Here is a 72,089-nt window from a genome sequence, read left to right as displayed (position 1 = left end):
GATGACTTTTTGTGGATGTCTCTGAGGGCCTTCTTATGCTCCTTTTCTCAGGCTGAATTCTTAAGTACTGCGGAGTTTTGACAGGCCCACAGTTCATCCAGTGTGTTTCTTTTAGGCTCGACTACCCAACTGGGGTATGTGTAGGTGGTCGGATGCTAATGTTACCATCGGCTGACAGCTGACGCAGTCCTGCGCTGACGATGGAGACTAATGGCGATCAAAGACAATTTCATTCTATTTCTAGCAGGGCAATATCCACCGGGGCAGCAGGAGGGATGAAGATGTTGATGATTTCTGAATTAGCATCGTACATTGTAAGGTTGGCACTTGGATATACGATTTATTTTCTATAAAAATTGTGATGCTCGTTTGTCCAAGGTTAGTCGATAATATCCCACTCTTTTTATTTTCCCTAGCCCATACTTGAAAGAAAAAATAAGGGAAAAAAATGTTCAAATCAAGGACCTACCAAAACCAAACAAATTCAAAATGATTGGTTCGCACACCCTAAGTTAGCCTGGGATAGCCCACCCTTAGAAAAAATCTGTCACAAAAAAAATTTCAAGTTTAAAAACCAGCAAAATCAAAAAAATGCAAAATAGTTGTTTTCATACTGTCGTTAGTTTGCTCAAGCTTAACCCAGGATAGCCCAACCTCCTTTTCGTTAGCGCGCGAAACACTTAAAATCAAAAAAAAACAAGTAAGGAAGGTTAAGTTCGGGTGTAACCGAACATTACATACTGAGTTGAGAGCTATGGTGACAACATACGGGAAAATAACCATGTAGGTAAATGAACCGAGGGAAACCCTGGAATGTGTTTGTATGACATGTATATCAAATGAAAGGCATTAAAGAGTATTTTATGAGGGAGTGGGTCATAGTTCTATAGGTGGACGCCATTTAGGGATATAGCCATAAAGGTGGGCCAGGGGTGACTCTAGAATTTGTTTGTACAATATGGGTATCAAATGAAAGGTGTTAATGAGTATTGTTAAAAGGGGGTGGGCCTTCGTTCTATAGGTGTTCGCCTTTTCGAGATATCGCCATAAAGGTGGACCAGGGTGACTCTAGAATTCGTGTGTACAATATGGGTATCAAACGAAAGGAATTAATGAGTATTTTAAAAGGGAGTGGGCCTTAGTTCTGTAGGTGGACGCCTTTTCGAGGTATCGCAATAAAGGTGGACCAGGGGTGACTCTAGAATGAGTTTGTACGATATGGGTATCAAATTAAAGGTATTAATGAGAGTTTTAAAAGGGAGCGGTTGTAGTTGTATATGTGAAGGCGTTTTCCAGATATCGACCAAAATGTGGACCAGGGTAACACAGAACATCATCTGTTGGATACCGCTAATTTATTTATATATGTAATACCTGCCAAGATTTTAAAGGTTTTTTATTTCGCCCTGCAGAACTTTTCATTTTCTTCTACTTAATATTGTAGGTGTCACAACCATTTTACAAAGTTTTTTCTAAAGTTATATTTCGTGTCAATAAGCCAATCCAATTACCATGTTTCATCACTTTTTTCGTATTTGGTATAGAATTATGGCATTTTTTTCATTTTTCGTAATTTTCGATATCGGAAAAGTGACCACATTGAAATGACATGAAAATATGACCACATTCGGATTTCGTTCATTTTTTATACCAAGATAAAGTGCGTTCAGATAAGTACGTGAACTGAGTTTAGTAAAGATATATCGATTGTTGCTCAAGTTATCGTGTTAACGGTAATGCGGAAGGACAGACGGACGACTGTATATAAAAACTGGGCGTGGCTTCAACCGATTTCGCCCATTTTCACAGAAAACAGTTAACGTCATAAAATCTATGCCCCTACCAAACTTGAAAAGGATTGGTTAATTTTTGTTCGACTTATAGCGTTAAAAGTATTCTAGACAAATTAAATGAAAAAGGGCGGAGCCACGCCCATTTTGAAATTTTCTTTTATTTTTGTATTTTGTTGGACCATATCATTACTGGAGTTGAATGTTGACATAATTTACTTATATACTGTAAAGATATTAAATTGTTTGTTAAAATTTTACTTAAAAAAATTTTTTTTTTAAAGTGGGCGTGCTCGTTCTCCGATTTGGCTAATTTTTATTAGGCGTACATATAGTAATAGGAGTAACGTTCCTGCCAAATTTCATCATGATATCTTCAACTACTGCCAAATTACAGCTTGCAAGTTTTAAATTACCTTCTTTTCAAACTGGGCGGTGCCACGCCCATTGTCCAAATTTTACTAATTTTCTATTTGCGTCATATGTTCAACTCACCTACCAAATTTCATCGCTTTATCTGCCTTTGGGAATGAATTATTGCACTTTTTCGGTTTTTCGAAATTTTCGATATCGAAAAAGTGGGCGTGGTTATAGTCCGATATCGTTCATTTTAAATAGCGATCTGAGATGAGTGCTCAGGAACCTACATACCAAATTTCATCAAGATACCTCAAAGTTTACTCAAGTTATCGTGTTAACGGACGGACGGACGGACATGGCTCAATCAAATTTTTTTCGATCCTGATGTTTTTGATATATGGAAGTATATATCTATCTCGATTCCTTTATATGTACCTGTACAACCAACCGTTATCCAATCAAACTTAATATACTCTGTGAGCTCTGCTCAACTGAGTATAAAAAGAGAAAATGCAAAATGATTGTTACTCACTTTGGTTCGCACACCCTAGGTTAGCCTGTGATAGCCGTCTCTTGGAAAAAATCTGCCAGAAAAAAAATGTTCAAGTTTAAAAACCACCAAAATCAATAAAATTCAAAATGATTGTTTTCATACTGTCGTTAGTTTGCCCAAGGTTAGACGCAGGATGGCCCATCCTTTTTAACGCTTACCCACCCTTGAAAGAGTATCGATGGGAATCAGTATTGGCGATCGTGGTGCTAAATGCTGGAATTCTATTAAGACATGAGCTATGGACCTCTTCTTAGCATTGAAAAACTGACCCAACCCAAGCAGCGCACGTGTCGTCCCCTAAACGAAACTCTTTCTTAAAACTGGAAATGGTGTAAAAGGAAAGTAACTTTTTTTTGTCAAAGTATCAAAATTTATTAGAAGGCTAGCTTCAAAATAAAATTGTGGCATTCTAACTCAAACTAAGAGCGGGTCATCGGCCAATAAATACTTTAATAGCAAAAATTATGTTCCTTGCTCTCCGGGCGAGTTAACGCTCCAATATACATAGGTATATAAGCAGGAGGAATCTACATAAACTGTTATACAATATCTTATAAGTGGAAATGAGAGAAAACATCACAAATATTGAGAGAGCGCACTCTCTTTGCGTAGATGATTATATTTTGCCCCATGATTCAATTACTACAGGTTTGTTCTCCTATAATGACAGAGCTTTGACAGTTCCGAATTTAAAAGTCTTGACGGGTTGCTTCTACGAAGTAAGGAAAACGGGGAATAATTCTATCCCCTTCAGCGAAAATTGTAGTAGAAAACTACCTTTAGTAGTATATTTGTATATTTGTGATAATAAATTTGTAAATGCCAACAGCTTTTGGGGGAATAATTCATTTTCTGTTAATTACATCGTAAATTGAGAAAGTGTTATGTTGGTTTGGCCATTCTATCAGAATTTGATTGAAGAAAGCCGTACGTCAGAATTTTATTCAAAAATACACTATCTCAAAATTTGTTTCAAAAACTCTCCATCTTAGCACAAGTTCAATGCATTTTGACATAAGAGGGAGTTAATGCAAAGCATTCTGAGATAATGCGTTCTTCAACCTAATTCTGATATAGGTCGTTCTTGTGGCAAATCCTGAAATGGGAAATTTTTGAAAAATATTTTGTGATAGGACTATTTCGAACTGGCAGCCGACATGGGGTGATATTCTTCTCAGCAGCCGTAACGAATTGACAAAAAATAAAAGAATGACGTATTGTCTTAGAACTTTATATTCCGGCCTTGACTTTGACAGAAGAGTTAAGCTTTTGTGCGGTCCTGCTACACAGGGGGTGTTCATCTTTTTATTCTTAAATTTTGGAAAGCTCTTTTCCGTTAAGTGTTCATGGAAGTGTTCCGGATACACCGCTAATTTAGAATATTCGGAACACGTTCGTTTGATGCTACCTCACGAGGTCCGAATATTCCAAATAAGTAGATACATAATATTTCAAATATAAACCGATTCCACATATTCTTACGGAATGAATAAGTTAATATGCTTAATGAGTACATTTCTTTATGGCATTTCCATTATTTACTAATAACATTTTTACGTGAATCGATTAACTAAGCGAGTTGTTGACGGTGAACGATGAATTTCGAAACGGTTTAGGTTTCGTATATTCATAGGTTTACGAAAGTGTACGATTCTCTTGTTACCGTACTTTTCCTAAACTTACCTCGGCCATGGCATAGTTAATAAATTTATCATAAAATTAAAAAAAAATGTTCTAAGGAATTATGTATGTTCAGTACTTATCGGGTATTTGTAAACTGATTGCTTCCTTTTTCTACTACTAATATTTTTCGAAAAATCGCAAAGAAATAACACAGTTAACGGATGTCAATTCGATTTGGGAGCAAAATAGCTGCAATTGTCAAAAAATTCGTCAGCCGAGCAAATCTCTTGTGATTGAATCATGATTTTGCCGGACGATCTCACAAAGTTAACAAAGTCTGCCGTATAGCTCCTAACCAAGGTTATAGTCAAGTGTCTCAGTTTTGAAACTAATCATTTAACTCGTACTATTCTTACTGGGTTGTTATACCAAAGCGTTGCTTTGATATTATCAAGCAGAAGCAATCAGCTGATGGGATAACACCACCTGGTACTAAATTCACCTTGTACATTAAAGCAAGATGTAGCAAATTCTTATAAGCAACTAATTGATAGAGTTTTGATTTAAATTTAAATTTCTTACTTAGTATCAATTTAAACCCTCAACGCCGCAGCGCCTTCAAAGGCTACGTTTTTATTACATTTTTTTTGCGGACTTCCGTTTTTTGTATTGCCAACTTTAGCCGCCTCTAGTTGCCAAAACAGCTGCTATGTACTACACATTCTGCTTCTTCAGGATTCTGTTACTGCGCATCCAACTATTACGCATTTTTATGATAATCCGATAATTCTGTCAGGACGCATTGAAGTTAGATAGACAGAATGGCAAACAAAAAAGGGAAATACAAATACACACACACACACAAAAGAGAACAATAGTCCAGAGCGTATAGTGGCGGTTGGTGGGGTGTTTAAGGGCAAAGAATTCATATGATTTGCTGTATATATCCTTGGAGAATAAATACTTGAAGGAATAACAAAGCTTCTGGAATTTTTTGCCGCAGGAAACTATTTAATTCAGAAGTTGAAAATAAGTTTTGAAACGGAAACGAATATCTAGGACAAGAAACTTTTGCTTACCCTGCATATTTACTGAAAGTTCAACTAAAACTCTTATGAAACCGAAGCCTCGCAATTTCTGCAGTATTATCAGTTTACGATTTTGGATATTGAAATAAAACGTTAGGATCTCATAGAAGGGATCATGCACTTTTCTTAGTTATGTTAGGTTAGGTTGAGGTTGCTGCCCGAGGGCACACTTAGGCCAGTAATATTAGGCCCGTTGTGATACTACGAAAACTACTACCGTTACCTTTCCCCTTCGAACCATTTTGAGGACCTGATAAATGCTACCAGGTCCTTGATGTAATACTCCACAACCTAGCTCAGATTATCTAGAAATGGAGTACCCAGAAAGCGCTACCGTGCTGCGCTTAGTGCCGGGCAGTTGTAGATGAGGTGAACCGCCGTTTTCTTCTCCTCATCCTCTTTACAACTCCTGCAGCATCGACGATAAGGCGCTCCTAACCTTTCTGCATGCCTACCTATAATGCAAAGACCAGTTGGTGCCCCCACAAGTGTAGTAATTGTCTCCCTACTTAGTTTGTACACGTGATGGGATCTTTTAGGATCGCATTTAATCCAGTTTTCCTTCGATGTTCGACACCCCGGTGTTTGTAGCCATCTTTCGTCGGCTTGACGGTGGATGTGTTCTTTTAGCATTAGCTTACTTCCTATTTATGCTTTTTCCTTATTTTATACTTTCTTATGTATGTCATGCTCTCATTGTCCAAGCTTGAAGTGATTACAAGGCCAATTGATTGGTCATAACGTCAATTGACCATTTGTTGTTGACTTTATGCTACCCCATCGAAACCGATAATAACCGAAAATGACTGCAGCGATCTTACTTCAAAAATAGATGACGTGGTTAAGGCACTAACTCTTTATGAGGGCAAAATATACACACTCCGCTCGGCTACAACGTTCAATCACGCATTGTTCTGAGAGAGCGCGAGCCAAATAGAGAATTCATCAGCTGTATAATGCGTGGGAGAACAGTTCATTCCCTCATGGCGTAGGGGGAATTAAGTGATAACGGGCAAAGCCCTTCCTTGATTCGGACGATGGATTGCAGCAGGCCTTATTTGGCAGCCCGATATTCGCATTGACTTACAATGGTACGTTGAGAACCAAAGGTACTAAGATTAATATTAGCAGTTGTTAGAAGTCGTCGGTAGAAGGTAGTTCAAACTCCTGATGATCTTTCGCGATGAATCTCAACCTTCCTATTGCAATCACAGGCTGAGGTTCTACTCTCAAAATGAAAGAGAGATAAGTAAATATAAGCAAGAGCATATATCATGACAGTGGCTATCGAATGAGCACATATTGAGTTAGGAATAAAAACAGCATTTTTTTGTATAAGATCTATGAACATAGAACAGATTCGATTGGAAAGTACTGTCAGCTTGGTCTCTGTATCTCGGATTTATAATCTGTATGGAAGCCTAATATCGACGACAATTCTCAAAAGCTTTGGTGCTTCTTAACGCTACGGATCTCTCCAAGGATGCTACATTGGATGTGTAGAGCGATATTCAAGCCGATTCTAGTGGGTCTAGACAAAATGACCAAACAAACTAAAAGTGAACTTAACAGTTTTCTCTGCGCTGTTACGAGTTTTTGAAAAAAAATGTTAGGTTAGGTTGAACTGACCGGTTCGTGAGGATCTCACATAGACTGAATGAGTGCTTAGTATTACCAGAAGTTCAAAAAACAGGACCTATAAATAATGGCTGAATTCTTAGGTGCCGGTTTTCTTCTTTGTGCTTACGGATATGACTTTTTAGGTTCATGGATAACGAGGCCTCTTCAATCACATATCTGTTGGAATGCCCAGGTATTCGGCAGAAACTGTTTGTTCAGCATTTCATTTCTTTCCTTTATGGGGAGTATTCTCGCCTCACATAAAAAGACACCCCTTTAGGCCCGGCAATCATACCGGGGACGCATAGCACACAAGCGGCCGGACAATTGCTTATAGTTGGTTATGAACGTTTCTTTATCTTTGCCTCAAGCGCTACCAGCAAGATACTTGACGATTTTGTTACGGCTCTGAACATTCGGTACGATTGCCGCTGTAGATCCTGATCGAACGTCGCACCTGGTGTTTTTACTTGTAGGACAGTCGTAGGTAGGCAATTTAAAAGTAAAGTCCTCTGCAGAAGTCAAGGTCCATACAGCATCAGATGAGGCGGAACTTTGAGTGTTCGAGGAAAAAGTTCTTCGAAAGATTCAAATACGCGTCGGCTACGGCGAGTACCGCAAAAGATTTAATGATAAGCTATACAAGCTTTATGCAGACACTAGCATAATCCAGCGAACTAAAACACAGCAACTACGCTCGCTAGGTCATGTTATGCGATTCAAAGGTGATGCTCCGGCCAAAAAAGTATTCTTATAGTAACACGCCTTTGGAAGTAGATAAAGACGGCGGGTTAGGGAACTTAGAATATACCCGCGGCATGTATGCCTGTCGTGAAAGACGACTAAAATATCAAATTGATTCAAGGAATTGTGTAGCGCAACCCTCTCATGGGGTTGCCAGCGCAATATGTAGCTTCCCCAACCCAATTGTCAACCTCAGCTACCCGTGGCAAATCCTGTTTCTTTAACAGCCGAGGTTCTTGCGACTCCAAGTTCCTTATAGAACTAGGTGGTGGGAGGGCCGTATGGCCCAGGAGGTTTCATGTGGTCAAAGCAAACATCAACATCGATAACACTCCCCAAGGCCTACGGGGAGTACCGTTATCGCTACAACAACAACAGGAAAACAATGCCAGTTAAATCAACGACTTTTGTAACCGTTTAACCTTCTAAGCGCGAATTAAATAAGTAAGTAATATAAAACTCATAAACACGAAAACCAAATTAGGGCTCATTTACTGTATAAAGAAGTCTTCATCCTGTAATGAATTAAATTTAATCCAAATGTCTTAAGAAGTTAAAATACCCACTATCTACGCGACTAAAAGTCTAAAAACCGATTATAAAAAATGTCCTTCAATTTTCAAATTTCCATTTTGTGCATTTGAAGCGCACATGCCAAGCCTATCAGTACGAACGACAAAAAAAGTTAAAAAAATATCAAAAGTTTAGAGCAACAAATTTTATGACATTTCTTATAAAACTTTATGTATACTTGGCGAACATTTCCTTATATTCCGAACCAGCATACGTCTACGTCACTGCCCGTCCAAAACATATCAATGCTAAAACGAATGCACTGATGTCTGTATCGATTTTCTGGCAAATAGATTATCTCTAGACAACAACATATTTTTACGCCATCAATTCATTTGCCGCACATTTGAACGCAAATCTATGCATGTATGTGTGTGTGTGTGTGTGGTTGTGTGTATGTGCGGTTGTGTGTATGTGAGAGCTGGTGGATTCGATATAGCAACCGGCAAGGACTAAGTGGGATTTAAGCAATCGAGCAAAGTGGTAATGGCAACAGCTGAAAAAGCACACATCAACACATGCACACACACATATACAAAGAGTAAAGGAACGAAAAGCACAGGAAACACAATTTTAGACAAAAAAGTCCTCTGTAACTGTTTAAGTAGCGGCGAGACACTCACCTCTGGGTCGAAGAGCGTATGCAACATACGCAATCTTTATTTTGTGCAACATATTTAATTGGGAAATTTGTATGTATGCATGTATGTGCGTATGTGTTTGACTTGAATGCGATGACGGCAATAGCAAACGTTTGACAGCGTTGCTGCTGCCGCTAATATCGCGCGTCGACTGAGAATACTTCTGGTGCTGTTCCTAGGACTGATACATATGTTGGTAAGCTTGTAATTGAACAAAGTAAAGTAAAACAGAGAAGAAAAAACAACAAAAAATCACAATTTCTTCTTTTATTACTTGAATAGCAACAACAATAGCACAATTATTTATTTAGCGCTTAGTAGCAGGAGCAAGGTGTTAGCCGCGTACTGCTAAAGGACGCGCACGGGCGTTAAGTTACTCAAAGCAAAATGTTGAAAAATCAAAAAAAAAGTTTTAATTTTACTGCAAATTTACCCTGCGTACTTGACGCGCTATCGTAATTACGCCAAACTCACACTCCTCCCCTCAATAACAACCCTTGAGCCGTGCTGTTGACGCATTGGAAAACAAGCAACGCGCTGCGAAACAAACAAACAAGCAAACAAAAAAACGGTGGATCAACACACATATCAAAATTTGAAGTATGAAGGAGTCTGTAACAAAAAAAAAAAAAAACAACAGCAAACATCTTCAACCAACACTCTTGCATTGGCTATGCCGCGTCGCTGTCCAATCCTAAAAGAAGAGCGCTTAACGAAAACGCTGTCGACTACGGACGCGCTAAGAGCGCGAATGCGAGACAATATAGCACAGTGTGCACTTGACGAAAGTTAAAAGGTTAAATTGAAGAAAGGACAACGACGATGATGCGTTACGTTGTTGTTTGACGAAAAACTACCACCAATGCGTACAGCGCACATCACACACTTGACAAAAGAAATCTAAAATTTGCTAATACAACACACACACAAAAAAAGTTGAAATGTATTAACAGATGAGATAAAGCAACAACGCGCACCAAGCCCAGCAACCAACCAAACGGTTGCGCTTCAATAAGACAACAATAAAAATCTAACAAAATAATGCTAAATAAAAAAGACAAATGAGCAACGCGTCACATCAAAAGATGAGCGCGCGCGCTGTGCAAATCGGTGAAATATACAGTACAACAATGCGCGCTGAGCAAGAGCAGTGCATAGGAAAACACTAAGCATATATGAGCTGCGAGAGAGATAGAGTAAGTATGAAGGAGATTTATTAAAGGTATTGAGCGCCAATGCAAAATTTATTAACAGCAAGTTGAGCGCGTGCTAAAGCGCTGAGAACGCGCATCAAAATTATTCACATTTAAGTTGAGCGCTCGCTCGCCTAATACATGGAGTGATAAACAAGAAAATGCAATGAAATTAACAAAACATAAATATATAGCACAGCATTTAACATTTACATGTTATTATTACATATGTGTGTGTAGTGACCTTAGCTGCTCTAAATGTGAATACAAGTTATGGAAGCGCGCGGTGTGGTGCAACGTTACACGAGCGCGCTCTGTGCTGTCATTATGCGCGCAGAGCGCAGCAGCCAAAAAAATCAACGACTAAAAGTATATCGGCAGTGGTACGCCAGCTGTTACACTGGTGTTGTTGGTGGGGGCGCGCGCTACCAACCATACGTTCAAAAGCTTATACACAGCATGCAATACAAACGATGGATGGATAGACAGAGAGCCAAGACTTGTCAGTGCAGTAGCGGGGAATGAGTGGCAGTTGATGTTGGTTAGAAAAGGAGCACCCGAAATCATTTGTATTTTCAAGCTGTCATAAATCTTACGAGCTGTGACGGAACGTTGACGACTCAGCGCTAACGAACGAGTAACGTTGTCGCCGATTTGAAATGGGTGCGCGCGCTCGCTCAATGGTTGACGAAGGCGAACCGGATTTGATGTAAAAGAAATGGAATATGATAGATTAATGAAAAGAGTAAGTGGGCGCATATGGAAGGGGTGTGTATAAGTTGTTTGTGTTCGTAAAGGTCCTTGCATAGGTAGTGCAGGGTTGCGCTATACAGCATAATATATCTACACAAATCTAGCACGTTGAATTAATCAAAATGTAATGCATATATAAATTAAAGCACGCATTTGTAGCGTAAATGCGACATCATTCAGCGCAACAATGTTAAATGTCAAAATTTTAAATCACAAAATTGATTAAAAGCAAAAGCTACAATACGCGCAAATTAATGATGGAGGTTGGCGGAAACTACAACCGCTTGCTTTGTATTGTTGAACGCGTTGGAGCAAGTGAACGCGCAAGTGTACATATTGCACATAAGCGCTCTCACTCGTGCAAATTATGCTTGCAAATTTGTTACGAAATAAGCACACATACAAACATTCAATACAATCCAACAATAAGCATTAAGTCGGTGGATGGATAGCCAGAAAGCTAGCAAGGTTGTGCATTTCGTCAGCGACATGTCAAAAGTGCAATCGTTTATTGAATTGGCGACGAGTGCGCGCGCTCTCAACATGGCACCAACGAACCCAGAGGCATTTATATAAACTCGCACTCAACGCTCAACGTACGTGCGCTCTTGCTGTGCAGAAAATCCGGTTATGTAGATGGAGAGGCAGCGCGCGTCTCCCATGCGACTTTGATGGAATTGACGAAAACAGTTGAGCAAATGAAATTAATTTATTGAGTGATGTGTGCGCGCAAGCAGAGTTTTAGAGCGCGTCAACGTACGCTATAGACTGGGAAATGCTAGCGCGTCAACTATAAATAACATTGAAGAGAGCGCGCTACGACGTATGCAGAAAAACTGTTGAGCGCGCGCATGCGGCAACCGTCTTCAAGTTTGTGCATGGGTTATAAAAACAAAAATGTAGAGCGCTTGTTGGTATATGTAGTGTACGCTCTTCAATTGCTTGAATAAAGCAAGAAAGCTAAGCAATGCGCTCTTAAATTTTGTATTTTATTGGGCAAAAACGCACGTGTATTTCTTTTAATAAATATACGCTCTGCTCTATGCGCGCTTTCTTTGTATGTTTATTGACCAGCCAACTTTGCAGTGAGCGATCTTGTCAGTTAGCGACTTACCATTCGTGAAAGTGTAGCGTGTCGATTTTTTTTGGTTACTGTGTTGAGTTGTGTAATGCCGTCGTCGTATTGGCCGTTTATTGCGCGACGTTTTGCAAAAATGTTTCTATTCAAGAATGTGTAAATGCCGTCGCTATTTCAACGCGTGTGCTATACGAGTAACTGTAGTTGGTGTATGATGAGTATATTTCATTGATAAGTTATTGAGTGAGTGTTGAATGTAAAGGATATTTAAAAATTTTGTGGCTGCTGTTGTTATTAGTGCTGAGCGTATTTAAAAAAAATTAGATTTTAAATAAAAAAATTAGATTTTAAATAAAAAAATTATAAAAGGATTAAAAAAATTTAGTAATGTTTAGACTTCAATTAATAAAACATGAAAATGAAGAAATATGAATAAATTAAAAAAAGGATCTCAATTTCACTTTCTAAACATATCGTCCGTAAAAATATTAGTTTTGGTTTGATTTTTCGCCCAGAATGAAGTATAATGAAAACAAACAGTAAACACATAAATGAAAAAAAAACAATTAAAATTTTTACCGGCATTTTCCGGAAAAATAAGACCAGCACGAAATTTTTTCAGAAAGTGTTTTCAGCATTTTTTTTTTTTTAATATTTGAAAATTATAAAAGTCGAAAGATTGAGACTCAGCCTTCAACTTTTACAGAAGATATCACAAGTTTTCGTTTTAAAGTTTTACAAACTCTGCATTAAAACATTACCTACACGCAAAAATATATAGTGCAGTGTTAACACTATTCGGAGTAATATCAAAAACACCAGATCACCAAGTATCCCGTGGGATCATTTGCCTCACAGTTATGGTTTTGGACTTGTAGTTCTTCTAGCAACTACTCGGATTATTTGATTTCTGCGGTCGTAATACTTTATGTTTATACCAGATACTCTAAAAATAATTCGACTTTCCCGGACTTAGTAGGCGGGTTACAAATTACCCTAATTTTCCAAAAATCATTCTCCCAAAATCAGAATATGAGAACTCTTTTTACTAAAGAAATTATCTAGAAATAGGATTTTTTTCCTTTTTTTCATGGAATTTTTCCTGGTTTGAAAGAAAAAGTTCTTTGTTTTGGGGAAAAATCATTTTCATTTTATTTGGTTTAAGAACTTGCGTTGATATGAAAGAATTTTTTGCCGACGGTAAAAAAGGATTTGAATAAAATATGCTTGCTTATGAAAATACAGCATGAAAAAACTTCAATATACATTATTGCAGCTTTAGGTACGACTATTAATGTGCTTGTAGACTTGCGTCACATTAGAGCTCAAGATGAGCATTAGTATATTTCTCAAATCTTAAGCGCAACTTCAGAACAGGACATAAACTTGAGAATCATAGCATTCTGAAACAATAGCGGCATGTTTGCTTAAATTGAAAACAGAAAACGCTCTCAGCCTGTACTCAAATGTGATTCTCTAATTGTAATCAAATGCAGGATGCCAATACTGCAGTGATATCATGACATTTAATTTTGAATTTATAAGGCTTCATAAATGCTAACAATCACTTGTTTCAACTCGTTAACCAATGTGTGATATTAACTTGAGAAATACGTAAATTTCATACTCTCTAAAGTTGGAGAATAATTGGAAAATTATTTTCGAGATCAACTTAAGAACTATAAATTTCGCGAAATTTCCCAAAGGTTGAAAAAATATTAGAAAATGATATCAGCATACGAACTATAAATTTCCCGAATGTGGGAGAGTAATAGGCAATTGATATTGGATATCAAATCGAAATAAAAACGTCCCGTAGGCTATATTTTCGATTTTTGTTTGTATATCTAGAAAACCAGATAATTTTTGGAATATCGCGAAAATGGGGAAACAAACTTCTGATACCATATTCAGATTCAGCGTACTGAATGCTTTAAGAAATTCATAAAATTATTTCTTGGCCTTGAAAATAGAAGAACTTATTTAGAAAATTTCGATCAAAAATAATTTAGAAAAGTTGCAATAATAGATTAGGTTCACTAGCCAAGATTTCTTACATATTTTTTAGCAAGTTCTCGTCTCGAGACCAGTAATATTAAATATAACACTATTCAGTGTATGTGAGGTTTGATTTACCGGCCAGTTTAAGCCAGATCAAGTTTCCCAACAAGGAATGCACCTCAGCACCCGTTGTTCGGCCTTCCGTATTTGTTTCATGCGAGACATAAAATTCCACATTAGCTCTAGAAATTGTTTTTCACTGGTAATTGAACGCACTTTTCAATAACAACGTTAAATTTCACAATTATAGTTTTCAAAGAAATAAATAAAAACTATAAAAATGCATTGAAGTAATCTTAAACAGCTGATGGTGAAAGAAAAATACTCATAGCAATCATTTAAACGCTCGGTTATTCAAATAGGGCGTAAATAGCATTTTTGACATTTTTTTAAATTTCTATTGCGATCTACATGGTGGTTAAAGATTTAAAGGTAGGCGGTGCCACTCCCATTTTCTACAATATCACTTCATTTGTAACTTACATCATGTGATCAGCCTATTAGCCAATCTAAAACAGTTTATCAATATTCCTTAATGATGTATGCCCTATCATCAATTTTTCGAAATTTCGATATCGAAAAATGAGGAGTGATTATGTGCCCAGCTGAAATACCAATCTATTGTAGATCTAAGCAAATCCGTTCATCAATCTTGGCCAAGTTATCTTAATTTTTGCTCAGGCTATCATGCTAACAGACGAGCTGTACTTGTACACAGGGTATTATAACTTTGATTGGATTATGGTTGGTTTTACAGATATAAAGGAGGAGATAGATATAGACTTCCATATATCAAAATCATCACTATCGAAAAAAAAATTTATTGAGCCATGTCCGTCCGTCCGTCTGTCCGTTAACAAGATAACTTGAGTAAATATTGCGATGTCTTCACCAAATTTGGCATACTAGCTTATCTGGATCCAGAATAGATTGGCATTTCATTTCATTTCATTTATTCGGAGAATATACATTAGTACAGTAAGACAAATTGTAAAAATAAAATATGTAGATATATATAACATTATGGAAAACACAAAAACCTGATTATTTAGTAAATAATACACCTATAACGTTGAAATTTAACTTTTGGACTGATATTGAGACTCTTGATAAACATTTGAATTTTTTTTTTTAAAATGGGCCCATTTTTTTAAACCGTACACTTGTATAAAATCAATTTTACAAATATTATTAATCATAGATCAAAAATCGTTAAACCTATCGTAACAAAATTCGGCAGAGAGGTTGCCTTTACTATAAAGAATGCTTTGATGAAAAATTTACGAAATCGGTTAAGGACCACGCACACTTTTATATAAAAGATTTTTAAAAAGGTCGTGGACGAATAAAATAAGCTACATCTTTGCAAAAAAGAGCTCTATATCAATGGTATTTCATTTCCCAAGTGGATTTATAACAATAAATAGGAAAAACTTCAAATTTAAAAAAATGGGCGTGGCATCGCCCCTTTTATGACTAAGCAATTTTCTATGTTTCGGGAGCAATAACTCGAAAAAAAATTAGTTCAGAATGGAACCATATGTATGTATAAGTATTATTGCGCAGCCTTGTAACACCATTAAGCACACAAAACAAACAATCACAGCATTTCAAGTGTACAGCTGGGTATGTAATGTTCGATTTCACCTGAAACTTAGACTTCCTTACTTGTTATACCTACCATTACAAACCATGGCTAGGTACAATTATAATATCTTGTTTATGACTACAGCTGGGTATAATTATTTCCATCATATTATCCACTAAATAGCCGCGACAAGATATAATTACTGCAACTACACCGATTAATATCTACATATGGACGCATTTATTTGATTCCCTACTAGTGTTGTTGTTGTAATAGACGTATGCATTTTATTTTAATTTACTCACTTGCAAATAAAGTACAAAAGCACACACATATTTGATAGTAGCAACAGCGACGTCAACTTCATTAATTCTAGGCAACCAACTAATCCCATTCATACGCATTTGAGATACTCTTACTCTATCAAGAAAAAAAATTCATTCTCCTGCTACAAACACAATCTGAACAACAATACAAACAAGCATACATATTTGCTCCATTTGAGCGCGCTCACTTTTCCAACAAAATACTTGTATGCACACATAGACACATACAAGAACAAACAAATAAACGTGCTACCATTTCTTTACATGCTGTTGTTTGCTGTTATTGTCAATCAGAAAATCTCGCTGTTTGGTAGTGGCACTGTATATATGTATGTACATATGTTTGTTCGCATGCATTGTTAGTGTGGAGACACATTGATTCTGATTGATTCACACACATACTAGTGCGTACGTACTTACAACAAAACTTTCAGCTTACTTTCTACTTTGACTGCAGCTGAGTTGTTGTTTGCAGCAATGGCGACGATTTACCAAAATGTTGGAGCATCGTGTTTAATGAGCGCGCAGACGAGCGCATATAGTAAATGTGCTCCAACAACTATTGAGCATGCGGCAACATTTACGACAGCCAAACAATGACAATCGTATCAACCGGCAAGCTGTTTACATTGACGACCATGACGACGACGACGACGTTCTGCTACATTAAGTGAGTGAACTCGTAATGCTGCTACTGTTATTGGCCCCCATCCCTAATACAATTTGCTGCTCTTCATCAACAACAAAATGATGAGTTGACGAAATGCAATGCAATGATGAGCAGAATAACACCAGCAGCAGTGGGGTCGTCTCACACTGCACAACGTTACGCACACACTGTTGACGTTGCCGCAAACGCAGGTCTTTGGTTAGAGTGTATGTAGTCATTGGAGCGCCGCAGTCAGTCGTGTAGACAGTGTTCGCATCATCATTCGGCCAAGTTATAGCAGACATAATGTGTGTTATTAACTGACACACAACAGTCAGGCAACAAAAGCAGATACGGCACAGAGCGTAATATGAAGACGTTTTGACGGCATTCGCTGTTCGACTCTCAAACAAGCAACGACGGAAGTAAATGGTAGCGCTTAAATGCGATATCACGCGTTGATGATACACAGTTTTCGAGACGAAATTTAGTTGAAGTTTTGAAAACAAACACACTTGAGTGAATTGAAAAATGTATATTTTAAGTGCGCGGTTCAACATCAATACGCAATGTGTTAAAAAATAAAAATTAACAAAAAAAAAAAGGAAAACAATTGTAAACACAGCGCGCTCAGTATTATAACAGCCGCAGCTCTGAAAATAAAAAAAAAGTGCAAATTCCTATCTAGTCAGAAGCGCGTAAATCAAAGCGTAAATAATAATTTAATTTATATTTTGTTTTTCGTTTTCTAAGAGGCAATAATTCTGTGTATGATATACACATGCGCATACAAATATACAATGCGGCAACAAAAACAACCAACAATAATATAAACATGTTTATTATGCAGCGCGTACACTAAAGACTGATAAATGCAAATCTAATTAAATATAAACAATAAGAAAATAATTTAAATCCTGCAGCAGAGTTGCAAGAAAACACTAAAATTTCTAAAAAAAACAAAATTGCTAAAGACAAAAAAAAAATAAAAATTTTGAAAAAAAATTTTTTTTTTAAAAAGCAACAAAATTATAAAAGTTTTCAAAAATTGCAAAAAAAAAATTTGTATAACCAAAAACTGAAAAAAAATATAATAAAATTGCGCATTTTTAAATAACAAAAACAACAAAAACAAAACCGCAAAACCTGTTCAACAAAGTATACGTAATTGCAACAACAATAATTATAAATGCAACATATTTAAAAATTAAGTAAAAATTTAAAGCATAAAAAACTAGTTTATAAACACGAAATTTTCAAGTCAAAGAAAAGTTAATTGTTTAAAAATAGTGCAAAAAAAATATTTATTAAAAAATATTCAAAAAATAAGTTTTAAAATTTGCTCACTAAACGCTTAACGGCAGACGTTCTGCAGCAAAAAAAAAAAAAACAACAAAAAAATAAATGTAGTACACAAAAAACTCCTTAAACGCAAACCAATGTATACGAAAACATGCAATTAATTAATTTAATTAAAATAAAAATTTACTTCAAAAATATTTAACTAAGCTAAATCTATATTTACTGTAACAACAAAAAGTGTGTTGCCGAAAAAAATAAAAAAAATAAAAATTCTAAACAAATATACAAAATACGTTTAAATTAAGCAGATTGAATTTCATAGATTAACAAATAAACTAAAAGGTAAAAATAAAAATAAGTAAAATATATAAATATTTAACAAATTTAAAAAAATTTTAAATTAAAAACTAAAATATGTTAAAAATAAAGCCGTATAAGTTTGAAGTGCAAAAATAACTGAAGCTTAAAATTGCAATTAAAAATTTCAAAACACTCCAAATTACAATTAAATAAATAAGAAGTTGTTTAGAAATAAACTTAAAAAAAGAAAATTGTCACCACAACTCCATTTTTTCAACAAAACTTTAGTGTGTTTTAAAATATTTATTTTAAAAACAAAATTTCGTAACAACAAAACCCCTACACGAAATTCTCCGCCAGAAGCCAAATTATTTTATTGCGACTAACTTAAAAATAAAAAGAAATACAAAATTTTACAAAAAAAAAATTGCCAAAAATAGTCACTTCAAAAAAAACGTGTTTTCTAATCTACGATTTGTCTACAATTTACCGCCAAAATTCAGCAAAACTTTAAAATGCTACACGAAGCGCTCATGCTTGAGATCTACCGGCAGGCGTTAAATGCTGGGTAAGTTGATAGAAAAACTATGAAATTTAATTAAGTTTTGGTGTAAAAATTGCGCTTCGTGATGTTGTTCTATATAAAAAAAATTAATTTTCCTTCTGCCGGGATTTGAACCCAGGGAATTCGGTATGAAAGGCGCATCACGCTACCACCACACCACTAAGGCTTGCCTTCACATCTGCCATTACTCAATACAACGACCAACAACGCTGACTCCAAAATTAGTTTTGATATTGCTCCGAAAAGTGTTACCACTTAGGGGACTGAGCTGAAGTGCTCAGAATAGAGCTGACGCGAAGTGCTCAGGAAGTAGTGCTGGTTTTAAAAACACTGCATTGAATATTATGTTACTGGGGTCTGGCACTCTCAACTTCAATAAGAAAACGCCTGAGAAAATTTTCTTACATATTTCTTGTTTGAAAAATAGTGCTAGCCAAATAATTTTTACATGTTCTTTATCTCTCTGTTTGCTCTATGAAGCGGCGTCATTTTACTGCAAGATACAAAAATCAGATGCAGTAATGCATTAAAAGAAACTTTGCTAAAATTAACATATTCTATTTAAAACTACGAAGAGAATACTCTGAACAAGAGAAAAATAACACTTTTGTTCAAATAGAATTGCAAATTCCATTCAAAAAACTCTTGGATACAGTCGCTGTTATTCGTGGTATTTAATCGATTGTGTTCTTACAGGGTCGTTGTTTAAGAAACAATGAGACGCACATATATAACTCGGTGCTTCCCTTTGCATGATTGCTAAAAAAGAAGCAATTTTTCGTTACAGTGAATCTGACAAAAAAAAAATTTATTTGATTTTAAAAAAGTTTCATTTGACATAAAAAAGTTTAATTAGAAAAAAAGTTTCATTTTACAAAAAAAAAAAATCGTTTTATTAGAAAAGTTTCATTTTATTAGAAAAAAGTTTCATTTTATTAGAAAAAAGTTTCAATAAGTTAAATAAGTTAAATTTGACTTGAAAAGTTCCATTTGACCTGAAAATATTTCCCAGAAACCAATGTTGTATAACGCGCGCTAGAAGAAAAAAAATTCCAAAAATTTTAGATGAAAACACCAGTGATCAGTTACAAGCAAGTTTCCTAGCTCCAAACAATCTAATGAGATCGTCATTGGTGCGGCATGATCGAAAAATATGCTTCCACGATTTAATTATATAAGGTGGAAAATTGTTCTCACTAAACATTTTAGAAAAAGTTCCAGTAACATACCACTACTAGAGCAGCGCCCTCTTGTGATGCATAAGAAGTCACCTCTTAAAACTCTATGCATTTCTACTCCTACTACTCGTCCCAGTAGTGCAATGGCAATTAGCACAAACTAGTACGTTCAGGTTCCAAAAGTTCAGCTGAAACCTAGGGCTAGAGTATGTTAAGTTTACCAAGAATGTTCCTAAATGATGCCAAAAACTATGAAGAAGTACCAAAAGAAAAGCAAAACTTTACTGCAATGGTCCCGAAAACAATATCGAAATGCTCTTGAAATGATTTAGCAAATAGTTTTGAAACATTACAGAAATGTTCCAAAAAAAAAATCGAAAATGATCCGCAAATAGGCACAAACTGATCCCGAAACAGTCTTTATACGATTTTAAAAAAAATTTCAAATTCGGAAATAGTTTTGGAACTATTCTGAAAATAATATAAGATACTGAGATGATACAGAATAGTTCCAAACTGATCCAGAAAAAGTTTTGAAACTATGCCAATAAGATGCCGAAACAATCCGAAAGTCATGTCGTAATGGTTCTGAAATTATTTCGAATATAGTATCGAAAGCATCCTCAATTAGTTCCGCCAATAAGCTCCAAATGTTTCTGAAATTACTTCGAAACAGTATTGAAATTATCCATAAATGATGCCGAGCTCCACTAACAAGAAAAACCCTTAAGCGAAATAAATGAAAAAACATGATCGATTGAGTTTGTATTACTAAAACAATCCGAATGTTATAATGAATTAGTTTCGGAATGATTCCGAAATTAGTCCTAAACTGGTTACGTAATAACCCCGAAAAACTCTCGAAATCCCGAATATATTCCGAACTAAATCAAGAAGACATAAAGGAGAGTAACAGATGAAAGAACACAACCGAGAGAGCTAGAGTTACTAAAATCTATATAATTAAATGGCAACAAGTTAGACTTAATTTTTTTTGCCATGATTTGGACTTTTGTTTTTAAGTGGGCGTGGTCACCAACCGATCACCAACTTTATTGATCATTGGTAACTAATTATCGCATTTTTGCCATTTTTCGAAATGTTTCATATCGAAAAAATGCGCATAATTATAGATTTTATATGAAAGAAAATTTAAAGCCCACTTCGGAAAAAAAATTCAAAAATCAATACGAATTTTGAGAGACCTACAAAGTATTGGAAGTATTTTTTTAAAATATCGAAAATTAAAAAGAAGCAACTAATTGACGAAATTTTATGAGTATGGCCACTGCTATTTTTCTCTGCGCTGCTGTATATCAAGTTTTTCTGAAACAAGCCAGTTCATTCGACTTGACAAGTCTCAAGTAACTCGAAAACAGCTTTCAAAGAAAATTGAAATAACATCAAACCCAAATGGAGACACTTTTAAAATTATTAAACACAAAAAATTCATGATACAAAAAAGAAGGTAGTTCCACTCAAAAATTTTTGACGTATTTGGGGACTTTTGAAGTTTCATAATGTTTGTTGTTTTGCTAGAAGCGTTGCCATACCTTTACTATTTAAGGCGAAATTGTGGATTTTCGGGATGGAAATTTCCTTCAGTATGAAAACGCAATGGTCATCTGAGGCAATAATAATATGCTTTAGCACGATTTATCTGGATATATATATTGAAAATGCTGTGAAACATGTAATTTTACTTAGAAAAAGAAATGAATAACGGCGCATAAATATGTTTTGTATACTTACTTTCATGGCAACCTGACCCTAAATTTGAAAAAAAAAAAATGTTTGTACTCGTATGTGCGCGTTTATGACCTTTTTATTCAATAAATTAAATAATTGACAAAGATACCATCAAGTTGTGATTTTTCTCATTTTGTTATTTCCTTAATAAATTTTAGTTTCTTTTAGATGTAAATTTAAATGGCGAAGACGAAAAGAGGTTCTCCCTAAAAAAAACCGTTTTACGTGCAGCTCATGTATAATTAGATTAAGAGTACTTGCTGTCGTGTTCATATCAAAATTATAAAGTATTGGCTGCTTCCGATTTCCACGTAAAGACCGCATCATAGCGACCTGAACCTTTCGCGATGGGGGCAAAATTACGTCATTTTTTCGATCAAAAGCCCATTCTTCCCGGACTTTCATCTCGTCAAATGACAAAAAACACAGCTTTTCTTCGGATGGTATATCACATAACTTCATATGCGATAGTATTTGCAGTTGCAACCCCGTTTCTACACATAACTTCGATGCCCACCTGCGCAAAGTTGATGTAGATGATAAGGGAAGAGTTTCTTTCTTTCTTAAAAGTCCATAACAGCGAGGACCTGCAGAATACATGCATATTGCTGATGAGATCTGCTCCAAGTTGTAGCGCGGACATTTTGAATTGTTTTCAAGTGGACTTGCATTTACTGCGGAGCTCGCTATAAATAAGTATATATATATATACATTTCATATTTTTAGAGGCAAGTTCATATATGAGCCGTTTATTTTGAAAGTAGTATAAATCATTTCCAACTCATGGTCTTAAATGCATTGTTATTTCTGAAAGAACGCATATATAGATCGTTCTACTATTATAAACTAATAATAAGAATTGCATCTTTTGGCTATTGGACTCTAACAAACAGGAAGCGAGCAGAGATACAATTAATTACGCCTGAACTTAAACGACATGAAATGAATTATGCCACTTTCAAAATAAACGGCTCGTATGACTGTGACATCATATCTAAGGTCAAAATAACACAAGATTTCTAAAAAAAGGACAAAGCAATGCACTCGTAGTATATAAAAATATTATCATACCCAGTTTGTGTGCTGATAGAGAGATCCATTTGTTGCATCGCATGTTGTTGTCTTGTTTTGTCTTGAAATAATAATGCCCATGTGTATGTATATAATTGAAACTGATCAAAGACTTACCCTTCCATAAATTCAATATACTCATCTAAATATTCTTCCTGTTCGAAAACTTCGCCACAGTCTTGACTGGAAAAGAATGTACACATTATTTAGTACTTAACATTTAAAACCATAAAGGAATGTTTTCCTTACCGTTCATTTCGCGGTACTGCACTTTTTAAAAGAACAATTTTATTCCCACTATTACGTATGTCCGTTGGAGCAAAATGTTCGGAAGAAACATAAAGACATTTGGGAAGGGTTTCTTCCCTCACTTCTCATGTTTCGAGCCATTGTTGTTTTATAGACGGAATTTTTGGTAACATGAAAAACGAAATTTCCTTTTTTTTTGCATTGGTATTTTGTATTTCCGCATTTCCAATGCGCACATCTCACTTTTTCGCGTTTATTTAAACAAAAAAAATTAAAATATTTGACTAGTATATGTTGATTTCAAATCCATCAAAATCACAAAAAATTATAACATTTTTCAATCTGGTAACTAGATTTTTATGAAACTGTCACGGTCTCCGCAAAAGTCAAGTGGCTAATGTCACATGAAATGGAACTACCTCCATTTTTTGTATCATGCAAAAAATTAAAAGGTTAAATACTTTCAAAATAAAACTAATAATAACCAGGGCAACCCAAAGTATGCAAAAGCATATTTTTATATGACGCTCAAACATTAAACAAATCAAATATACATACAGTTAACAAAAAAAACATGAAATTCGAGATTTAGATTTTATAGCGCCTAAAAGCAGTATTTTTATACTCAGCGTGTTTTGCACACAGATTATATTAACTTTGATTCGATAACGGTTGGTTGTACAGGTATAAAGGAATCGAGATAGATATGGACTTCCATATATCAAAGTCAACAGGATCGAAAAAAAATTTGATTGAGCCATGTCCGTCCGTCCGTCTGTCTGATAACACGATCACTTGAGTAAATATTGAGATATATTCACCACGTACACGAGCTTATCTAGACCCAGAATAGATTGGTATTGAAAATGAGCGAAATCGGATCATGACCACGGCCACTTTTTATATATATAACATTTTGGAAAACACAAAAAACCTGATTATTTAGTAAATAATACACCTAAAATGCTGAAATTTGACATGTGGACCGATATTGAGACTCTTGATAAAAATTTGAAAAATTGTGAAAAAATCAATTTTAGAAATATTATTAATCATAAATCAAAAATCGTTAAGCCTATCGTAACAAAATTCGCAGAGGTTGCCTTTACTATAAGGAATGCTTTAAAGGAAAATTAACGAAATCGGTTAAGGACCACGCCCACTTTTATATAAAAGATTTTTAAAAGGGTCGTGGACGAATAAAATAAGCTATATCTTTGCAAAAAAGAGCTTTATAACAATGGTATTTCATTTCTCAAGTGGATTTATTACAATAAATAGGAAAAACTTCAAATTTAAAAAAATAGGCGTGACACCGCCCTTTTATGACTAAGCAATTTTCTATGTTTCGGGAGCCATAACTCGAAGAAAAATTTACATATCGTAATAAAATTGGGTACACAGATTTTCCCTAGCAAAAATGGACGGGATCGGTTAAAGACCACGGCAGCTTAGATATAAAACAAGTTTAAAAGGGCCGTAGACTAGAATAATAAGCTATAACTTAGCAAAAAATAGTTTTGAATCAATGATATTTCACTTATCAAGTTTTATTGTAAGAGGAAATGGGGAGAATTTTTTTTAAACGGGCGGTGCCACGTGATATGTAGAAAAGTAATTTATCTGAAATGAAATGTGCAACTGAAACTCACGCTGAGTATATAATGTTCGGTTACACCCGATCTTAAGCACCTTTACTTGTTTTTTTTTCACATTTTGGGTTGTCCTACTAATAACCATAAATAGAGGCTAGACAATTAGTTATTGACGAAAATGTTTATACAATAAAAAATTACGTTCATTGGAAATTACAGCAACAATGCAATGATATACAAATATTTTTTTTTTTTGCAAGTCCCTCTTCTTGTAGTTTGTATTTGTATCTCTCTGTCTTTTTCACATCCCATTAACATTCAAATTATGCTTAATTATTTAGAACGGAATTCGTCCATATAATTTTGTTAGTAAATTGCGAAAGCGCCACATTAAATTGTCTCAACTCATTCGTTACAACCAATACCGGACACATCTATTCTTATGTATGTATGTCTGTCGGTTCGTATTCAGCACCCCAATGACAAGTCTTTAAATTTATTTTTTTCCATTAAACTCTCGCTGTCAGTTTTGCCTCTAATCAATAATTTATCAACACAACATGATCTACTCGTAAATGTTGTCCGAGGCATTTTGACTAAATACTAAAAAAATAAGATGAAAAAAAAAAATTTCAGTATATAAATATGTAGAGCTATGTAAAATAGATCTCATACACAGAGCTTTATATACTATACTTAAATATATATACATATCTTTCCACTTTTTGTTTTCATTTTAAGATTTGTCTACAACTGGGGAATATGTATGAGTTTGTACATTAGACCGTTCGTAAAACAAACATATTTGTTTTTCTGAGGCAGACGATATATTTGTATACAAAACATTTTTCGAAGAGTATTTAGAAAAAAATCAATTTAGCTTACGCCGAATCGTATACTCGTCAACGTATCGTACGCGTATTGTTCGAAGAACGAGGATGACGTTACGCTTACAGATCTGCAAGAAATGCGACAAACTATGGTCAAAGTACGAGTTGTCAAAATGTAAAGCGATGGAAAACATATTTAGTTAAATTTTCTTAGTACAAGAAAAGGGAAGCGCACAGTGCATCCGATTAAATGTGCTTAAATGTGGTCCCACATTACAATAGAAGATATTATTTGGGTTATGTAGAGACACTTCACCTCCAGAAGAAGTCGTATGTAACAAACCGAAGAAGTCGTACGAAACAATATCAAGATCAACACGAAGGAAACGTTCATTATTTTATTAAGCCAATAGTTTCTAGACCGCCACCGTGGTGTGATGGTAGCGTGCTCCGCCTACCACACCGTATGCCCCAGGTTCAACCCCGGGCAAAGCAACATCAAAATTTTAGAAATAAGGTTTTTCAATTAGAAGAAAATTTTTCTAAGCGGGGTCGCCCCTCGGCAGTGTTTGGCAAGCGCTCCGGGTGTATATCTGCCATGAAAAGCACTCAGTGAAAACTCATCTGCTTTGCAGATGCCGTTCTGAGTCGGCATAAAACATGTAGCTCCCGTCCGGCCAATTTGTAGGGAAAATCAAGAGGAGCACGACGCAAATTGGAAGAGAAGCTCGGCCTTAGTCTTATATTTATTTATTTTATAATAGTTTCTAGGAGGCGTACCGTAGAAGTGCTGAGTGCGGGATTTCTCACCTCCGAGGCTTTCTCCATTGAAAGCTATTCAAACTGCGCTGCCAAACTGGCGAGGCGTAAGACTTGATATGGATTAAAGCGGTTCATAAGCGAAATCATAGCTTCAGCAACCCATTTGTCAACCTCACCTACGCGAGACGATCCAATTACAAATATGCATGTATCATACACATATTTCGCAGGCCAGGCTGTGGCAACCCCAAGTTCCTCATGGAACTTAGGAGTGGGAGTGGGATGGCCCGAAATGGTCGGGCTTGTACTTTTATGGTGCTTGTTACCGGAACGTGCCGTACCTATATCCGGCAAAGGACCATCAACATCGATAACACTCCGGGGAGTGTCTTTATCGCTACAACAACAACAACACTTGATAGGCTGCTAACCAATTGCTAGCAAAGTTTCTTTATCTTTTCTCCAAGTGCTGCTGCTGCGATTTCAGAGGCAATTGTGGATTCACAGCAAACTTAGACCACTTGCGAACGTCAAACAAAAAAATTGAAGGGTGTCCGGTAGAAGGAAGTTTCGATACATAAAAATTTAACAAAAGTTCGGTGGTTTCGGGTTTTCTCCATTGCCTTAGCAATAGATATATCTCGATATGTTTATCTTTCGTTGGCATATTTCCTAGGTTGTGCTAGCGGTACTAGTGCTGCCTGCTTTCATATTTCAGGAATACCAAAGCAGAACAGACGCTCAAAACAAAGGTCTATTAAAATCGCAATGAGTATGCTTAAAGGGGCAACGGCCTCAAAGTCTTTGAGCTTTTTCGGCGATCTTTTTGGTTGTGACGCTAATTGACACAACATTGTTTTTATGCTTGTGCATCACAAATTACCATTTAAAAGCATTTAAATTCCTATTCAGATCCGACATAACTTTCAAAAGAGATCGATATTTTGTTATAATTTAGAGCATTTTAGAATGAGTTCGTTAGTTGACCATATATTACCTCACTGGTTTGCAGTTCCTTAGATACCTTTACAGTCGGACCGCATTAGATTATGGTATTTTGCCATGCTTTTAGCTGAAACTGAGAAACACCAGTGTATCTCTCCGTTTATTCCTTGAAGTATCCATTGTTAAAAAGCTTTCCTTAAGCTAATAAGTTGTCGACGTTCTGACGTAACGAAGCGAGTTGAGCATTCGATTGAGAGGAATATGGTTAGGTGTTTAGATGCTAATTTAAGCAGCAGCCGCTGTTTAACGCCGCTGTCAAGCTCTGCGCTGATGATTACGCTCTATCTCAGAACTTGTTTCAGAAAGCACGGTCTGCGCTTAAATCCAATACATTTTGACATTGGCACGGTTGTTTATGAAAAAAATGCTGCGTAAAAGCGTTCTAACAATTAAATTCGGCATTTTTTAAACAAATTCTGAAATGGTGAGTGTCTGCAAAATATTCTCAGATAGGGCGTTTTCGAACTAGCAGGCGATATAGAGTGAAATCCCATTACGCCGTCGATTTGTTGTTTAAAAGTTGCCCTATATGTTAGAATTTTTGTCTCTGAAGGCATCTCCAAAGGACATGTGTATAAATATTTTAACTGGTTAAAACAGGTTTTTGAGTCTGTTGCGACAAAAAAATTTCAATTTTTTTTTTATTTATGAAACGGTCTAATGTGCAGACCTACGCATATATGCAAACTGTTTTGGCGTGTCAAGTCAATCGCTGTAGATTTATTATTTTACTTCAAGTTCAAATAATTGTTACACATTTTTATTTATTTGCAATATTCTAGGCAATTAATTACAAAATTGTTGCATTTAAGCACATATACACATACATACATACATATGTAGATTTGTACAAATACACATACATACATATGTAGATGCCGTTTAATATGCCTGTCTGTAGCTAATTGTTTTGAACAAATTCAAATAAGCAACAAAGCTAAATTTTCTACATCTCAAACTAAGATAATTAAGTATTTGCAATATGCTGTTGTTGTATTAACGACAAAGAAACTCTCTGCGGGTTTTGGGGATTATTATCGATGTTGATGGTCCTTTGTCGAATATATTTCCGGTACGTTTTGGTAACAAGCACCATTAAGGTACTAGCACGACCATCTCGGGAACGATTTATATGACCACATTAAACCTTATAGCCCACCCCGCCCCCACCCCCTAGTTTCATGACGAGTTTGGTGTCCCCAGAGCCTCGCCTGCTCAATGTGTGTATGAAACTCATATTTGTAACAGGAATCCCCTCGCGTAGGTAAGGTTGACAATTTGTATTGCGCTTATCTCCGACCCTTTTTAAAATTTTTTATAAAAAGTGGGCGTGGTTCTTAATCGATTTGTAAATTTTTATTTGAAGCATTCTTCATAGTAAAAGCAAACTCTCTGTCAAATTTTGTTATGATAGGTTTAACGGTTTTTGAGTTATGTTTAAAATTATCTGTAAAATTGATTTTATCACAAGTTGGCGGTGCCACGCCCATTTCCAAACACTTTTTCAAATTTGTATCAAGAGTCTCAATATCAGTCCACACATCAAATTTCCGCATTCTAGGTATATTATTCACTTAATATTCAGGTTTTTGGTATTTTCCAAAATTTTACATATGTAAAAAGTAGGCGTGGTTATCCGATCCGATCCGGTCCGATTTCGCTCATTTTCAATACCAATCTATTCTGGGTCCAGACATACCCGTACCTATACCGAATTTGGTGAAGATATCTCAATATTTGCCAAGTTATCATGTTAAAGAACGGACGGGCGGACTGACATGGCTTAATATCTCGATTTCTTTATAACTGTACAACCAACCGTTATCCAATCAAAGTTAATGTACTCTGTGTGCAAAGCACGCTGAGTATAAAAAAATATTTGGGAGTCTAAGGCCCACTGGCAGAACGACAAGTAAATTTTTTAACACAGAGTTGACCTGACATAAGGGTTGTATATTTGAACGATTTTCCGTCATTCCTTGACAAATTTGATTTCGAAACAAACCGGATTCGGCGTTGTGCCATTATCAGTGTCGATGAGGGGTTAAACTCATACATTTCTGACAAAAATGAAATTTACTCTGAGCTAAAAGCATAACTTGCCGTTCTGCAAGTGGGCCTTACTGGTACGTCTATCTCTTCTACTCCTCTTAAAAACAAATATCTGACCAAAATTAAGATATCATTTCATGTTCATACCTCCTATCCAACTAAAATATATCTTTAATCTAGATACTAAAATACATAGATATATTTAAACATCTGTTTTGAATATTGTACTACATACATACATCTTTCTGTCTTCGCCTATTTTCACTACATCCATAAATAGTTTCCATAATTTATGCAAAAATATTGAATTAGCTTACAAATACCAGCTGTGACGCATACCAGTTTACGCTATAGACCACATAGAGGCAACAGACTATTGCTTGCTGCACAAATTTAATCGAATTCGTATAATGACAACGAAAGAAAGAGATTTAGGCTAGTGAAAGATATATAAGATACATACTTATACACACAAACGTACAAAAACATGAATCAATGACTGTTGATTAGCGCGCATAAGGGTGGCTATATTGGGGTCGGTGTTGAAATAGTGTTAAAGCGTTAGTGAAGCTGTAAATAACGAAGCCTTTCCTCAGGCTCAAGCAACGAATCATGGCTAACAGCTAAATATTAAAGCGTTTTATACAATTTGTAAACTGCATGTATGCATACATATATACATTAGGGTGATTCTTATAAAACAAATTTTCGATTTTTCCAATCTCACCCTTCAAACGCTAATAAAAAAAATAATAATTAAGGCGCGATAGCCTTCGAAGAGATTTTAGGCCGAGCGCTTGGCAAATACTGCCGAGTGGCGACCACGCTTAAAAAAATTGTCTTCTAATTGAAAAAACTTGTTTCTAAGATTTTGATGTTGCTTTTCGCGGGGCGTGAAACCAGCATCCTCGCTAATACCAAGGTTAACAAGTAAAGAAGGCTAAGTTCGGGTGTAACCGAACATTACATACACAGCTGCCAAATTACAGATTGCAAAACTTTTAAATTACCTTCTTTTAAAAGTGGGCGGTGCCACGCCCATTGTCCAAAATTTTACTAATTTCTATTCTGCGTCATAAGGTCAACTCACCTACTAAGTTTCATCGCTTTATCCGTCTTTGGTAATGAATTATCGCACTTTTTCGGTTTTTCGAAATTTTCGATATCGAAAAAGTGGGCGTGGTTATAGTCCGATTTCATTCATCTGCGATGAGTGCCCAGCAATTTACATACCAAATTTCATTAAGATACCTCAAAATTTACTCAAGTTATCGTGTTTACAGACAGACGGACGGACATTGCTAAAAAAATTTTCTTTTTCGCCCAGATTATTTTGATATATAGAAGTCTGTATCTATCTCGATTAGTTTATGCCGTTACGGGATACCGTTATGCGTACAAAATTAATATACTCTATGATCTCTGCTCAGCTGGGTATAAAAATAGCACACATAAATTCTGGTTCCGTATGGAGACAATTAAAGTGTGTTCCACAGGTATCAAAATTCAGGTTTTCATATGATGAAAACTAAACACTTTGAGAGCTTACAATTCCTTCTCGAACACAAGCAAGAATTCTAAGAAGAGGTCGTAAGCTTTACATACTCCCAATGCATGTCGAGAAGCTCGCATGATTTACGAGTATTTCGTGTTTCGAGAATCTCGCAAGTAGCCGATACTCGCGACAAAAAATCGATACCAAACGAACATGTTTAGAAAATAATCTGCCATAGATGACGCTTTTGTAGCTGCCGCCGTCAATGTAATCTAGCCTTATTGCTGCGAAATATGATTTCTGTGGAAAATTCCGGGAGAAACGAAGCTCTTGATCGCTCGAGTCTCGAATTTCTCACTTGTGCTCGAGAAGAAATCGTAAGCTCTACACCATAGCGTGTCAATCAACCATAAACTATTTCTATTTTTAGGAAACGACAGGGAGTGGTGTCGTTGTGGTCTGTAGCTGTCGTCTCGAATGTAATTAGGCCTACTGGCGCAGTGCTAGATTTTGTATTAATCCACATAAAACATGTACTTTTTTAAGTAATATTTACGTACAGATTAGTGCACTTAAAAAAAAAAAATTATCTAAAATAAGGAATACATTTCCTAAGGCTGGTATTCGTACGACCGAGATGAACTCAAAACTACGGCAATAAGAACGAATGAGAAGGAAAAGGCGATGGTGTTGAAAGGCGATTAAGATGAAGTCACTATCACTATGATTTGGATGTGTGTGCAGTCAGTGCGCTCGGCAAAGGAGCGGTCTGCCAGCCCGAACTAAAGAACTTACGTTAGGACAGGAATGGGACTGTGAGCTTTCAAAGACTACGAGCAGTCCTTAATTTTGTAACCGCGATGAGGAGGGAGAAACTCCGAGAGGCAAGAGACAGCGATCGGCTGAGCCGGATAAACCTGCTTTTAAGAGGCAAAAACAGGAGGCGAACTTGCCGGGTCGACAAAAGCCACACCTGTAAATCTGCAGAGCGAAGAAACCTGCAATGCAGGGAGAGCAATAGTGGCATAACAAGCATATACGAATAGGTTAATAAGCTAAAGGGAAGTAACGATCAAACTCCAGCTTAATCGGTAATACAAAAGGGAAGCATATGAACCAAGCTGCGAAGCTATCCTTGACTGTGGCACTAGTACACTGCAACAACTCAAATGGGCAGATTTCTAACGAAAATTGGGGATCCGTAGAAGAGGAGCTGATTAGTGTCATGTTCAAAATGGGGCATAATGAACCAAATAAAGCGGATGGTAAAAGGGGATTAAACTGATGATGCGTCTTTATAACAGCGGCAGAGTGTCGCTCCAGACCTACAAAGACAGTAAGGCGCAAGGTTGAAAGATGGAGCACTAACCCCCACGATACCAAAGGCCAATGTTGAAGTCGGATGATACGTTTGACATGCTGCAGCGTCAAAACCCGAAACCAACACGGTGTTGGAAGGTGCTTAATGTATATCGACCCACGCAAAAGCAGCAGCACTACATCCGCGAAATTAATAAGGCCAGCAGTATTTATATGTGCCTTAGAAAGAGGAGTCCTAAGGACAATAACTCAAATAGACTAAAAGTAGGGAAGGTAGAAAAAGACCTCGAGAACCTTAAAAGAGCGGCAAATGACGAAGACATAGGCGCAACGGTGGAGGTGCTGGAAGCGGATAGTCAGATCAATGATGTTGACAGTCTTAACATTAACCACAATATGCTAAAAGCAGTGGAAGTATAAAAGACCACGAGAACGTGAGGGTACCATCAAATGACTATTATAGCTGTAGAGGCGGAGGTGTTGGTAGTGAAAAAACAGCGCAGTGATGCCGATTCCTATAAAGAGATAGAAAAGTAACTCCAGAAACTGAAATCGGCGAGAAAAGAATATGAAGGGTGCTTAAAATCACCAAAACCTCCCTAATTGCGACCTTGACTCCGCAATCTATACACACATACACATTTTTATTGCCATTAAGCACGTTTCCTCATTATAACCTTCACAGATGCATGTTTACATGCACATTTATGTATGTATATTAGGCCGGGTCGATTTGTGGGGAGGCAAAAAAATCGCCCATTGCTCTGTGAAAATCATATTCTAGGGATCAAAATAAGAAACTTTGCCGAAGGAACCATACCTCTAAAATGAATTCTGATGTCCCCCCCTTTGGGTCGTAGGGACAACTTTTGAAAAATCCCACTTTGAAATGCCTATGTTTTTATACTCAGTTGAGCAGAGCTCACAGAGTATATTAACTTTGATTGGATAACGGTTGGTTGTACAGGTATAAGGAATCGAGATAGATATAGACTTCCATATATCAAAATCATCAGTATCGAAAAAAAATTCGATTGAGCCATGTCCGTCCGTCCGTCCGTCTGTCCGTTAACACGATAACTTGAGTAAATTTTGAGGTATCTTGATGAAATTTGGTATGTAAGTTCCTGGGCACTCATCTCAAATCGCTATTTAAAATGAACGATATCGGACAATAACCACGCCCACTTTTTCGATATCGAAAATTTCGAAAAATCGAAAAAGTGCGATAATTCATTACCAAATACGGATTAAGCGATGAAACTTGGTAGGTGAGTTGGACTTATGACGCAGAATAGAAAACCAGTAAAATTTTGGACAACGGGCGTGGCACCGCCCACTTTTAAAAGAAGGTAATTTAGAAGTTTTGCAAGCTGTAATTTGGCAGTCGTTGAAGATATCATGATGAAATTTGGCAGAAACGTTACTCTTATTACTATATGTCTGCTTAAAAAATATTAGCAAAATCGGAGAACGACCACGCCCACTTTTTAAAAAATTTTTTTTTAAATTCAAATTTTAAAAGAAAAGTTAATATCTTTACAGTATATAAGTAAATTATGTCAACATTCAACTCCAGTAATGATATGTTGCAACAAAATACAAAAATAAAAGAAAATGTCAAAATGGGCGTGGCTCCGCCCTTTTTCATTTAATTTGTCTAGAATACTTTTAATGCCATAAGTCGAACAAAAATTCACCAATCCTTGTGAAATTTGGTAAAGGCTTAGATTCTAGGACGGTAACTGTTTTCTGTGAAAAAGGGCGAAATCGGTTGAAGCCACGCCCAGTTTTTATACACAGTCGACCGTCTGTCCTTCCGCTCGGCCGTTAACACGATAACTTGAGCAAAAATCGATATATCTTTACTAAACTCAGTTCACGTAATTATCTGAACTCACTTTGTATTGGTGTAAAAATGGCCGAAATCCGACTATGACCACGCCCACTTTTTCGATATCGAAAATTACGAAAAATGAAAAAAATGCCATAATTATATACCAAATACGAAAAAAGGGATGAAACATGGTAATTGTATTGGTTTATTGACGTAAAATATAACTTTAGAAAAAAACTTTGTAAAATGGGTGTGACACCTACCATATTAAGTATAAGAAAATGAAAAAGTTTTGCAGGGCGAAATCAAAAGCCCTTGGAATCTTGGAAGGAATACTGTTCGTGTTAAATAAATTAGCGATACCCGACAGATGATGTTCTGGATCACCCTGGTCCACATTTTGGTCGATATCTCGAAAACGCCTTCACATATACAACTCCCTTTTAAAACCCTCATTAATACCTTTAATTTGATACCCATATCGTACAAACACATTCTAGAGTCACCCCTGGTCCACGTTTATGGCGATATCTCGAAAAGGCGTCCACATATAGAACTAAGGCCCACTCCTTTTTAAAATACCCATTAACACCTTTCATTTGATACCCATAACGTACAAAAAAATTCTAGAGTCACCTGGCCCACCTTTATGGCGATATCTCGAAAAGGCATCCACCTATAGAACTAAGGCCCACTCCCTTTTAAAATACTCATTAACACCTTTCATTTGATATTCATATCGTACAAACAAATTCTAGAGTCACCCCTGGTCCACCTTTATGGCGATATCTTGAAAAGGCGTCACCTATAGAACTAAGGCCCACGCCCTTTTAAAATACTCATTAACACCTTTCATTTGATACCCATATCGTACAAACAAATTCTAGAGTCACCCCTGGTCCACCTTTATGGCGATATCTCGAAAAGACGTTCACCTATAGAACTAAGGCCCACGCCCTTTTAAAATACTCATTAACACCTTTCATTTGATACCCATATTGTACAAACGCATTCTAGAGTCAACCCTGGTCCACTTTTATAACGATATTCCGAAAAGGCGTCCACCTATAGAACTAAGGCCCACTCCCTTTTAAAATACTCATTAACACCTTTCATTTGATACCCATAACGTACAAAAAAATTCTAGAGTCACCCCTGGCCCACCTTTATGGCGATATCTCGAAAAGGCATCCACCTATAGAGATAAGGCCCACTCCCTTTTAAAATACTCATTAACACCTTTCGTTTGATACCCATATCGTACAAACAAATTCTAGAGTCACCCCTGGCCCACCTTTATGGCGATATCTCGTAAAGGCGTCCACCTATAGAACTTAGGCCCACTCCCTTTTAAAATTATCATAAACACATTTCATTTGATACCCATATCGTACAAACAAATTCTAGAGTCTGGCCTGGTCCACCTTTATGGCGATATCCCTAAATGGCTTCCATCTATAAAACTATGGCCCACTTCCTCTTAAAATACTCTTTAATACCTTCAATTTGATGTACATGTCATACAAACACATTCCAGGGTTACCCTAGGTTCTTTTTACAACATGGTGATTTTCCCTTACTTTGTCTCCACAGCTCCCAACTGAGTATGTAATGTTCGGTTACACCCGAACTTAGCCTTCCTTACTTGTTTCTTTTTGGATTTTATTTTTCTCTTTAGAAATTTATTTAGTCAGAACATATGTAAATGAAAAAATGAATTTAACTTAGTAATAGAAAAGAAATTAAAAAAATTATTAGAAATTAGCGTTTTTACAACCACCTTTTAAAACCAAGGCATCACTGTGATGCATTTGCATGTCGTAAACATAGTTGTGTGGGTTTTTTATTCAACCTTTTAAAAAACTAAGGTATCGTAAAATTGCTTGTGTTGTTTTTTTAAGCCACAACAAGACACAGCAGGTAGAATTGAAATTGCCCCTACCCAAAAGTTCGACCAAAGTGTGGGACATCAGAATTCGTTTTAGAGGAATGTTCCTTCGGCAAAGTTTCTTATTTTGATCCCTAGAATACGATTTTCACAGAGCAATGAGCGATTTTTAAATCGACCCGCCCTAATATATATGTATTTAAACATTTAAACATTCATATGCTTTAGTACAAGTTCGTAATCACTCTCACACCTCCCTCCGCACTTCACTCAAATTCCCCATACATGTCTAAGGTCTAGTCAGCCTGGCGCATTTGATTTGATTTGTGACTCTTTGATTTGTGTGTTTGTGATAGCTCGTGCAATGTTGATTGTTATGCTCTTAATAAATTTCAACAAAAAATTCCGTTGAAATCAACTAAATTGATTTCGTCAAGCGTATAGCCAAATAAACGTTTGCACCAGATTTAAACACTTTAGCTGATACGAATAAACTGTGATTGATTATGCCATAAATAATGTGTAATGGATTTTAATATTTTGTTGTTTGCTATAAAGGGTGTTTCAATATTTTGAAGCTTATAATGCCGCTTTCAGGAGCATCACAAGTGTTCAATGCCATCAAATTCATACAGCTACCACTACATACTGCCAAATGAAACGACAATCAGCAAGCGAATGAGAATGCACAGACAAAATGCAATTTCATTTCATTCGTGCGACAGTCGCCTAACTGCTAGTGCTTAAACTTCACAAACTGTTTATGACGACTTATTCTTAAGTAGAAACAATTTTCATTTGATAGGGCATCGAATGCGCGATCTACGGTAAGGGAAGTATGTACCGCCAACTCTTAAATATAACTGATTTAATTCCCTTATCTTGCACCTGACCTCGGTGGCACACTATTTTGGTTTATCTCGATACTGAACGTGAAAAACCTAGTTCCTAGCTTCTCACCGACACGATTCACCAATCCTATCCAACATCCACCGATCCACCTATTCACCAGCTACCGGAAATCGATCAACTGATTCGTCATCTGTGCATCTTCAGTTCAACAATCCTGATCACCGAATTCCCCCCGTTTTTTCACACCAGGGGCTGACCACTGGAGGAATTGTATGTAGGTAGATTTTTGCCTCGATTAATTCATTGCACACTCTTTGAAGTTAATTGTAACAGGAATAAAGAGAGGGTGAAGGTGTTGCAGAGAAAAAGACGACAGAGAGAGGGAAGAATGACAGGGAATTTAGAGAGGTCTATTGATAACGGTGTTATAGAGAAGCAGTGAGTGATAGAAACTTCTTGAGAGTCTTTTAGAGTTAGTCGCGCAGGACAACGTCTGTCGGGCCAACTAATACTAACTAACACCAGTCGGTTGGTTAGCAATTTTAGGCCTTTTTTTCTCATGTGAACTTTAAAATTTATGTTCCTTTTAGACACATATTTTGTTTACAAATAAACTTTTTATCGTTCAAATAAAGTTTACTTGGGAAAAAGCGCATTAGTTAAGTGTTCTTAAAGGACTTCCAAACGCTAAAATTGGGTTCGCTGACTAAGTAGAATATTGACAGTCTTGAAAGGAGATTGACGAACGGCGTATATACTAATTAACTGAACACCTATGCCTACCTTTCATGCTTTGGAGAGGCTTTGCTCAGACCGGACTATACACCTTAAATGGGTTCCCGGTCATAATAGGATATAATTACAGAAAAGGTCGATGAGTTGGCAAATGAGGGTGCATCACTTGATGATTCCACCGTAGACCTTCCCATCGGTTTGGAAGAAATCGAAAGGAGACAGAAGTTGCATATGATCGACCAAACAGGAAAGGCACGGAGCTGCAAAATTGTTAAGACCATATGCAAGTCCTACAACGTTAAACTCACTGAATTGTCAGTCTATCTCTAAAGAGAGAATAATTTAGTCTCACGTTGGGCATGCTAACTGAGCACGTTCTGTGTTTGTGTCCTGCGCTTGTTAGGGCAAGGCTCCAGCTACAAGGTGCAGCAGAGTTGCCTGCTCTCGAGGCAGCAATTAAGTTAGGTGCTAGAAAACTTCTAGTTTTTGTCCAGAGGACGGAGTTATATTATAACATTACTCCTAGTACCTAGTTTTGTCGTCAAACGAATTCGGCTAAAACTATGGACGCATTCAGACTGTGGGAGGTGATAATTGACCGGACTATTCAACCTAACCTGACCTTTCAAATATATCTATTTCGATGGCGCTGCGTTTCTTCCACGTTGCCAAGAAGGCTTATGTGGCAAACCTTATAGAAAGCTTTCGACAGGTCAAATTCTACGAGTACCAGTGCTTTATTCAGAAAATTCAGGTTATCTTCGTGATTAATCCTGATTTTTTTTTAGAGCTTTGCGCACTGCTGGTGTTATGCTGATTATGAAATCAATGTCGGTATTCCATTTGTGGTGTAGAAAAGTCACTAAAGTCTTCCGCAGAGAACGGACAGACTCGAGCTTTATGATTCTTCTTGATGTGCGAGTTACTCAAGTTTTAGTGGGGAATCGTTCTTGCTTGACGGTCTTCGCTAGAAAGCTTGCAATCTCGAACCTAAGGTATTTCAATATTTGCATAGATATCCCACGTCGGTCTATGGGATTTTGCTTACTTGGTGTCCTTACAAAATATAGTATAGGGATATAACAGTTCGTTATATGACGTGCTTGGTCAGATATATGTATCTTTATAAACATCTAGCTCTAAGGATTTGTACTTACTAGGCTAGTATTATATGATTTCATTGTCGTTTTTCACTAACATACTTTTTTTTATCTCCTTTCAGCGCCTTGCCGACAGCACGTCCACGTTCCACAGAATCGGCCAATTCAAGCGAGCGTTGTCCATCACACGATTCCAATTCATCCGAAAATGGACGCGACAGCCGCGAAAATGCCAATGCTGCCGCTAATGCTGCAGCAACAGTTGCTGCTGCCAGCGCTGGCATGTTACCATTACCACCCTCTATGACTGCTACATTCCCAGCTGTACCTCAAAACTTACCCGCACAGCCACCATCGATGGAAGCATATTTGCAAATGGTAGCTGCAGCAGCACAACAATATGGCTTCCCATTGGGAGCAGCTGCTGCCGCAGGTGCACGCTTCCCGCTGCCAATATCCACAGATGCATCAGCAGCACAATTCAAATTACCGCCACAAGCATCACCAAATGCTTCGAGCAATAATTCAGAGGCTTTAGACTTTCGCACAAATTTGTTTGGACGTGCAGCATCCGCAGAACGCGCTGCCTCCGAGGAAGATGAAGACGATGAAGAAGCTATGAATGATGCTAATAATCCACTGGATTTATCGGTTGGGACACGTAAACGCTCAGCAGATGGTGACAATGAGTCCGACTCTACAATCGGACAAATTCAAGTAAAGAAAATATTTAAAAATGACAGCCCACCGTTGGTCGCACCAACACCTAATGTGCCAGCCGCATCCCAGCTCATGCCTGCTGTAAATCCTTATTTGGCAGCTGTGGCAGCAGCAAATATATTTCGCACTGGTCAATTTCCTGATTGGAATGGCAAGAATGATTTGGTTGTAGATCCACTGGAGAAAATGTCTGATATTGTTAAGGGTCCACGTAAAGAGAAAACTTCACGCTCCTCAGCAAGCAGCACACCAACCGGACCAACTGTCGCAGCACCACCACCGACTTCCAGCGCTTCTGTTAGCACACAGAATTCATCCAATACACTAACAGCCTCCACCGAGGGCATGTCCAAAGCACGTCACAACATTTGGCAGTCGCATTGGCAAAATAAAGGCGTGGCCAGTTCGGTATTTCGTTGTGTTTGGTGTAAGCAAAGTTTCTCTACGCTCGAAGCGCTCACTACACACATGAAGGATAGCAAACACTGCGGTGTGAATGTGCCGCCATTCGGTAATCTACCAAACACCGATCGTCATCACCAACCACCACCATCACAGTCAGGTGGCGGTTCACATTCGCACAATATGCGAAAGCCACCGAATAGCGGCGGGTCGCAAAGCAATTCATCTTCGACACCATCAGCAGCAGCCAAAAATGCGTTCCAATATCGTGGTGATCCGCCAACGCCATTACCGCGTAAGCTGGTACGTGGTCAAAATGTTTGGCTGGGCAAGGGCGTTGAACAGGCCATGCAAATTTTGAAATGTATGCGTTGCGGCGAGAGCTTCCGTTCGCTCGGCGAAATGACCAAGCACATGCAGGAGACGCAACATTACACAAATATTTTATCACAAGAACAAACGATCTCAATGAAATCATCTGGCGGCGGCGACGCGAAAGATAATCACAACAGCTTGAGCTCCGAAGAGAGTCGCACACTGAGCGCCGTGCTCACATGCAAGGTATGTGATAAGGCATTCAATTCACTTGGTGATCTCAGTAATCATATGGCTAAGAATAATCATTATGCCGAACCGTTAATGCAATCGATGGCTGGTAACGCTGGCAGTCGTAAGCGTCCAGCAGCTAAGAAGCGCGAAAAGTCACTACCAGTGCGCAAATTGCTCGAAATGAAAGGCGCACAAAACGACGTGGAGAGCATGGAAGCTAAAATGCAGCGCACCTACGATAGCGGCAAGCGTATGCCACTCGAAGGCACCGGCATCGGACCGGGCAATGATAAATCGGATGCGGCTTTATTTGCCGAGCGCATGCGTCAATATATTACTGGTGTTAAACCTAATGAGGATCCAGCCAAGTCGGGACACGGCGTAGGCCAACTATTAAATAAAACTAAATCGCCTGATTTAGAGCCGAAAAATGGTGCGACCAAATCGAATGCGGGCTCATCGTCCGTTTTGAGTGCTATTGAACAAATGTTCACCACAAGCTTTGATACGCCACCACGTCACGCCAACTTGCCAGCTACAAGTCCATCGAATTCTTCAACCAAGAATACATCACCAGTAGCTTCGAGCATACTTAAGCGTTTGGGTATCGACGAAACTGTGGATTATAATAAGCCATTGATTGATACTACTGATCCATATTATCAGCATTACCGTTACACAAGTAGCGAGCGCAGCGGTAGCGAGTGTAGCGCTGAGACGCATATTGAGGCAAGAAAAATGGATGTGATCACGCCAGAAAAGTCACAACCAATTGCAGAGCACATGCCGATTATGACAGCGCAACCAATTGAGATTAAACGCGAGCTAGAGCCACATAAGCAAATGCCGTCGGAGCAGCATGCAGATGTTATAATGGAGCCAGCAACACAAATCAAAAGGGAAATCAAGTCTGAGTTGGAGGAGGAAGATGAACGTAGGGAAGGTGTTGATGAGCAGGGTAGTGGTGGTTCACTAAATGGCCGCCAGGACCCAAACACACAACATGCCGCCAATGGCGCTGATTTTTCACTTAGCCACAACAATAATAATAATAACAACAACAAAGACGGCAGCGTTACGCCACCTAAGTCCGCTGGTGGTATTAGCCCCGTCGGCAGCATGAATAAACCGCTAGCTGCACGCAGTCCCACCGATAGTCATCGTTCTGGTACACCCAAATCGCCAGCTTCCAGTATTAAATCGTACGATGGTGAAAAGAAATATCCAAGTGATTCGTTAAATGCACTCTCCTCCATGTTTGACTCGCTCGGTAGTTCTAGCAACAACAATACCAACCACTCAAGCGGCAATCGTCCACAACAATCTCAAACAATGATGCCAACAACGATGGTTAATAAAATGGATTCACCCGAAAATCTCACCACATCCAACTCACTCGCTGCTTTACGTCAATTTTGCATAAAAAAAGAGAAAACCGCTTAAATCTCTCAACTTTTTGTTTTTCGTCTCGCGAGAGAGAAAAAGATTTCAAAAATTTTTTGTTTGCCTCCTGACGCCCTGGGTGTTGGGCTTTTTTTGTCGTATGCGGCGCACGGTGTGGCGGGCTGCGTGCGCACGCTGTGCCCGAATGCCTTTTCTTAAGCCGCACTCTGCTACCGAAGGCTTTAACGAGCGGGAGAGAGAGAGAGGGAAAGCCGCTTAATAATTTGTGTGAGAAAGAAAAGAAATTTTATTTAAATGAAGAACGGATTCATATTTGTGTTTGAGACTTTCCACAGCACTACTTCAAACAAGAAGAGTGGGAAAATGTTGAGATAACTAAGACTCCAAGAAAGTCTAAAAAATAAAAATATTACGATATCACTTCGGGGAAGCCGTTTTAAAATTGATGAATTGAATGAGTCCAACAACTACAAAACGAGCGCGCTGCTGCGCTCTGGGCTTGGCGAATGAAAATGTATGTACGTTAGCTGTATGGAATTACTCACCGTGTGCGCTCTAAACCACAAGCTGCATAGCGGAACTAAGGGTGTACCAGAGAGCTTGTACAGACAGAAAAGAGAGAGAGAACAGAAAAGGATGTAAAAAAACAATTAAAAAAAAAATTTGTAAAAAATAAAAAACCCTGACAACTATACAGCTATAAATATAAAAAAAAATTAAATAAAAATATAAGCAACCTGATTATCAACGAGACAAATGCAATAACAAGCAGTCCCGCCGACACAATTCGAGGTGAGTAAAATTATCTATGTATACCTATATAAATAGGCAAGTTGAAAATTTTGCGAACCTTTTATGGCCAAACTATAATTGTAAGGTCCAAACGATTCGATATTCATCGATAGGTCTTCTCAGGGAGCAGTGCAGCCCATTGAAACAGTTTCAAAAAGATCAAATATAGCGCTAAATTATCAATTTAGAAATGACACCACTACAAACGTCAAACACGTATTTAAACTATGAGAATGTTTACACTCACACTAGGTGTGTTTTCAAGGCAGCCATCATGTCGTTGTTTTCAGAAAACCAGCAGTCCTCATGCAAGCGAAAGAGTAATAACTCAGGTTTGATCTCGCCAGCAAATTAAGTTCAAGCGGGAGTATTGTTCTATGGGAAGTACATATGGCGAAATCCGCCAAACTTTGGTTTTTTTGGAAAAAACAATTTTTTTTTGAAACATGTTATTACGCAAATATCTTTTTGTTAGGAACATTGAGGGGTAAATTGGAGCTATACTGCATCGCCGTTACTCGTCTTACATAATGCCTCAAAAAGATATAGTCAAAAGATCGAGTAAAATATATGGGATATTCCATCCAATTTCGACCAATTTTGAACCCGACCCCTTTAGAATTGGCTGAAAGTTTTTCTTCTTTTTCTAGCTTACGAAAGATGTTTTTCAGAATTTTTTTCATATTTTTTCATCCAACTCAAAAAAAGTTATGAATTTTTAAAAAAACACCGTTTTTGTTTTAAAATGCTATAACTTTTTCAAAAATTGACCGTTTGGGATCTTTTTTTTTTTAAATTTGTTTTTAAATGTACTTTTCGGAAAAAATACAAAAAAATTTTTAAGGTTTTTTTTTCATTTTTCAGTTTTTCGAGATTTTTCGAATTTCGCATTGAGGTAGCATTGTTAAATATACATTTATTTCAACACTTCTGTACCGATTATATTGAAATTTTAACAAAATATGGAGATATATGCAGCTGTTAGCTATGTATATTTTTTTTGATATACGAGACCCGGTTTTAGAGATATCGGCAAAAATATGAAACCGGGAACCGTCAAATATTTCACACCCGTTTTTTAATTTTTTCTGTACACCACAGTAGTATACCCTCAATTGCCTCATCTTGGAATATTCACGCAAGGAAAGTTATTGATGTTTGTACATGGGGCAAATATACGAAATTTTCGACAAATCAAAAAGTGTATACAAATTTTTTATTTCCTTGATATGCTAAAGATCTCATAAAAATTATGTATTCTTCTTCTTTATTTACAGGTAAAAGCAATTCCGAGCCCGTAAAGCGTCACAAAAATATGCCGATGGAATATCTTAAATTGTGTAAGAGCGTCAATTTCCTCCCAGAATTGAAATTTTTAACCTGTACTTGCCACCAGAATGGTGCTTTGGACGAGCTCTGATACAGTAGAGAACTAAAAGAAAGACGCATCCATTGCAAGATTGAATTGGCCGGCCCGTGAGGACCTCACATAGACTGAATGAGTTCATAGTTGCAAAGAGAGACGATATTTAAGACATTTTGGAATGGTTACGGCATTGAAGATTTCGTCCTTTGAAGCTGAGAGCTGTTAGAAGCGACTTATTCATTACTTTCAAGCAGCTGGAAAGGGTTGTTCCCCATTATCGCTCTTAAGCCCTGCACGCTAACAGCAGAAGTTGCAAGGACGTAGCTGACTAAAGCAACGAGTGCCACTTCTTGCAGAAGTAGAAAGCAGTGCTAGTATATTTGATGCGCTCAGAGAAAAGGTGGATATATGTTTTCATCTTTACGAATTTTACCACCGCTAAACGCATCCACTAGCAAACTTCTTTAGGATGGTGCTGCATAGCAATGCATCGTATCCACACCACCATAAAAAACAAAAACAAAAAAGCCCTTTTAAGGGCTACAATCACATAAACAAAGAGATCGAAGAATTTTGCGTTATAACTTTTTTTTACTGATTTTATAACTAGCGCAAAAAATTTTATTTCTTTTTACAGCAAACGCTTTTCGGAGTAATATCAGAACTAATTTGGAGTCAAGTCTTTTGCTCAATTTATTGCGTAATATCAGTTGTGAAGAGAAAGACGCTTTGACGTGGTGGTAGCGTTATCTACCTTATACATTGAACGTTCTGGGTTCAAGTCCCAGCCGAAGCAACGTTCAAATTTTATTTTTATGCTTTTCATGGGTATATTAAGTTTGTCACGAATCTGAAAATATTAAGTCCTTAAAAAGAAGAGATAGATCCACCAATAAGTATACCGAAATGATCACGATTACGGTCTGAGTTGATTTAGTCATGTCTGTAGGTCCGTCGATCTTTTTAAACGCAAACTAGCCTCTCAATTTGATCTTGATGAAAATTGGGAAGCGGAAATATAATATTAGACAGATCGGAGCACTTTAGCATATATCTCCCATACAACCGATTGTTCAAAAAGGAAGATTTTGTCGTTTCTTCCTCATTCAACCAGCTAGAAACTTCAAATTTTACGAGGTGCTTACGTGTATGACATATATTGTTTTCTAAAAAAATCGTTAAAAGTCGAATATATAGTATATATCCCATACAACCGATTTTACATACAAGAAGGTTTTTGTCATATCTTCCTCAACTCGTTTAGAGGCTTCAAATTTCACCAAATGATTATCTACGTATAGGGCATATATATTTTTATCTGAAAAAATCGTTAAGATAGGTCGTATATATACAACATATATCCCATAATATACAACGATTGTTCAGATAAGAGATTCGTTGCCATACCTGTCTCATGCAGAGCACAAGAAACGTGCAAATTTGTTTGAGGATCTATTATTTATTTGATATTTATCTATTTTCTATATATTACATATTTTATACAACCGATTATTCGAATATTACGAATTTGTTCAGATTATTGATCAGCTCCATTATAGAAAGGTATGAGATCTTCGGTACAGCCGATGACAGTACCATCATTATTTGTATTTATGCACACTTTGTGTATCAATAAAAAAAAATTACGCAACTCAGGTTTACCATTATTTCTGGCTCTTAATTTCCATTAAAACAGCAGTGTATACATCTCTTCATGCCATTGCATGCATAAAAATTGTGTTTGCGCTCAGAGACTTTAGTTTATATGTAGGTGGCATGATTGTCTTGAGTTGCTGTGTGACTTCGTTTATATCAAATCTACCATGTATCTTGCTTCTACATTACGTTACAGCGCAGTGACAACACTTACGCTCACGAGAGTATGTAATCTCTCTCTGATCTCTCTATAATACTTCATACAGTATACCAATACCATACACTACGCCTGCATTTGCATTCAGCATATATCCCTAACATAGCATACCACTTAAAAGTACTACGTTTACACTTACGCCTACGCTTACACCGTACGTTTATGTTTAGGATTCCCTCATACCGTGAGCAAAAATGTTTACACAACAAAAATATTTAATTTTCATAACAAAGCACATTTATACCAACGAATAATGGACATTTTTGCCATATCAAAATGCCGACGGCAAATCGCTTATAAGGCTTTAAGTGTAGTGAAGCGACATACATATTATGTATGTAGGATGGCGCATGTGTTAGTAAAGTATGTATAAACATATGTGCCAGTGTACTTTCTTCAATTGTCGACCATATACAATAATCTGTTGCAAACTCAGCTGTTCCTTGTCACATGTGGCACGCATTCTCATAGTAAAATTATTCGCTATACAATAACAATTCCATTAAGTATGAGTAGAGGTGTGTATATGTGTATGAAGAAAGTTTATTGATGAAATTTTTGTGCTGTGTGTTTAAAATGTATTGGCTTATTGTAGTTCGTAGTGTGCGTGCGCCGTCGCAAGTGCGTACAAATAAATACATTTGAAGAGAACAAATATGCCATCCATACATATGTACATATGTAAACAACAAACCCAGCCACATATATAAGTACATATACAGTGAAACCTCCCGTGGGCGGACACTCACCATCAGCCAGCTTTTGCCCGTCCAAGAAAGGTGTCCGCTCAAGGGAGTGGTTAGCTATTTTCAATTATTTAATATATTTAGTAATCACAACCATCTATTTTAAAGACAAATTTTTATATTATTCTGTTCCAAAAACTATGTAATCCCGTGCTTCGGCTGAGATCTTAGAGCGTCAATAGTGCTGGAAGTGTGGGTCGAGGGCACCGAAATGTCGAAAGATACGATACACGATACGAAAATGGAACCCAAATAATGGAACCAGTATGGTCTATGGTAAACTGTGACGTTTCCGTAATAAAAAGATAGCACAAACAGTCATAGATACTGGAAAAAACCGTCTAAACTGCAGACGTGTAAGCTTTTGTATTGACAACCTGCGGTCATTGGGGCGGCAAGCTGTGCTGTGGTGCATATAAGCACTTGGAAGAATTGGAACAGGTAAAAGCTTACAATCATTATAGGGCACCGGTCATATGGGGAAAGTGGTAGAAAAAAGGAGGAAAAACTGGGAAAGTAGACAACAGCTGCATTTTGATCAACCAACGCAGGTTGTGAAACGAAGCGTCAACTCAAATTTTAAGATCTGGAGGCCACTGGGAAACTGCTAGTATTTTCCAAGAGTACGTAGTTATTGCATAACATAGGTCATGGTTCTTGAGAAGGTTTTCAACTTTAGTCGTCACTCTATGGATACATTCAAGTGATGTGAAGTCCATAGCGATCGAACAGTTCAACCTTACGTAACTTAAGGCAATCTGGAAACCTTACTTTTCATCTACGTAAAAGTGATACTCAGTAGTGACAGACTAACAATTGGCCGTCGTGGCATCGTCCTCCGCTTACCACACCCGAAGGTCCTTGGTTCCAGTCCCGGGCAAAATTACATCAATAATTTAGAAAAAAATGGTTTTAATCAGAAACAAATAAGGACGAGAATGTCTTTGGCTTTGCCGAAGACCTCATATCTTTCATGAATGGAGCTGAACAATAATCTGATGAAATTTCGTATAATTCATAAAATCTAGACCATCAGTTGTATTTTTCAGCCTGTGAAATTTCAAGTTTCTAGCCAATTACATGAGAAAGAAGTTACGAAAACCTTTTTACATGAAAAATTGGTTGTATGCGATATATGTATATTATATATTCCCGATTTTGAAGATTTTTTTTTTCTTAGACAGGGCATGCCATTTATGAAAGCATCTGGTAAAATTTGAAATTTTGGCTCGTTGAATGAGGAATAAATTAGGATAACCCTTTCATCTGAAATATCGGTTGTATGGGAGATATATGATATAGTAGTCCGATCCGGTCGATTCTGACGGATTAAGCGGATACTCAAATATAGCCGCTCACCAAATTTCATTAATATATCTTATAATTTGAGCGACAAGCTTGCGTTCAAAAAAAAACAAAAAACGAATGGATATGGCTAATAAACTCAACTAGTCATCTTGGTCATTTCCGTATACTTATTTGTGGGTCTATCTCTTCTCCTTTAAGTACTTTTAATTTTCAGATTATTGTTGAAACTTAATATACCATTTCATTTCATGAAAGTTATCAACAAATTTTTTCTAACAGGGGTTGCCCCGCTGTAGGTTCCATCTCGCCAAGTTTAGGCGAAAATTGAAAGGAGCACAACGCAATTTGGACGAGAAGGTCGGCCTTGAACTCCTCGGAGTTAAATCGCGCTTAGTAGTTTTTTTTTCAGTTCTCAAAAGTATATAGCCTAAACCAGCACGACGTTTCTCAAACGTATATGTAGATTGATATTCATTCTCTCACTTTGTCCGCTTACCAGGAGTTCGCATCCGTCCAAGAGAGGGTTTCGGTTGATTTGCTATGAAAATAGTTCTCAGTGTTCACCGACTACTTTATAGCAAATAGCTGTCCGCGTCCGACAGAGATAATGTCCGCCTAACGAAGAGCAATTTGCCTTAAAAATTGTACCTAAAACTTGTTACATGAACTGTGCGGCCAAGTGGTGGTCCGTTAGAAGGGGTTACTCTGTATCTCTATGTACATACGTAAATTATAAATTCATTCATATGCATACCCAATGCATAAGTATTTACATACATTTCTACATATGCAGCGTTAATTCCAATCACAGTTGTTTGACCATAAGTTGCACCTTGTAATTTGCTCATTGTCCCATATTACACGTTTGTTTGTATGCAAATACAAAATTGTTGTAGTGTATCGTTGTTTACGTTGTCTCGTATAGCGTTTTAGCACCGGCCTCTCTCTGCCTATCGTTCAAATGGCGTGTGAGCATAATCCAGTGGCGGCATCAATGTCGTCATTATTGGCAGTTGCGGCGGTTTGCTAGTTGATTTAGCGTTTTGCGCGCTATAGACACCCTTACATACATACATTCTTACATAAACACATGCATACAACCACTTAAATATAAGCCAATACATACATACTAAACATTATGGCAACTGTTGCTGCTAAAATCGATGCCATTGGCGGGGGTTGGTTGTTGTTAATTTGCAGAATGGCGGCAGGAAGTGTGAATATTTATATTTGTATTTGTTTTTACATGCATGCAAATGTATTGTGAGCTGAGCAAGGAGCGCATTGCCATTGAGGTGTGTATTAAGAAAGGCGTTAAACTACAAATAAGTGGTTTTGAAATTAATGGTTATACATATTCACGTAACTTTTGAACTTCTACGTCAGGTGTAAACTCTACTGCTCGCATGAAATGAGTCATTCGTTGTGATAATTTACCTTTTTCTTTGATATAAATTTATATGCTAAGTTAAAATTTTGCTGAGATAATAAAATGGAAAAAAAATGTCTATAAATATTAACAGCGTAAAATCTCTTATAAGTGCCGCTTGATTAAAATTTTGAATAGATATGTATATCGATTTATCAATGTGGTATATAGTTGCACTAAACACAAGTAAGGAAGGCTAAGTTCGGGTGTAACCGAACATTACATACTCAGCTGAGAGCTTTGGCGACAAATGTTGGTGTTGAATGTTGACATAATTTACTTATATATCGTAAAGATATTAAATTTTTTGTTAAAATTTGACTTGAATTTTTTTTTTGTTTAAAGTGAGCGTGTTCGTCATCCGATTTTGCAAATTTTTATTAACCCTAGTTCGGCCGATGAGTCACCGGGGTGACTTTTTCATATTCTACCCTCAAAAAAACATATTTTTAATAAATTTTGTTAACTCATTTTCCGTGACATACTAACTCAATGAATTTTAAGTAGAAACAATAAAGGTGTCTAAGTTCGGGTGTAACCGAACATTATATACTCAGCGTGAGCTTCAATTGTATATTTCATTTCAGATAAATTACTTGCGTGGCACCGCCCGTTTAAAACAAATTTCTCCCCAATTCCTCTTACAATAAAACTTGATAAGTGAAATATCATTGATTCAAAACTATTTTTTGCTAAGTTATAGCTTATTATTCTAGTCTACGACCCTTTTAGACTTGTTTTATATCTAAGTTGCCGTGGTTTTTAACCGATCTCGTCCATTTTTACTAGAAATATTTTCTGCTATAGGGAAAATTTGTGTACCAATGTACAATTTTATTACGATCCGTCAATTCTTCTTCGAGTTATGGCTCCCGAAACATAGGAAATTGCTTAGTCATAAAAGAGGCAGTGCCACGCCCCTTTTTTTAGATTTGAAGTTTTTCCTATTTATTGTTATAATTCCTCTTGGGAAATGAAATACCATTGATATAAAGCTCTTGCAAAGGTATAGCTTATTTTATTCGTCCGCGACCCTTTTAAAAAACTTTTATACAAAAGTGGGCGTGGTCCTAAACCGATTTCGTTAATTTTTCTTCAAAGCATTCCTTATAGTAAAGGCGATCTCTCTTCCGAATTTTGTTACGATAGGTTTAAAGATTTTTGATTTATAATTAATAATATTTCTAAAATTGATTTTTCACAAGTGGGCGGTGCCACGCCCATTTTAAAATGTTTTTCAAATTTTTATCAAGAGTCCCAATATCAGTCCACATGTCAAATTTCAGTATTCTAGGTGTATTACTTACTAAATATTCAGGTTTTTTGTGTTTTCAAAAATGTTATATACATAAAAAGTAGGCGTGGTTATCATCCGATTTCGCTCATTTTCAATACCAATCTATTCTGGGTCCAGATAAGCTAGTGTACCAAATTTGGTGAAGATGTCTCAATATTTACTCAAGTTATCGTGCTAACGGACGGACGGACATGGCTGGATCAAATTTTTTTTCGATACTGATGATTTTGATATATGGAAGTCTATATCTATCTCGATTCCTTTATACCTGTACAACCAACCGTTATCCAATCACAGTTAATATACTCTGTGTGCAAGCACGCTGGGTATAAAAATACAAAATAAGGTTTTATAATTTTAGTCATAGACAAAACTGTAACGGGTTGAACACTTCTTTTTCTAACAGTTACCGGGGTGGTTGCGTCGGCCAAAAATAGGTGTAAAAATCGTCGGCCGAACAAGGGTTAAGAACACATATAGTAATAGGAGTAATTTTCCTGCAGCTTGCAAAACTTTTAAAATACCTTCTTTTGAAAATTGGGCGGCGCCACGCCCATTGTCTAAAATTTTACTAATTTTCTATTCTGCGTCATAAGGTCAACCCACCTACCAAGTTTCATCGCTTTACCCGTCTTTGGTAATGAATTATCGCACTTTTTTCGAAATTTTCGACATCAAAAAAGTGGGCACGGTTATAGTCCGAATTCGTTCATTTTTAATAACAATCTGAGATGAGTGCCCAGCAACTTACATACCAAATTTCATTAAGATACCTCAAAATTTACTCAAGTTATCGTGTTTACGGACAGACGGACGGACATGGCTAAATGAATTTCTTTTTTTGCCCAGATCATTTTGATATATAGAAGTCTATATCTATCTCGATTAGTTTATGCCGTTATGGGGTACCGTTATGCGAACAAAATTAAAATAGTCTGTCCCTGCTCAGCTGAGTAGAAAAATTCTTTTTGTGGACATCGAATGCTCCTGCGAAATAGCGCGGTTAAGGAAACATAGTCCAAGGACTTATAAAGAAAAAGAAAGTAGAATGGTCATGTAGCAGTGAAAATTCCCTTGAAGCGCTTCTCTACGTACATATCGCATCGGGAGATGATACAGAAGAGCTAGCAGACAATACTTACACTTCGATCACGGAAGGGGCTAGTATCAGACTAAGTGACTGATCGACCAAGATCGAGCGGGTGGTTAAGACTTTTGCTAAGTTAAAATCGCCTAGCCCAGATGGTACATTCCCTGTCATGTTACAAATCTCGAGTACAGCAATCGTGAAATGACTCAAAAGAATATTCGACGGTTGCATAGGACCGAATCATTTCTTACCAAAGGCGGGGAAGATCAGTCATATGTATCCCAAAAAGACTGCAGACCCGTTATATTAGCATAATTTCCGCTCAAAACCTTTGAGAGGTTGATAGATGTGTGTATAAAGCTCAACATTGATCAAAAACTGTGGCCCTTTCAACAATGTCTTAAAACAGGCGATTATGAAATGTCCTAAGGTAGCCCTAACCATATGGATCGGATGTATGCTTAATTGCAGGAAGATTACTTGGCAGGAAGTGTCTCTATAGGGCAATAAAATTGATGGACAGCGGCACGTCGCAGGACGGGGTATTCCCACCTCTGCCGTGGACGCTGGTCATCAACCAACTACTCAGACGTTTCGATGTGGGACTTCTCAAACTTACGGCGTACGCAGATGACTTAGCAGTTTTCATAACTGGAAAATGCTTCAACAATTAGCTGAGCATCTAATATCGGGTTGAGCGTCAACGCGGAGAAGACCGATATGATCTTGTTACCCAGAAGGAATAAAGTTGCGAGCTGGTCCAAGCCTAAGATAGGAGGTCTGACCCTGCATGAGAAACCTTATACCAAATAGCTAGGAACCATGTGAGACAGTAAGTTGTAGTGGAAGCTTATCATGTAAGAGATAGCGGGAAGGCCCGGACGGCACTTTACGCATGTAAAAAAATGCAGAGGTGTACTTGGGGTAGATAGCCTTCTCTATGTCATTGGGTATTTATAGCGTTTGTATAGCCTATTCTATACTATAGAGTACTCGCATGGTGGACAACTACATAAAAAAGAGCCATCCCGACGGCTGCACCCTACGCCATTCTGATCATTCCACCTGTAGACCTGGAGGCGAACAACATAGCTTTAACAACTGCAACAAGACTCAATGCCTCGGGCAGTTTGGGCGCAGACCGTATGATCAAAGTAGTATATGTATATATGAAATACTGCACTGACAAGCTCCCTGGATCCCTACCTGGCTTTGATGGGTCTCTTAGAGCCACAATAGAGGTAGAATGTTTTTGCAAGTGCGCTCAAAAGACAGACGAGGCGAAACAGCCGGTTAGGGGGCATATAATCTACATGCGGTAGATATGCCTGTCTTAATAGGAGACTTAAATACCAAATTCATTCACGGGAATGTGTAGCACAATCCTTTCTAAGAGTTGCCAGTGCAATTTATAGCTTCTCCAACCCATTCGTCAACCACACCTACCCGTGGCGAACACTGTTTATTTAACAGCCGAGGCTCTGGCGACCACAAGTTCCTCAGTTAACCAGGGGGTGGGGGGAGTTATGGCCTAGAAGCTTTAATAATGTCATATTAATTGTTCCCGGGATGGTCAGTCTATTAGCTTAATGGTGCTTTGTTACCGGAACGTACCGGATCTGTATCCGGCAAAGGGCCGTCAACATCGACAACACTCCCCAAAAACTTCGGTTAGTGTCTTCATCGTTAATAAAACAACAACAACGAGGCGAAACACGTGTACACTGATGGTTCCAAAGTAATGGAAGGAGTAGGGTGTGCAATATAGATCCTGCGGGGATCCGTAAACAAACAAACCTTCAAGCTTCCAGACCACTGTAATGTTTTCCAGATGGAAGTAGAAGCCGTGACCAAAGCAGCAGAAGCACTGGAAGAAAATAGCATAAACTGCAGCCGAATCAATGTTTACATTGACAGCCGAGCAGCAATAATAGCTATCATCTATAGGAAAAATATACATACATCTACATATACTAGGTTCCGATATATATGGAAATGAAAAAGCGGATGAGCTAGCTAAACAGGGCACAGCGCTCGAAGTTCGCACCATAGACATTTCAATCAGATTTGGCGAGATTAAAAGAAGGCGAGAGCTGCCCATAATCGACCAAGCCGGAAAGGTTTGGAACCAAGCAATATGTCGAAGGCGTTACAACCTTAGACTAACAAAGTTAATCTTATCATTGAAAAGATGGACAGTAGGCTTTTTATGGGTGTTCTGACTGGGCACTGCTTCCTGGCGTCATATGCTTTTAAATTAGGTCTTCTAGGACTTCTAGGCTTTGCCAATAGGACAGAGGTATTGTATAACATGGGTCGTGGATTCTGAAAGGGCTGTTCAGTTTGTTCGTTGAGCAAACTTCTGGTAACACTATGTACTCATTCAGTCTATGTGGGCTCGATGTATATTAGAACGATTTTCTTCATCCCTTGTCGAATTTGTTTTGTATGATCACCAGTTTCGGCGTTGTGCCATCATCAGTGTGATTTTTCGTTCTATGTGAGGTCCTTACGGACCAGCCAAGCTTTTTAGTAATAAATTCTAGTTAAAAAAATCTCAGCTGCTCAAATATATATCTTTCCATTATTTCTATTATTGATGAAACGCAAAACAATAAGCCATCAACTCGCCATCATTTGTCAGAGGGACTATATCTTCACTCGTTGGTATTTTGCATATTCCTCGATGCAGCTAAAAGAAACACATATTTCCTGTGACAATCTCTACACATACATATTTTAATTTATTATATTTATGCACAAAACAACATTATATTCATGAAAAAAAACTTCGACAACAACGAATAACAATTTCTCATTCGACCACAATGTTTTAGAGAATTCTATGAATTTGAATTTCAAAAGAATCCTGCAATGTGTTAAGTTATGCGGACGTGGTCAAGGATAATAATACTTTAAAACAACAAAGGTAAGATACGCCTGCGCTTATTTGTGGCGCATCTTTGCAGTATTTAAAAAAAATGTAGAAAGATTTGGAAAATGTTGAGCCTAACATGCTTGTTTCCCAAAACAAATATTGTCACAAACTACATAAATCACTCAAAGGTGCTGCGCAAGCGTGGCTCTATATTATCAAACACATACACACACGCACACTCAAATTCAACCAAATTTTTGTTCGAGTTCTAGAGGCTTGGTCTTTCAGCATTTCAGCAATTTGGTGTACAACTTACTAGTTGTGGTTAAAACCGTGGCATCCAAATGTTCGGACGGACGGACGGACACAAGGCAAGCTGTCAATATTTAATGGTCCATTGTTTTTTCTTAATACAATGTTTACTGCCACAAATTTAAAGCGATGGCAACGATCGCGATTGACTAGAGAACTCGATTGACTTTGTTGTGCTTTGTTGATCATCTGTTTTGTGTCGGAAAGCGTGGAGTTTAAGCGGGCAAGTTGGCTGCTAAGACAAATTCTAGCGAGTTCCTTACACAAAAAAGTGTTGAAATTTTAAGCAAATGTGCTGATTTATGTGCAACGATTTTGCTTCTTTAGAATTGTAAATATTTAAGATGTGGCTAAGATTTCTTAGATTCTCTAAGGCAATATTAGTTCAAGTTCTTGTTAATGAGTTGAAGTCACAGGCGCGTACACACAAAATCACATGGAAATTCAATAATCGAAGACGTACTAGCAGCTGAGAGCTTCCTATACTTTCTCTCTATCCGAAGACAGAACAATACCTGCGCCAAGTTGATTCCAGGAAATGTTTTCACAACATAGGTATCAAATAGGATGTGACAATGAGGGTTTTGGCAAGGGGTCGTAGTTAAGAAGAAGAGGAGAGGAAGGGTGGAACGGAGCAGACGTGCGCGGAAAAGTAAAATGGACAATAAAAAATTTCTGAGTGAATTTATTGAATCTTCTCTCTTTTTTTTACGCTTAATTACCACAGTGAGCAATATTGCTGCAGCACAATTGTTGTCCGTATTCATCGCTGTCTGAAAGAGAATTAATGTGTTCGGCCAAAAGTTCGTATGGTGTATGGCCAAAGCTGCGAACAAGATTGCGGAATATTCGCGGAAATGTTCGTGTCGTGTATTTGGCGCTTTAGCGGAACCAATAATCGAGTGTATTGATTCCCATAAGGGTGGTCGAATCAGCTGTTACAAGGTTACCGATACAGTTACCGATAAAGCACCAATGTCTGCAGCTTTAAGCTGAAAAAAAGAAGGAAAATAAAAGAGACAGAAGTGGGAATTGAGGACTGAGAGAAAGAGAAGGGTGAGAGTGGTAAAAATGTAGAGAGAGTGAGGGAAAGATTGGAAGGAGAGGAACCTAGAGAAGTGAAGAAATTGGAAGACACAAAAATCGAGAAAGTGAAAGGGGAGAGACAGCTATCAAACATAGAGGCAGGAATCAAACATGGAGAGGAGGAGGAGCGAGAGGCAAGAAAATACCCATATTTAAAGTTTTCGGATATGGCGCTCTTTCTTTGGTTTTGTTGTTGTAGCGATAAGGACACTGCCCGAAGGCCTTGGGAGTGTTATCCATGTTTGTGGTCCTATGCCGGATGCACATCCGGTACGTTCCGGTACCAAGCCCGACCATCTAGGGAACGATTTGTTATGACCACTGTCTGTCTGAGATAAGAATACCTCAATTAACTAAAGGTTTCCAACAAATTTGGAGTAAAAAATTGCGCCTTTGTTTACCAGAGTTTTCGTCTGCGGCGCTTTTTTTCCTATATTTTCCGACCACACTTTTCCAAATTCAGTTTTTACTACAGTGCAAAATCGTATTCACAGCTTCGAAGTAATATTCCTAATGGCTTTACATGCTTATGGCCTTTTCCGGAAATAGTCAAAAGGCAAAACGGAAATTTTTTAAATGACCATAGCGTCAAATTAAAAAAGGTAATAAATTGAGTTGACCTTGTGACCATTTGAAGCGATTATAAGGCGTATTGATTTTATGGCCATTTGAAGTGGTCTTAACGTCAATTGACATTTTGGCCGTTGGCCTTATATCACCTCACCGGTTTGGATACAAGGTAACATTTAGAGCATATTTACATTGTTCGTCTTTTACTATCGAATCTCTACTCTGTTGAAGTGGTTATAACGTCAATTGAAATTGTGGCTGTTGACCTTATGTCACCCCGCCGGTTTGGGTACACGGTAACATTTAGAGCATATTTGCATCGTTCATCTTTTACTATCGAATCTCAACTATGTTGAAGTGGTCATAACGTCAATTGACATTTTGAATTGTGTTGACCTTATGTCACCGCACCGGTTTGGATACCATGTAATATTTAGAGCATATTTACATCGTTCATTTTTTTGTTATCCAATCTCAACTCTGTTGATATAGGTGAAAGAATTTCTGGACGTTCTCGAAAAGATAAAATCAATCTAAATTCATACCGGATGTAGTGCAAACAGTAACATTTGGATCAGAAGTCGTAAGCCGATGAAATACATAATAATTTGCGCTCACTTCACACACATTGTTACCCTCTTGTGTTTAGTATGCGCTGAACAAGCAGAGTAACAACATTGAAAGACGATAATGTTTATTTGCGTGCTACATATTGCCTAGTTGCTAGTTAATCATCGTAGTGGTAGCGCTACTATGATTTTACTCTCACCAACACAGCCACAGTTTTAATTTCAATGACCACTAATTTAGATTTTCTACCCAGGGAACTCAACGCAAAGCAGACTATCTCTACTGGGTTGACCAAATTTTTGTGAATCTTTTCATATTCAAAATTCTTTTACGACCTATGTAGGTACATACCTCTCTGCATACATCCTTATTCTGCACCAACACAAGGGGTGTTAGTAGGAATTATTTATATATTAAGTTGTGAAAACAATTTCTCGAACGACCTCCGTCGCAATTTCCTTATGCGTGAGCCTGAGTAATTAAGAAATGATAAAAAATATGAAATCCATAAAGCAAAAACTATGCAATAAATTTCCAAAGCAAATGCAAGATTTGCCCAGTAAAGTGATTGTAACTAATTGCACGAAAAATATTCAAGTAGCAGTGAAGAAATTAACTCACGATTGCTGAGCGTAAATGTGATAAACTGATCACATAAACCAAAGTAATCGGTTTTGTTGTTGTACAGCAATAATACTGGCGCATAAGCGTAAAGTTGGTAGGGTGGCGTTAGCGGGTAGGAAGAAAGTACTTAAGTCGTGAACTGGTCGTTGTACTATGGGACTGAGTTTGGAAAATTGGAAACATAAAATTCAAATGCGATAACTGTTACCTACTCCGTAAATCTAGTTGATGGCAATTTTGCTCTTGTGCCAAATTGAACTTCTCTTCGCACCGGGTTATAGTGGCAAGCTTCCCCTTTCTGTCTTCTTATTTTCTAGGAATACAGCGAATCAAGACAATGCAAAGAGAAGAAAGGGAATGAAAGGGCAGGCAATGAAAGCAAATATTTGTTAAATTTGTGCTATCGACAAGTATATACGAGCTATCGATTTTTATAGAAGTTTATATCGATAACATAGGTGATCGAAGTTTTATCGACTGTTTATAGACGAGCTATCGTATTTTTATTGCAATTATTTATCGAAAATTTATCGAATTGTTGAGTGTTACCTATTTTCTATCGGCATTTTAACAAATTGTTTCAGCTTTGCTCGCGAAAATGTTTGATTTTTTATCAAAAATATCTTGATTTGTTATTGCAAAAGCTTTCGAATTAATATCGAAAAGTTATCGATTTGTAATCGGAGTGCTTGCAAATTTATATGAAAAAGTTATGGAAAAGTATTATCAATTTTTTTGGAGTGTAGTCTATTTTAAAACGATTTTTTATCGAAAAATTATCGAGTCTCGAACGAAAAATTATCAATTATCGGCCGACGAACCTACTTAGTGTTGATATATCTCGACGAGCTCAAGTTCATTTAAAAAAATTACTTTTCTAGATCCCCAAGGCTACGGCCATAACTATGGGTCACGAGTACATAATTGGCTACTCGAAAAAAAACCTAGTTACACATCATTCTTACCACGTATTAAGAACTAACGATATTACAAATTTTGAGAACACTTATGCGATCCGACCCAGTTTTAATTGGCTGCAACAAAAAAGTGTTTGACCTGTAGGTTTGTATGTAACCGACTCTTTTGGACTCGAGTTTGACACAATTCAAACGGTTAGATTTAATTTAAACTTTGTGGACTTATGAAAGACCGATAACAATGAAATATTTTGATGGCGAGGTTACGCAGGGTCAACGGACACAAAGTCAATTGACCTTATGACCACTTCATAAGGTCATAAAGTCAATTTTAACTTTGCGCACGTATAGGACCCTGGATGATAAAATAATTTGATGGTGTGATGACTAAAATTTAACTGACATAAGGTCAATTGACCTCACGAACACGTCTAATGGCATTAAGGTCATTCGTAACTTAACATATTTATCATGGACCAATGACACTTATCAAAGACAGATGACAATGCAATAATGTCGGAGTGAAATAAAGTTAACGGACATAAGTTCAATTGACCTTATGACCACTTAAAATTGTCATAAGGTTAATTTAAACTTTGCACACGTATTAAGGACTGATGCAATAATTTGATGGTGAAGTGACAAAAGGTGAGCGGTCACAAGGCCAATTTAGCTTATGCGCATACCAATTGGTTTTTTGGTATTTTCTAACTATTATTCATTCAGATTGTACTTTATGGGTTTCAAGTTTTTATCCTGAGTTGGAATCTTTCCGACCACAGCGCGGAAATTTCTAGTTACGTTGGGATTTACAGAAATACCTAAATATTTACGCAATTTTTTTTTCACTTTCAGCCCAGTGTACATTTGTACTAAACGGAAGCGACTAGCAAGCAGCGTTCTGTTGGCCAGTCGTTTATTAAATATATGTATGTATGAGTAGGAATATAAGAGGTTTATTTTATTATCCCAAAAGTATATCTAAAGCTAGAGCAATAGAATATGAATGCATTACAATTGCCAATAATGCTCTGGGTTATTGCTTGAAGTGTATGTATGTAAGTATGTTTAATGTATTTACATAGTTGTAGTAACATTTTGTTGCAACTGAATTAATACTGATATTTTTTAGTGCACCCAGTAGCTGGATTATTTGTGTTGCTGCTGCGGCTCCTACTGTTAATATTGTTTTAGTTGTTGTTGTGCATGAATTTCTTTTGCGCGTTATTTAACGGACAGTCAGTGAATAGTGGACGCCCTAATATAACTAGAAAAAATCTAAAATTGCAACAACAATTCCAGCCTTATGCTATTTTGGGGTAGGGTAGGGCAGCTGCACCACTGGTAGCCTTCACAAAACGGCAGCACAAACGCCATCGCCACCAAATTGCCACTTGCTGCCGCATCGCATACAAATAGGTTCTTGTTGTTGTTATTGTTGATTACAATGCCAGTCGGCAGCAAGCATATTTAAGAAACATTATTGCCAAATCGTGACCACAGTTGCATGCAACTGATATCAGAGCCAAACGAAATTGCCAAACGGTTGTGGCTTTATAGTTCACCAGCTATGAGTTTGACGACTGCAACAGCGGCAGCGGCTGTAGCATTGAAGTTGGTGCCGCGTTGTTGTAATAAGTGGAAGTATTGGCGAGCTATGTGTATTTACGTGCAACAACAGCAAAAACATAAAAAACTTTGATAATAAGTGATGATGATGATTGCGCGAAAAGTTGCATGTATGCAGTGGGGGTAGGAAGAGGTTTGCGTTTTAACAGCATATGGTGCATCAAGGCTTATAAAGCGCTTATAAATTTTTATTTTTTTTATACCCAGTAGCGCCAGCACACAATTTACTGTGAATTTATTCGCATGACAATGATTTTTAACAATAAAAAAATACTCGAAATAAACTTTCAGGCTTTTTTTGTTGAAGTCTTCCTCTTCTTCTTGCATCGAAAAACACACTCCCCGAAGGTTTTGAGAAATGTTATCGATGTTGATGGTCCTTTGCCGCATATTGCTCCGATACCTTTCGGGAAATAGCACTATAATGGTACCAACCCGAACCTTCTACGTCATCCAACGCCCCTTCCGTGTGGAAGTTGTTGGTGCCAGAGCCTCGCCTATTGAATAAACAGGATTCGTCAAGGGTAGGCGAGTTTGAGAAAGGGTGCCCTTAACAACGCTGTTCCTGTATTTGTGCGCTTAACGCAGAGTATAAATCTGACTCTCCCTGCTCATATCTGGGCGTGATGATTTATAATAAGCGAGCCTGGAAGATCTATAGAGGTTTAGGTAAGTAAAGTACGGGGCATTGTTACTACGCTAAGTAATGCATGTGCGACAGTCCTTGGACTAAGCTTACGAAGTTATTAGCGGAGCTAGGACTGTATTTATTTTATCTTTTTCCTGCAAGTGTGGTAGAATAGCATCATTGAGAAGACTAAGTTTTCTTATTCTGTTTTCTAAGAAAAACTTACGACGCCCACTCGTTTATTTATAATTTAATTCAGTTGAAGACAGTCGAATATAGAAGGATAGCGTGGCTCTAAGTAACTTAAAGACATGCTGAGCTATAGTCCCTGTGTGTGTATCCTCTTACTTAGCCCCTTTTAAGAGGCACAGCTTACCATTGCTGAACATTGATGGCGTAGGATAGTTTGAATTCGTGTCCGAATCGCAAATTTTGCACTGCAACAAAATTAGCTCTTGTAGCAATAAGCAGACAGAATCTCTAAATCAGTGGCGTATCCATTGGGGGGGGGGGGGGGGGGGGGAGGATTGGGGTAGATCCCCCTCGTCGCTCAATTTCCCATTTTACTTCGTAATTTATATTAAAATTACCAATTTTCCTTCTGATTTAGCAAAAAATACAAGAGAAAATCAAAATCTCTATATAAGAACGTACGTGGGAAGGTAATATTAATGTTTAATTTTGTCATGGAGTATACAGTACTCATGAAATTCCATATCGTCGGTCCCAACGAAGACTATCTCAGTTCGCTTATTTGCGTCGAAGACTAGCTCAGTTCGCTTATTTGAGTAGAATACTATCTCAGTTCGTTTTGATTTATGAAAAACTGACACCTTTCGCTTGTTTGCTAATTTTGTATTTTTATACTCAGTTGAGCAGAGCTCACAGAGTATATTAACTTTGATTGGCTAACGGTTGGTTGTACAGGTATAAAGGAATCGAGATAGATATAGACTTCCATATATCAAAATCATCAGTATCAAAAAAAAAATTCGATTGAGCCATGTCCGTCCGTCCGTCCGTCCGTCTGTCCGTTAACACGATAACTTGAGTAAGTTTTGAGGTATCTTGATGAAATTTGGTATGTAGGTTCCTGGGCACTCATCTCAGATCACTATTTAAAATGAACGATATCGGACAATAACCACGCCCACTTTTTCGATATCGAAAATTTCGAAAAATCGAAAAAGTGCGATAATTCATTACCAAATACGGATTAAGCGATGAAACTTGGTAGGTGAGTTGAACTTATGACGCATAATAGAAAACTGGTAAAATTTTGGACAATGGGCGTGGCACCGCCCACTTTTAAAAGAAGGTAAATTAGAAGTTTTGCAAGCTGTAATTTGGCAGTCGTTGAAGATATCATGATGAAATTTGACAGGAACGTTACTCTTATTACTATATGTCTGCTTAATAAAAATTAGCAAAATCGGAGAACGACCACGCCCCCTTTTTAAAAAAAAAATTTTTTTTAATTCAAATTTTAAAAGAAAAGTTAATATCTTTACAGTATATAAGTAAATTATGTCAACATTCAACTCCAGTAATGATATGCTGCAACAAAATACAAAAATAAAAGAAAATTTCAAAATGGGCGTGGCTCCGCCCTTTTTCATTTAATTTGTCTAGGATACTTTTAATGCCATAAGTCGAACAATCCTTGTGAAATTTGGTAGAGGCTTAGATTCTAGGACGATAACTGTTTTCTGTAAAAAAGGGCGAAATCGGTTGAAGCCGTCTGTCCTTCCGCTTGGCCGTTAACACGATAACTTGAGCCAAAATCGATGTATCTTTACTAAACTCAGTTCACGTACTTATCTGAACTCACTTTGTATTGGTGTAAAAAATGGCAGAAATCCGACTATGACCACGCCCACTTTTTCGATATCGAAAATTACGAAAAATGAAAAAAATGCCATAATTATATACCAAATACGAAAAAAGAGATGAAACATGGTGATTGGATTGGTCTATTGACGCAAAATATAACTTTAGAAAAAAACTTGGTAAAATGGGTGTGACACCTACCATATTAAGTAGAAGAAAATAAAAAAGTTTTGCAGGGCGAAATCAAAAGCCCTGGAATCTTGGAAGGAATACTGTTCGTGGTATTACATATATAAATAAATTAGCGGTAGCCGACAGATGATGTACTGGATCACCCTGGTCCACATTTTGGTCGATATCTCGAAAACGCCTTGACATATATAATTAAGGGCCACTCCCTTTTAAAACCCATATTAATACCTTTAATTTGATACCCATATCGTACAAACACATTCTAGAGTCACCCCTGGTCCACGTTTATGGCGATATCTCGAAAAGGCGCCACATATAGAACTAAGGCGCACTCCCTTTTAAAATACTCATTAACACCTTTCATTTGATATCCATATCGTACAAACAAATTCTAGAGTCACCCTGGTCAATCTTTATGGAGATATCTTGAAAAGGCGTCCACCTATAGAACTAAGGCCCACGCCCTTTTAAAATACTCATTAACACCTTTCAGTTGATACCCATATCGTACAAACAAATTCTAGAGTCACCCCTGGTCCACCTTTATGGCGATATCTCGAAAAGGCGTCCACCTATAGAACTAAGGCCCACGCCCTTTTAAAATACTCATTAACACCTTTCAGTTGATACCCATATAGTACAAACAAATTCTAGAGTCACCCCTGGTCCACCTTTATGGCGATATCTCGAACAGACGTCCACCTATAGAACTTAGGCCCACTCCCTTTTAAAATACTCATTAACACCTTTCAGTTGATACCCATATCGTACAAACAAATTCTAGAGTCACCCCTGGTCCACCTTTATGGCGATATCTCGAAAAGGCGTCCACCTATAGAACTAAGGCCCACGCCCTTTTAAAATACTCATTAACACCTTTCATTTGATACCCATATAGTACAAACAAATTCTAGAGTCACCCCTGGTCCACCTTTATGGCGATATCTCGAACAGACGTCCACCTATAGAACTTAGGCCCACTCCCTTTTAAAATTATCATTAACAAACACATTCCAGGGTTACCCTAGGTTCTTTTTACAACATGGTGATTTTTCCTTACTTTGTTTCCACAGCTCTCAACTGAGTATGTAATATTCGGTTACACCCGAAATTAGCCTTCCTTACTTGTTTTGTTTAATTTTACTTATTTTTGTATTATTTTACTTTATTTTATGTTTGTTTAGTTTATTTTATTTTATTTCTTTTTATTTATAAAATTAATTAAAAACAAAAACCTAAGTAATTAACACAAAAATAAACAAAATAAAATAATACAAAAATAAGTAAAATTAAACTAAATAATACAAAATTAGGCAAAAAAGTGAAAGGTGTTAGTTTTTAAAAAACAAACCGAACTGAGATAGTCTTCGACGCAATTTGAACTGAGATAGTCTTCCATGGAACCAACGATATAATCACTTCAACAATTTTCAAATATTTTAAATCAAAAGTGCACGTGATTTTAGCAATAAAAGATTATTGTACGTAAATACTGGTAATGAATTAAGATTCGTCATTTTTGATACATAACGATACCCCACTTTTCAAAAGTTACCAATTACATCTGGCATCCTCATATTTTGAAATACAACCCTGTAGCTGCTGTCAAATCTTGAAAAATTCAAATGTGATGTTTTCAGTTATCGCATATTAATAAAGCTGCTCATTAAAAATAATCAAAGCGTGTGAAAGTGAGAAAAATAACTAAAAATAGATATTAGAAAGTTTTTTTAAGCGGGGCAAAAGCCCCTCTGAAAGTGAACCTGATCCATTACTGAGAGATTGAGTGTTAAGGAGCGAAGACTAAATTTCGTTTTGTAACAAAGAGAATTAAAGTTTTAAATAAAGCTTTTCAATTTAATTGAAATAAATGAATTATAACACAATTTAATTGAAGTAATGCAAGTATTTCCCTTGAAGTAAACGATTTTGCACCATTTTACCAATCCTACTCGGCGCCGTGCATCAACTTAACGATTCGTCATTGGGAACCGATCCGCCTATCCAACCATCGTTGATCGATAAGACACTAGACAAGCCTTTCAAGGGGTTGCCTGTGAACATCATAGTTTCGTCAACCAAATTGACTACCTCACCTACCCGTGGCAAATCCTGTTTCTCTAGCATCTGATACTATGGCAACTCCAAGTTCCATCGAACAAGACGGTGGGAGAAGAGATGGCCTAGAAGGTCCAATGTGGTTATATTAAATCGTTCCCAAGATGGTCGGGCTTGTACCTCAAAGGTGCTTGTTACCGGAACTTACCGGATCTATATTCAGTAAAGGACCATCAACATTGATAACAGTCCCCAAAGTCTTCGGCGAGTGTCTTTATCGCGAATCCTGTCACCATCAACCGATTACACCAGCAACTCTAAGGTGTACGCCAACCGATACATCGTACACCACTTTCGCCGACTGTGCACCGCTTCCACCGGCAGTCGAACGCTTTCCATCGATCCTGCACCAGTCACCATCTCTATTAACCAGCGATTGATTACAATTCTCCTCCCCCTCCTCTTGCACAACAAATACAAATAAAAATGTTACGTATACGCACCTGTACCCGTGTTGCATGTAAATGCTATCTTTCAAATAATAATTTATCAATAATACTCGCTGTTGGGTATATAAAATTTAATACCAACGGAATTTATTTAAGCGTGAACTTCTATTAGCTTATAATATTGTTTTGATTTTGCAACATTTGACAGTAGTCAATATTCGCATAATATTTTCCAAAGTATGAAATTTGTTGCTTATCGCTACTGCTATGTTTTCCTCCACCACCACCATCACCAAGCCTTCGTCATCCATTCCATATGCCGTTTCAATGGCATTTCATCTGCATGCAACACATGCCCCACTTGTTGAATGCGATCTCAATGATGCCTCCAAAATGGCTGCCATTTCATTGTGATTCCGTTTAAACGTTTTCAAAACACAACAACAAAAGCAATCGCTCCAATTGAATCAGCTTTATATCGAACGACTCCATATAGTAAAATGGCATCATACCTGTGTCCGCCGCTATCGGCTACTGTGCGCTAGTGTTTATGTGTGTGTGCTTTTCGTCCCATCCTACCTATTACACGCCGGCCTTTTTCACAACAATTGCATTGAAGTTGTTTGCATTTCGCTTGTTTTCTTGTATTTGTTGTTAGGTAGCTAATGTAATGCAATTGGCTTCGCTGTTTTTAGAATTTTATGATTTTTCTTCGTTATCTGCATTTTCGCGCGCATACAGTTAACTTCAAATCGATCGATCGTAAATTTTCCGCGACCATTCCTTGTAATATGATTTTTTTTTGCTTTGTTAGATGCCAATTTTCTTTCGCTCCACTCTTTCTGCTGTTTGTTTTTCTGCATTGCTTCTCGCTTGAAAACAATAAAATTTGCTATGCGATTTTTGGTTCATTTACATTTATGGACATCTACGAATAGCCGAATTCGCCTAATAGTAGCTAAAAAGAATAATGTCCACTGCAGTGAGATGGGCTCATGATGTGTTGCATACGTATTGCGGTTTAGCTTATCATAGCCAGTGGACCAAAATGTGTGGACTCTTGGTTTTCTTGAAAAGGTGAAATGTAAATTGTTTTAGCATAACCGGCAGACTTGGTCCTGCCCGAGAATTGGTGCGTCTACATTGAATAAGTGAGCCTCGCTTCCTTACTATCGAATTCTCCTTTACTTCATACTACTAGCGCCACTGCCACTGCTATTGTTATTCCCACTCTCACTACTACTCCCACTAACTTTACTACTAGCACTACTACTATCAGTACCAATACTACCACCACTACCAATTCCACTGCCACTAGCACTGCTACTCTCACTACCACTACCACCAGCATTAACACTACCACTCCCATTCCCATTCTCGCTCTCACTACTATCGACAATAACACTATCACTACTAAAACTACTACCATTACCATTATCACTACCACTCTGACTCTCATTATTACTCCCAATAAAACCACTAACACCAATACCATACTACTAACACTACCAGCAGCCCTACCACTACCACTCCCACTCCCATTTAAACTCCAACTCTAACTATTATTCCCAAAAACGCTACCACTACCAATACCACTATCACCAGCACTACCACTCCCAGTGCCATGCCCGCAAGAACTACCACTCCCATTCAGATGTCCGCTACCAATTCCATTCCCAATCTCACTCCCTCTCCGCTCCCATTTCTAGGTATATGAAATTGTTAGTATTTAGAATCTTTGGATTATCCGCGAATTGGGAATTTCTATTTTCATATATCGTCTGCCATTTAAGGATTTGTATCTCCTCTATTCGAGGAGTTTAACTTTAAGCACTGGCATAAAAGTGTTTTTGCTTCTGAGATAGCGACAGGAAGTTCGACTTTAGTTAGTTTGGGCTTAAGTTAGTTGCATAACAGTATTCCCATTTTTAGGAAGCAGAATTAATATAGAAATAAAATTCCCTTGCATTTCAATCGGAGCTTTTGTGATCCTGCTTGGGGATGAAGAAATAATATCTAATTGATGGAAGATCAAAACTAGACTTGTTCTCGGGCTTTCGATGGAGGTCAGCGTGAGCGCAAAGCTTTTTCTATTAAGCGGCGTAATAAGCTTTGAAGGAAGTTCGTTCTACGTTCCGTTATGGGCTACCATATGCTTATATGATGAAAAAAGTCAAATTTTAAAGAAGATCGTTTCGCAATCAGGTCTGAGGTATCAAAACTTTTTTCTGTTTTAGGTCCACAGTGGCACTGCGACTTTATCATGCTGTCGGTAGCACCATCTCACCCATCCCACTCTTCATTTTTTCAGGGCTACCGCAGTGAGGTCACTTCTGCGACAAAACATACTAAACTTTTTAAAGGAAAACAGCTCGAACTTGGGACAGCGTGAACGCAATGATTTTTCTAGGCTGTGAAATTGACTCTTCTTTTATGATTAAAAGGGAAAATTTTAGGGAAGATCATTTCGCAGGTCTAAGGTTTCAGAAGTTTTTTTCCGGTTTAGGTCCATAGTGCGCTGGACTTTGCCTTGGTGTCAGTAGCACCGTCTCATCCAACTCACTTTTCATCAAACTGTACAATACAAAATTTTCATACAATCATTATGGCTTACTTGGCAATCGATATTTAAATCACACCAACAACAACAAAGATGGACAGGAGTTAGAAACAAAAAAATACAACTACTGCTCAGATCATCCTAAGTACGCGCTCACATAAACTAAACAATAAATGATAGTTTGAAAACCAATATTTGTTAGAAGCGGGAGCTAGGGGTTCACTGTAAGACCCTCAAGCGCGGTCAACTGCAACAACTTAAACGATTTGCAAACATGGCGCTTCTTATATGGAGCGTTGCTACCAACGAAACGACCGAAACTATGCTGCTGGCTGATTGTAATGCTGCTTTTCTTACGATAGCCAATATGGTTGGAATTTTTTCTATGCGCGCAAGCTTCGGTTGCTGCGACAATGCCAATGGCTGACTGGCTAGCTGGCAGGCGCCTCCTCAACATGCAAAAGCAGTGGACAATACTGCAGCCTAGTTGAGCTTTTGAGTGAATTTTTTGTTGTTATTGTTTTGGGTTTGTTATTGTTGTGCCCTGTCAGCGCAACAGACGACATCACACGTTGCCAATGAAAATTTAGTGCTTCACCATTAAATGGAACAAACAATCAGCAGGAATAAGGAAATATGTTGAAGGAAAAATAATATAAGTAAAAATGATTAAAAAAGCACAACCACCAAGTTTGGGAAGTAGGGGCAGTTGTATACCAGGTTGTTTGTTTGCGAGATAAATTTCTGACATAAACCTGGTATACATTTTTTTGATACTACCTTCTTACTTCTCATAAGCTCAGCTCATGCGGTACCACTGACTTGATCCCTAAAGCTCCCTTTTACTTTGTACTCTCCTGAAGTAGAATCACACGCGACCAACCTACTTCATTGGAAATGGTACCAATGAAATATCCTTAAGAATTCCTATAGCCACACCATATCAAGGAAAAGCTTGATAGATGCGATTGACCTCAGCCATAATTCTGATATAATTTTTAAATGTTACGCCTTAAATAGAAAGTTAAAGTAGTATTACTAATCACCTACCGAAACCAACTTCCTTGAAAAAATTGATAAATGTAAGATGCGAATACTTGTGAAGAGATTTAGGCCAAAATTATCTTCCAATTTGTGTCGTGATCCCTTTTTAGTTTTTCCTCAAAATTCGTTTTATGCCGACTCCGAACGACATCTGCAATCTTTTCATGGCAGAAATGTGTTTGCCAAGGGGCGAAAATTACTTTCTGAGTTTTGTTTCTGAATAAAGACGCACCCGTTGAGTAAACCGAAGGAGTAAAACTTCAAAGCTTTAAAATGGAATACCGGGTGACGAAACTAAGCGAGCTAAATACGCAAGCCTATAGCCTACGAAGTCTGCATAATCTCTGTCTCGCAAATTGGAGCAAGTCTAGCAATCTTATTGTCAGAGGATATGTTGATGGTAATGATACGGGCGCAACTCATTCCATTATTCGACCTAAGAGATAAAACCACTGCACGGAGCTAGATTGCGTACCGTCACCAGCGAGGACATCAAAGTTCTGGAATAAATGATGTGTAAAGTCTTAGTTGGGAAGGACACGGTTCTACGCAAATTCTTTTGGCAAGGATTGTTGATGAAGTCATATTGGTAGCAGACTTTTTAGTTGGACATGGCATCAAGAGCTACATGCAAGGAAGGACTATGAATAAGAACAAGAATGTACCACTCAACTTCGGCTATGATAGGGGTTCAGCTGAAAACGAGTGCTGATGGAGGGGAGTTGACAGATTCCACCAATATCGGAGGCAGTAGGTTGGACGAAGATTAATGGAAAGTACTTGAGAAATAAATTAAAGCACAACACACCTGCAGAAAGAAAGAGCTTCTCCAAAAAAACGCAAGGATGGTGCCAAGCCGATATTCAATGCAGCTGTGAAACCGCGAATCGACACTGATGATGCAAGCCCGATCCGTTCAAAGCTCTTCGAGGTGTTCCAATGACCAAACGGCAGAGTGCGAGACAGCGCACCAAGATCATGCATAGTAAGATGAAAAACAAGTCTGAAAAGTACAAAAATTTGAAAGGTTTTCTGAAGGGAGATTTGGTACTTTTATATAACCCTCAACGGTGGAAAGCTGTTCCATCAACATTTCTGTGAAGCTGGAAAGACTCATACAAAGTTGTAAAGCACATCAGCGATGTCGTCTATCGCATACGAAAAATCGGAAAACCAAGAAATACAATAATGGTGGTTCATTTGGAAAAGCTGGCAGAGTTTGAATAGAGAAATTTGTCTGATCGGGACGAGTGGCGAATATTAGCAATTATGATACGTCACTCTGCTGCTCGTAGTGAATGCTGGGCAGCAACATCAGCAAGGCAAGCAGACGAAAGAGAAAACAGCTACGCATACATGTACACAGTAATAAATAGCGCATACTACTCAGGCATATACACATACATACATAGAATGCAACAGTGCATATGAGATGCAGAGCAGAGATCTGCTTTGAGTACTAATAAAATGAGTGCACTTAGTCATGACTCATGAGCCAAAAAATTGTGTCTAAATGTGCACTTAGTCAAGTACAGACAAATGCTATGAGTGATTAGCACATTGCTACAACAACAGCAACAACATTAGCACATAAAATAGAAAACACATACGAGTGCCCCGTAACACATATGTCTCACACATATATGACATTGTTGAGTATAAACTGATATCATATTCGCTTTAACTCAGTAGCACGTTGGTTTCGTATGTAATACACTGTATACTTCGTTTATTATCGGTTTTTCTTTAGCGCTGTATTCAACTTAGTTTCGTGTACATCGTTGTGTTGCTAGCGTCAGAAGACTGATATGACTTTATTCATTTTATTGCACTGTTAGTCTTACTTATTCCAATTAGTGTTTTCGTATAATACAGTTGACTTTCTTGCTCAATAAGACAATTGAGTACTGAACTGCTTCGTGGCTTATGAGCAGTTATTCATTTTACGAAGCACGACTATGTAAATGTGTATTAGTGGATATAAGTAGTTGATATTCTTTGTTTGCATACGCATTAATACTCATTTTTTTGGTTAGTCCACTAATAACCTTAAAATATGAATAATTGTAGCTCACTGATGCAGAGATATGAGTGAAGTAAATAAGCAACTAATCGAGAAGACTGTTCGCGAAAATAGGCGAGTTAGGTGAACAAGGCAAATAGGAAAATAAAAGTAGCGCAAGCTAAGAAATAATCAATCAGTTTCATTTTAACACGCTATAAGTAAAGTACGCGAATATCGCAATTTAGCGAAGATCTACTACCATAGTAGTGCTGTTAATAAAGAGCATTTCATATACAGAGCATTTATGTCTATTTATTCGACAGTTCAATGATTCGAACAATAAGAGAAGGCGCAAAACTGTGCGTGAACTGCACGACACATACACGATTATAGTATCTATGCCAAAAAACGGTGCTAGCAGCTGAGTATAAAACTGACTGACTTACTGACTAAAGAAATGAACAAAAAAAGGGCACATAGGAACTCTTCACCACATTCGGATGCATTCACGCAGCGAGTGCTCGAATTAAAAGAAAAGCAAAAAGGAAACGACACAGGTCAGCCTTTGAAGCAAGTCTAATCAACCATTCAGCTTCATTATTTTGACTATTTGACCGCTCCTATTTTGGCTATTGTTACGAAAAATGCTAATTTTGATATTTCGTATTTAAATACAAAGCAGCGCATAGATGTAGACCCATTTTGTGCTGTAACAAAAAAACAAAAACAAAAAAAAAACAAAAAACGTATGGATGCACGCGCTATTTGACAACGCAACACAATCAAGTAACGATGGACTGTAAAACACGGCGATCAAAGGATACTAGAGGCCAATGGAGAATAGCGGTTGGTGGAGGACAGCTACGCTTTCCTACGTTCATACGCCAGACGACATCAACAGCATTATTTTTTGGATCATGCAACAATTCTTTCAGTATGTGTAAAATCGCGTGTTGTTGTTGCTGTTACTGTTATACTTTTTATCGTTGTTGTCATTGCAATCCATATCGCTCGAGATATTTTTGTTACTCCTCCTTCCCCCGTTCTTACTTCTCCAATGATTGCTTTTCAGCACTTTTTTATCATTCCCTTCAACTTACTAACAGCGTTTACAAGTTTAGCCTCTATCTTTGACTTTAGAGCCTCTGGTTTGCATGCGCTTACTCGTTCCTATATGTCGTCCAATTGTGAATGTGAAATTGGTTGCCTTGACAAGCGCACGAATTTTAGACTCA

At 37.4% G+C, this 72,089-nt stretch overlaps 1 protein-coding gene across 3 annotated transcripts; it reads left to right on the top strand.

The window, feature by feature from the left end:
• Positions 1-12,043: 12,043 nt before the first annotated feature.
• tsh (teashirt) lies at positions 12,044-44,281 on the top strand. Of its 3 annotated transcripts, none has more exons than XM_067764619.1 (4): positions 12,044-12,259; positions 17,394-18,810; positions 38,649-42,393; positions 43,671-44,281. In XM_067764619.1, the coding sequence occupies exons 2-3, from the start codon at positions 18,758-18,760 to the stop codon at positions 41,638-41,640; spliced, it is 3,045 nt and encodes a 1,014-aa protein (XP_067620720.1). In that variant the 5' UTR covers positions 12,044-12,259; positions 17,394-18,757; the 3' UTR covers positions 41,641-42,393; positions 43,671-44,281. The 3 variants fall into 3 exon arrangements, with proteins under 3 accessions (XP_067620720.1, XP_067620721.1, XP_067620719.1); XM_067764620.1 differs by having other exon boundaries at positions 12,044-12,272; XM_067764618.1 differs by lacking the exon at positions 12,044-12,259 and having other exon boundaries at positions 16,300-18,810.
• Positions 44,282-72,089: the final 27,808 nt, after the last annotated feature.

This window comes from Eurosta solidaginis, chromosome 2 (genome assembly GCF_040869045.1).
Source record: "Eurosta solidaginis isolate ZX-2024a chromosome 2, ASM4086904v1, whole genome shotgun sequence".
Taxonomy (NCBI): domain Eukaryota; kingdom Metazoa; phylum Arthropoda; class Insecta; order Diptera; family Tephritidae; genus Eurosta; species Eurosta solidaginis.
This window is presented reverse-complemented; position numbering and strand designations above follow the sequence as displayed.

Bases quoted from the DNA above. Each gene is read 5' to 3' on its own strand.
- tsh (XM_067764619.1), top strand. From the start codon at position 18,758: ATGCTACACGAAGCGCTCATGCTTGAGATCTACCGGCAGGCGTTAAAT. The intron at 18,811-38,648 runs GTAAGTTGATAG...ATCTCCTTTCAG, and splicing joins CGGCAGGCGTTAAATGCTGG to CGCCTTGCCGACAGCACGTC.